Source organism: Bos indicus x Bos taurus, chromosome 7, assembly GCF_003369695.1.
Source record: "Bos indicus x Bos taurus breed Angus x Brahman F1 hybrid chromosome 7, Bos_hybrid_MaternalHap_v2.0, whole genome shotgun sequence".
NCBI classification, from domain to species: Eukaryota; Metazoa; Chordata; class Mammalia; order Artiodactyla; family Bovidae; genus Bos; species Bos indicus x Bos taurus.
This window is the reverse complement of record NC_040082.1, coordinates 93881774-93935568: the sequence shown is the minus strand read 5'-3', so window position 1 is coordinate 93935568 and position 53795 is coordinate 93881774. Positions and strand designations below refer to the sequence as shown.

At 55.3% G+C, this 53795-nt stretch overlaps 2 protein-coding genes across 4 annotated transcripts; one reads left to right on the top strand and one right to left on the bottom strand.

Moving 5' to 3' along the window:
• The first annotated feature begins 12153 nt into the window (after nucleotides 1-12153).
• On the top strand, nucleotides 12154-44589 carry EVI5L (ecotropic viral integration site 5 like). 3 transcript variants are annotated; one of them, XM_027547564.1, is made up of 20 exons: nucleotides 12159-12330; nucleotides 26643-26826; nucleotides 28091-28280; nucleotides 28611-28835; nucleotides 28917-28991; nucleotides 29584-29709; nucleotides 30871-31014; nucleotides 31154-31243; nucleotides 32384-32481; nucleotides 32569-32629; nucleotides 35610-35663; nucleotides 36490-36522; nucleotides 37544-37684; nucleotides 40539-40667; nucleotides 41938-42078; nucleotides 42158-42313; nucleotides 42400-42546; nucleotides 42625-42720; nucleotides 42804-42899; nucleotides 43073-44589. In XM_027547564.1, exons 2-20 carry the CDS (start codon nucleotides 26690-26692, stop codon nucleotides 43355-43357), a joined length of 2424 nt encoding a protein of 807 aa, XP_027403365.1. In that variant the 5' UTR covers nucleotides 12159-12330; nucleotides 26643-26689; the 3' UTR covers nucleotides 43358-44589. The 3 variants fall into 3 exon arrangements, with proteins under 3 accessions (XP_027403366.1, XP_027403365.1, XP_027403367.1); XM_027547566.1 differs by lacking the exon at nucleotides 12159-12330 and adding an exon at nucleotides 27298-27395 and having other exon boundaries at nucleotides 26739-26826; XM_027547565.1 differs by lacking the exon at nucleotides 36490-36522 and having other exon boundaries at nucleotides 12154-12330; nucleotides 43073-44362.
• A 2754-nt stretch (nucleotides 44590-47343) lies between these two features.
• PRR36 (proline rich 36) lies at nucleotides 47344-52284 on the bottom strand. The gene is made up of 6 exons (XM_027547562.1): nucleotides 52155-52284; nucleotides 51340-51614; nucleotides 51128-51227; nucleotides 50780-50892; nucleotides 48488-50698; nucleotides 47344-48322 (listed from the first exon to the last, which is right to left on the bottom strand). The coding sequence occupies exons 2-6, from the start codon at nucleotides 51605-51607 to the stop codon at nucleotides 47814-47816; spliced, it is 3201 nt and encodes a 1066-aa protein (XP_027403363.1). The 5' UTR covers nucleotides 51608-51614; nucleotides 52155-52284; the 3' UTR covers nucleotides 47344-47813.
• Nucleotides 52285-53795: the final 1511 nt, after the last annotated feature.

Sequence of the window (53795 nt, the reverse complement as noted above, 5' to 3'; positions counted from 1 at the left end):
GGGAGGGGCACGCCCTGTGGCTTGAAGGATCTTAGCTCCCTAAACAGGAATTGAATGCCCGCCCTTAGCAGCAAAAGCACAGATTCCTAACCACTTGTTGTTGTTCAGTTGCTAGGTTGCGTCCGACTCCACCACGCCAGGCTTCCTGTCCTTCACTATCTCCCAGAGTTTGCTCAAACTCATGTCCATTGAGTCGGTGATGCCATCCTGTCGCCCACCCCTCCTCCTGCCCTCAATCTTTCCCAGCATCAGGGTCTTTTCCAACGAGTCAGCTCCTCGCATCAGGTGGCCAAAGTACTGGAGCTTCAGCTTCAGCATTGGTTCTTCCAATGAATATTACCTAACCACTGGACCACCAGGGAAATCCCATTGCTTGTATATTCTTGATGGAAAAGTAGTGATACAACCAGAGTGAGCAGTGCTGGTGGGATGGTTGGACAGAGCATGGGAGATATAGCTGTGCAACATGTTCAAGGTGTTTTGGAGGAGTTTTTGCTCTTTAAAAAAAGGAGCAGGAATGGGACTCCCATGGGGGTCCAGTAGCTGAGATTGTGCATTCCAATGCAGGGGACACAAGTTCGATCCCTAGCTGGGGAACTAAGATCCCACAGGCTATGGCCAAAAAAAAAAAGTTTTTTTAAAGAAGAGAAAGAAATGAATTTTATTGGGCAATTGTTTGGTGCCAAGAGACCTAACTTTTCTCATGACAGACCTGTGAGGTGGGTCTGTATCATAGACTGAATGCTTGTGTCCAACATCCCCACCTTGGTATTCCTACTTTGAAACCTAATCCCCAATGAGATGATATTCAGAAGTGGGGTATTTGGGAAGTAATTAGATCAAGAATGGGATCAACACTCTTATAAAAGAGACCCCAGGGACTTCCCTGGTGGTCCAGTGGTTAAGATTCCAAACTCCCAAAGCAGAGGACTACATGGTTCAATCCCTGGTCAGGGAACTAGATCCCACATGTTGCAACCAAAGGTTCATACGTTGCAACTAAGACCCGCACAGCCAAATAAAATTTTTTAAAAAATTTATTTTAAAAGAAAGACACCAGAGAGCTCTCTCCCTGCTTCTGCCACCTGAGGACATCGCCAGAAGGAGATGGTCTTCCATGGATCTGGAGGCATATCCTCAGGTTGTGCTAGTGGTAAAGAATTTGCCTGCATTGCAGGAGGTGAAAGAGACATGGGTTCAATCCCTGGGTTGGGAAGATCCCCTGGAGGAGGAAATGGCAACCCACTCCAGTATTCTTGCCTGGAGAATCCCATGGGCAGAGGAGTCTGATGGGCTACAGTCCATGGGGTCACAAAGAGTCAGACATGACTGAGCACACACACAGAAAAACACAAAATTCTCAGCAGACACCAAATTTCACCACATATTGATCTAATTTATTTTATTTTTTGGCTGCACTGGGTCTTTGCGGCAGCATGTGGGCTCTTTGTTGTATTGGGCAGGCTTTTTCTAACTTAGTTTCCAAGCTCAGTCTTAGTTGCTCCATGGCATGTGGGATCTTAGTTCCCTGACCAGGGATCGAACCCCCTGTCCCCTACATTGAAAGGTGAATTCTTAACCACTGGACTCCCAGGGCAGTCCCCTCACATGTTGATCTTAGATTTCCAGCCTTCAGAACTCTGAGAAATAAATGTTGGTTGCTTAAGCCCTTAGAAGTCTATGGTATTCTGTTATAGCAGTCTGAATGGACTAAGATGATCTGTGTCCCCATTTCTCATATGGGGAAAACTGAGGCTCAGGAGTTGAGGAGACACACCACTCATGGCCTCAGAGCTAGAGACACAGTTTGGAAGGTGGTGGCTTTCTCATATCCAAAGACACATCAGCAGAGTTGGAACACCAGCCTCTCAGAAAGGTGAGACAAGACACTCTATTGGATGGGCTGTTCCTACTACATTCATTACAAACCTCTCTGCCTTGTAGGGCTTCCTTGGTGGCTCAGCTGGTAAAGAATCTGCCTGTAATGCACGAGACCCAGGTTCGATCCATGGGTTGGGAAGATCCCCTGGAGAAGGAAATGGCAACCCACTCCAGTATTCTTGCCTGGAAAATCCCATGGACAGAAGAGCTTGGAGGGCTGCAGTCCATGGGGTCACAAAGAGTCAGACACAACTGAGCAACTCACACACACTGCCTGGGGTTCAATATTTTGTGATGGGATCCTGAACTGGCCACCCCGTTTTTCTCTCCTGGGGCTGCAGATGCCTGCTGAAAAACTTTCTGTTCCTCTAGGAAGCCACATTCTCTTTCACTTCCCAGCCTCTGCACATGCTGATTGCCCTAACAGAAAACACCCATTCTCCAACCACCCTGTCCCATCTCCTCTTGAAAAATCAGTCCTTCAGGATGTAACCTTTCCCCTAGAACATGATCTTAAGAAAGCTCTAGAGTATTTTCCAGCATCCTCGAGCCATTCTCCAAGTCTCACTGGACTCCAGTGGGATGTCCTGCAGACTGAAGGCAGTTCTGACACCATCCACCTGGAGACCAAATGAGATCTGTTTAAAAAAAAAAAAAAAAAAGCAAATGCGTATATGTTAAAGATCTCGCTGGCTTTATCCAATGATGCATGAATCAGGCAGCATCCAGTTTAGCAGACAGAAAGGAGCTCTGAAGGGCTGTACAAGGCTAGAGGTTTTCTAGGCAGACAGGAGCAGGGTCAAGGAAGTTGTACCTGAAAAAAAGTGGGTGGGTCATTGCAAAGTTACTTTCCAATAGAGGGATGGCAGGGGTCTATCAGATGATTCCTGATTGGCTGGTTTAAGATTTCATTTCTGAAACAGCTGAAACTGTCATGAAGGCTGAGTTAAGCTTTACTAAGGCTTTCACTGGCTAAGTCAAAGATCTCCCTTGGTATTAATAAATGTCACATTGCACTTGAAAATATGTGGGTTATTTTAAAATATTTTTGACATTGATTTCTGACATAATTCCACAATGATAAAAGAACAGACTCTGTATGGTTTCAATACCTTTAGACCACGAAATTTTTGCACCTGGTTTTATGTCCCTAGATATGTTCCAGTGTCTCCTAGTTTATAGTCTATGGGAACTTGAATAGAATTTGTATCCTACTGTTGTGTGAAAATTGTATAAATTTTAATTATGTTGGATTGGTTCATAGTGCTTTTCAGGTCTCCTATATCCGTCTACTTTTTTGTATATTCATTCTATTAATTTTTGAGAGTTTGATATTGAAACTCCAGCTAAAAATCTTAACTTATCTACTTTAAAAATTTGTAATATATGGTGGAACAATTGGAGAAGGAAGTGGCAACCCACTGCAGTATTCTTGCCTGGGAAATCCGATGGACAGAGGAGCCTGGCATGTTACAGTCCATGGAGTTGCAAGAATTGGACACAATTGAGTGACTAAACCACCACCACCAGGTATATGTAACTGTTCTGTATTTTCCAAGTCTCCTGTAAATGTGTTATCACACCTTCATAATTTAAAAAAAATTTTAAAAAGGAAAGAGAAAGAAAAGACTGAGTTATGTGTCATGAGACTTACCATAAGTAACTCCACTTTTGGTCTATTGTCTTATTATTTTTTAAATATTTATTTCTGTGCGTGCATGCTAAGTTGCTAAGTCATATCCGACTCTTTGTGACCGCATAGACTGTAACCCACCAGGCTCCTCTGTCCATGGGATTCTCCAGGCAAGAATTCTGGAGTGGGCTGCCATGCTCTCCTCCAGGGGATTTTCCCATCCCAAGGATCAAACCCACGTTTCTTACGTCTCCTACACTGGCAGGCAGGTCCACTAGCACCACCTGGGAAGCTCCAGTTATTTATGCACGTACCTTTATTTTTGGCTGTGTTGGGTCTTAGTTGCGGCAGCGGGCTCAGTAGTTGAGGCCCTCGGGCTTAGTTGCACCCCAAGCATGTGGGATCTTAGTTCCCTGACCAGAGATTGAACTTGTGACCTCTGTATTGGCAGATGGATTCTTAACCACTGGACCACCAGGGAAGTCCAGATATATTTCTTATTCTATCACAAACGCTGTCCAAGGTTCCCTCCAGGCTGGGTCAGGTGCCTCTTCTGGGCAATCCCAACCCCTTTTTCAGGTATCACACAAAAGTTCTGTGCTTTCAGATCTGTGTCCCCCTCCAGATTGTGAGTTCCACAGAAGACCGTGTCCTTGGAATCAAAGCAGGTGTTCGACAAATGTCTAGTAAACAGATGAGATGAGTGAAGAAATGTCTCATTCTATTGCCTATTTCATCTTTACCGCCCAGACATGAGTAACTGCCCAGTCCTCCATTCCCACCCGGAATCTCACCTCTCTCTTCCACTGACAAATCACATCTTTTAATACCACCTCCTCCAGGAAGCCTTCCTTTCCCACCCACTCGGAGCCCCATCCAAAACCAGGTGAGGAGCAGACTCTGTCATCCCTTAGAAGGTCTCACCTGACAGCAGGAAGATTTCCCCAAAGACTTGCCCCAGGTTAGACCCCACCTTCCTCCACAACTCTCAGACGAGTGCCACCTGCTGCTTTAGAGGTGTCATTGAAATAGGGCTCAATGGGCTGGGCTGGCCTTACAGAAACTTGCCAGCACCAGAATTCCAGAACCTCAGCTAACATCGTAGACCAGAAGACCTATTGGGTTTCTCTCCAGGCTGGACAGCGCCACCCAGTGGTCAAGAAGGCTTCGACATAGGTTAACAGAACAGACACCTTCCTGCCTCCTTGACTTCGCGTTGGCTGGTCCTTTTGCCTGGCATCCCGCCCTTCCTTCGTCTCTCAATGTCTTACTTGCTCTTTAGAGTGACATCACAGTCCTCCAGTTTGCTTGTTTCCTCACCTTGAGCCTTAGCTCCTCTAAAGCCCCAGGAAGGAAGGCATGCCCCACCACAAATTCTGCCCTGCAGTAAAATGTCCTGAGTCAGCTGTTCCTCCAACCTCAACAGCTCCACTCCTGGTCATGTGGGTAAATTGTGCCCCACGTCTCGGAACAGGAATTCCGGGAACAGGACCACGCTTCTTCCATCTTTGGGGGAAAACCTCTGGGTATCATCACACTTCTTAGAAGAGGTGTTTTCATTCCTGCCTTCACCCCCTCCCCAAATCACCAGTGACGGTATCTACCTTTCCTTTGAGAAAAACAGCAGACCCATTTTTGTCTTGGTCCCCCCTGTGATAGAGGTGGCCACTTCTTCCTTCCTGCCTGAACTCCACTTTCCTGGGACTCCTCTGATAGCCTCACCTGCTGTGTCTCCTTCTTCCTCCTGGGCTGCTCCTGCTCCATCACTCTTCCTCTTCTTTCGCCTGACCTTGCAACTTGCCTGTCATTGATGAATCTTTGCTATCCAAATCCTCTTCTTCTGTTGGGAGGACAAGAAAGGAAGAATGCCAGGGATGGACTAATTGTCCAGTTTCTCCAGGATTGCAGCCAGCCTGAGGTTGTAGAGGGCAGCAAAGTCAGAGGGAGACACCAGGGCCAGAGCGTAGTAAGAAATCACCCAAGATCCAATAGGTCAAAAGTGAAAGCCCAGGGACTTCCCTGGTGGTCCAGACTTCACGCTTCCAGCCCAGGGACCTCCCTCCTGGCACTAGTGGTAAAGAATATGTCTGCTAATGCAGGAGATGCAAGAGACATGAGTACAATCCCTAGGTCAGGAAGGTCCCCTGAAATAATAGGAAATGGCACTCTGCTCCAGTATTCTTGCCTGGAGAATCCCATGGACAGAGGAGCCTGGCGGGCTACAGTCCATGGCATCATAAAGACTGAGGACACGCACACCTGTGCAAACACACACACACACACACACTTTTCCAGTGCAGGGGGGCATGGGTTTGATCCTTGGTCAGGAAACTAAGATCCCACATTCTGTGTGGTGTCACAAAAAAAGCAAGAATGCCCAAACTGGTTTTAAACACCAAATGAGAGTACTGGAGTGGGGTGCCATCGCCTTCTCCGTATAGGGAGACCAGGGTGAGGCTATAAAACCACCTTATCCTGATGCTGTTTCAGGTACTTGGTCTTTAATCATCTTCCTTTTTAGTGTCTCCTATGATGTTTAGTCTGCTCAGTTTTCAAACCTCTCCTTCTTGGATCCTTTCAGATATCTTGTGTCATTCTATGATCTATTTCCAAATTGTTCTTTGATTTGTTTGTTTCAACTCTGGCTCCTCTATATAAAAGTTATCTATCATTGTATAACTAATTGCTACAAACTGAGTGGATTAACACACATTTATTATTCCAGGTTTTTGTGAGTCAGGAATCTAGCCATGACTTAGTGGATCCCTTGCCTAGGATCTTTCTTGATGACTTAGGGGGTGGGATGGGGAGTTGGAGGGAGATTCAACAGGGAAGGGATGTATGTATATGTAGGAATAGGAAATGGCACTTTGTTCCACAAAGCTAAACCCAAGAATACCGGAGCAGGAAGCCTATCCTTTCTCCAGCAGATCTTCCTGACCCAGGAATCAAACTGGAGTCTCCTACATTGCAGGCGGATTCTTTACCAACTGAGCTATCAGGGAAGACCAAAAATATGTGAAAGTGAAAGTCACTCAGTTGTGTCCAATTCTTTGCAACCGCATGAACTATATATATATAGTCCATGGAATTCTCCAGGTCAAAATATGGGAATGGGTAGCCTTTCCCTTCTCCAGTGGATTTTCCTGACCCAGGGATTGAACCGGGGTCTCCTGCATTGCAGGCGGGTTCTTTACCAGTTGAGCCACAAGGGAAGCCCAAGTACACTGGAATAGGTAGCCTATCCCTTCTCCAGGGGATCTTCTGGACCCAGGAATTGTACCGGGGTCTCCTGCATTGCAGGTGGGTTCTTTACCAACTGAGCTATTAGGGAAGCCCACAACCATTGTAGAACAGTTATATTTCAGTAACAAAATAACTACCTTAAATATCAAGCTGGAGGACTCATACATTCTGATTTTAAACAATGCAAATCTATGGTAACAAAACAGTTCAAAACAGTGTAGTTCTGACCCAAGAAAAGATGTGTTACCAATGGAAAAGAATTAAATGTCCAGAAATAAACCCATACATCGATGGCCAGTTGATTTTTCACAATGGTGCCAAGTCCATTCAAAGGGGGAAAAATAGTATCTTCAACAAATAGTACTGAGGCAACCGGATTTCCACAAGCAAATGAATGAAATTGGACACTTGGATCACATTGCACATAAACATTAACTCAACGTGGAACAACAGCCTAAATATAAGAGCTAAAACTCTTAAAAGAAAGCATAAGGGTAAACCTGTATGACATTGAATTTGGCAATAGATTTTTAGACATGACATGCAAAGCACAGGTGACCAAAAAAATAGATAAACTGGACTTCATCAAAATTTAAAACTTTCATGCATTAAAGGACATCTTCAAGAAGGCGAAAACAACCTACTGAGTGAGAGAAAATACTTGTAAATCATATATCTGATAAGGGCTTGATATCCAGAACATATAAAGAAAATCTGCACCTCAATAACAACAAAAACATACAATTCAGTTAAAAAATGGGCAAAATACTTGAATAGACATTTACCCCAAGATGATGTACAAATGGCCAATAAGCACATAAAAGGATACTCAATATTATTTGTCATTAGGTAGTGCAAGTCAAAGCCACAATAAGATAACAATTCACACCTACTAGAATAACTATAATTTTTTTAAAAAAATAATAAATATTGGTAAGAAGGTAGAGAAATTGAAACCCTCAGACTTTGCTGCTGGGGATTTAAAATGGTGCAGCCACTGTAGAAAACACTTTGGTTGCTCCTCAAAAAGTTAAACATAGAATTGTCATTTGGTCCAGCAATTTCACTCCTGTTGTTGTTCAGTCACTCAGTCGTGTCTGACTGTCTGCAACCCCATGGACTGCAGCATACCAGGCTTCCCTGTCCTTCACCATCTCCCAGAGTTTGCTCAAACTCACGTCCATTGAATCAGTGATGCTATCCAACCATCTTGTCCTCTGTTGTCCCCTTCTCCTTCTGCCCTCAATTTTCCCCAGCATCAGGGTCTTTTCTAATGAGTCAGCTCTTTGCATCAGGTGGCCAAAGTATTGGAGCTTTAGCTTCAGTGTCTGTCCTTCAAATGAACATTCAGGATTGATTTCCTTTAGGATTGACTGGTTTGATTGCCTTGCAGTCCAAGGGCCTCTCGAGAGTCTACTCCTGGGTATATATCAAAATAATTGAAAACAGGGACTGAAATAGACACTTGTATACCTGTGTTCATAGCAGCATTATTCACAGCAGCCAAAAGGTGGAAACAACTCAAGTGTCCATTCACAGATGAGTGGATAAGCAAAATACAGTTTATGCAAACATCAGAATATGACCTAAATTTTAATAAAAAGGACAGAAGTTTTAACACAACATGAATGAACCTGAAAATATTTGCTAACTGAAATAAACCAAACACAAAAGGACAAATATTGTACGATTCTACTTAGATGAAATGCCTAGAATAAATTCATAGAGACAAAAGTGAAATAGAGGTTACCAGGGTCTGGGCAGGGTAGGGGATGAGTAATGGGGAGTTTTAAAATAGGGATGGAGTTTCTACATGGGAATGATGAAAAAGTTTTGGAAGTAGGTAGTAATGATTGCACAGCATTGTGAATGCACCTAATGCCACTGGATTGTACATTTAAAATGGCAAATGTTAGGTTACATATATTTTACCACAATCAAATATTCTAAAAAAAAAAAGGAGAAGAAGCTGCCATGTCTCTTAAGTTCTAGGCTCAGAACTAACTAGCCCAACATCACCTCTGATGTATTCTGTTGGTCAGAACAAGTAACAAAACCAGCTCAGATTCAAGTGATGGGAAAACAGACTCCACTTCTTCATAGGAGGAGCTATATGTATTATCCCCGTTTGCTCTTTATAAGACAAAGTATCAAGTCTGAGCCCACGGTGATCAATATTCACAACAAACAAATTTTGAGTTAAAATCTTAATCTCAAAACAAATTTTTTTGTGCTAAAACTTCTTATCCACTAAATACTGAGAGAAAAGTAACTTAATAAGTTGAAAGATGCAAAATTTGACTCTGAAGAAATGATAACCACCTCCCCCCTACTGAAAAAATCACAGAGGGAGAATTGACAGTTGGTAAAAAAAAAAAAAAAAAATTGGACAAAAAGAACCCAATGAATCAAATGTTTACTGCAAAGATCACATGGAAAAAATGTTCCTGATAAAAATGATTTCAATCAAATAAAAGTAAACACTGAAAAAAAATTGGGGGCAGTTTAAGTGCACTGAATAAAAGCAAAGTTATCCAGGAATCTAGTTGGCCAGATGCAGCTTAGGGTTCAAAATCTTTTCCAACAGAATATGTGTTGGATTTTTTTTTTCTCACTGAGCTTTTAAAAATGGAATCAAAGTGTCCCCAGAATAAAACCATCCTTTGTGTGAGCATGGCAGGGTGAGCAAGAGAGGGTCAGAAGCCCTGGGCATCTTTCTGGCATTTAATTTTATTCCCCAGACACCAATTATCTCCTAGGCAAATTCCCAGAAACAATCCAGTCCTTACGTCTTTCTGGGCTTCCCTGGACCCCACCCAGGTCTGTGTCTCTGCAGACCCCTGTCTCCCACCTCCCAACAGTCCAGGTATTTTGTTCCTTGGAAGTTGTAGGTCACACTAAACTGTTCTTTTCTGGGGGTGAACCCCAAGATTTGTCCTCACTCCTCCACACTGGGAGACCATGGGAAGCCAACTCAGAGATTATCCCTTGCTGGTTACGTGGCCCTCACCACATCCTGGGTATTATTCTTGCCCTCCTGACTTGAGACCATGTGTTCTATCTCTAGGGCTCACCTAGTGCTTCCCAGGTGGCACAGTGGTAAAGAATCCACCTGCCAATGCAGGAGATGCAGTTTCCATCCCTGACTTGGGAAGATCCCCTGGAGGAGGAAAGGCAACCCACTCCAGCATTCTTGCCTGAAGAATCCCACGGACAGAGGAGCCTGGTAGGCTACAGTCCATGGGATTGCAAAGAGTCGGACACAACCGAGCAACTGAGCACAGACGCACATTCCGTATCTAACTATGTCCACAGGGATCCTCCCCCCACCTCTTAAGTCTGCTAGGAATCAATGGACAATGTCCATGAGGTTCACTTCAGCTTCATATTCTGCAAATACAAGGCCACCTTGTGACTATGTCAGAACTGAAATGTCTAGCACATAAATTTTAAAGGAAGGGAGCAAATAGAGACTTCCCTGGTGGTCCAGTGGTTAAGGCTCCGCCCTTCCACTTCAAGGAGCATGGCTTCAACCCTGGCCCAGGCAATAAGATCCTCCTCCCTAAAAGGAGCGGTAAGGCAAAGATATGCTTTTTTTGGCCATGTGGCATGCAGGATCTTAGTTCCCCAATCTGGAATCAAATCCCAGGCCCTCGACAGTGAAAGCACGGAGTCCTAACCATTGGACTGCCAGGGAATCAAAAATATGTTCTTTAAAAAAAAAAAAGAGAAGTATGGGGGAATATGGGCATGTGCAGGAGAAGGAATTCATTATAATTATTTTTACCATTGAGTTTTTAGAAATATGCTTCAAAGCTTTTCTGAACAGTTCCAGAATTTTAATAGATGCAATGTACAATAGATAGTAAGAGAGAGGGGGAGAGAGAAGACACCCAATGAGGGAGTATAGACAGTGGCAGAGAGGGTGTAGACAGATTCAGAGCGGGGACAGAGACAAAGAGAGAGAAGGCAGGCAAAATGTAGATTAGACAGAGTGTAGACAGAGGCGGAGACAAATGACAGGGGCAGGGAGCGTGGCCCGATGTCGTTCACTGCTCCCCAAACCAGAAGGTACCCCCTACCTACTATTTAGAAGACTGAGATCTCAGACCTCAGTAGGTCCTGACATGGCCCATCTTGGGTCCCAGGCTTCCCGTTCCCTTTTCTGTCTCTTTCCATTTTCAGTTCCCATTCTGAGCTGACGATGTCACCCTATCTTCTGTGACAGGGTCCTTCTTCCCTGCCCCAGCCCCTCCGGGACCCTTCCCTGCATCTTGGGGTGTAAGCGTGTCCTTTTTGCTAAGTCTTGCCCCCTGTCAGTAACTCCCCAGCCTGAATGCTCCTTCCACCCGTCCCTTCCCTGTTAATCATCTTGGGCCCGCCATTCATTCATTTATCAAATATTTTATAAGCAGTCCTATGTGCCGGGCCCCTACTCAGCAATGCTGGGGACCGCGGGAGGAAACCTGACCTAGGCCCTGCATCACTCCCACCCTGTCCCCGTGTGTCTAAGAGGTGTGGGGGGTGTGGGAGTCATGTAAGCAGTGATAACGGCATGCTCAGAGTTTGATGGAGGAACATTAGACTCTTAAGAGAAGAAATTTAACCTGGCCTAGACTAGAGCAGGCCCTGAGTCCCCGGTGTGACACCCCAACCCCCCCAAAGCCCCGCCCCCAACACAAATTGGGCAGTGTGAAGATGCTGTCCCTCAGCCGCAGGGACTTCTGGTAACGCCCCTTCTCAGACCCAACCCTTTAGCCTCTACCTGCTCAGCCCCTGTCCCAGGGCTGATCTAGGCCACGCCCCTCTCAGCCCCGCCCCTATTTCATTCAGGCCTTTCATTCAGGCCTTAAGTCCCACCGCCCGGGAGGGCACCTGCACAACAATATCGCAATCTCATTGGCCAGAAAGCGTTACTTCACCGCCCTCCTTCAGTGTCATTGGCTCGCTAGATGTCAATTTTCTTTATAGCGGCCCAACAGTTGCCATGGCCGAGGTTTGAGGGACAGATAATAATGGACGACCCAGGACGCCTCGTTATTGGGCAAAAAGCCCGGCTGTGGGCGGGGCTTAGCGCCAAACGCTCGCCTGCCTCTGCGGTTCCTCAGGGACGCAGTCTTTCCTCAGAGACACACCCCTCTCTCCTCGCTATTGGTCCTGCCAAGTGTTGATCAACAGGGCGCCACATTTCGATAGGCAAAACTACCCGTCCTTCACTGCTTCCCTAACTTCAATTCGCTTCTCTCCTTAAAGGCGGCAACCTTCTGGCCGTAGCCAGGGCCCGCCTTACGGTATGACCACAGATTGGCCAAACACGCCATCACTCCTTGGCAGTGGGCGGAGCCAGAGCGGCTGGGGGCGGTGAATTGGCTGACTGGGCCTCGGGGGCGGGGCAGCGGCTCCTGTCAGCGGGTGAAATGGCAGCGGAGGAGCCGGCGGCGACCGCGGTCCCGGGGGGCGGCTGAGGGGGCCGGGCCGGGCCGGGGCTGCGGGGCGAGCGACACGGCGGGGATCCGGCGGCGCGGCCCGGGACGGCGACACTCGGCATGGCGATGGCGCGCTCTTTACAGGTAGGTAGGCGGCGCGGGCCGGGCCTCCCGGGCGCCTTCTCAGGCCCGCGGCTCCGCGTTGCGGCCCATGGGGGCCGGGCAAGACCGGGACTCCGGGCCTCTTGCCCCGGCACCCGCCCCGGGAGCCCTCGGCACTCCCAGCACGGACACAGGCCGTCAACCTCGGGCCCTGGCCCCTGCACATCCTCGTTCCTGGAGCTTCCCGACCCCTCTGGGCCCCTCCCAGGACCCTTCCAGGTGCCCTCCCCCCCAACACTGCCCCCTTCCCGGGAGCCCCCACTCAGGCCCGTGACCCCCGCTCACCCTCTTTACTGACCCTCAGGACCCCTTTCCAGGCCCTTCAAGGCTCCCCCAGTCACCACCCCACAGACCCGCCCCCTACAAGCGCCCCCCCCCCAACCCCGACGCAAGCCCAGGACCCCCGTCCTCTCTCTCTCCGGATCCCCCAAGACTCCTTTCATCTGTAGACCCCTGGTCACGCCGTCCCTCTCCTCACTTCGTATCCCATCCCTGGGCCCAGACCTGCCCCCACCCCCTTAGATACCAGCCTTAGAGCCATACCCCTCCAGTCTGACCCCTCCTCAGCCTCTGTAAATCTGGATTCCTGCCCACAAGCCTCACTTCAGCCTTCTGGCCCATCTCCCACCCCCAGAAGACCCATGCCCAAGGGCACCCCTGAAAACCACTCCTGGGATACTCCCCACACACACCCCTGATCCTGATTCCCCTCGATTCCAGCTTCCTGAAAATCCACCCTCACCTTGTGCTCGGGACAGCCCAACAGATAGTCTGAACCCCCTCCCCAACCAGTGACACCCACCCCTCTGAGGGCCCCACTCACTTGCACAGACACACACACACATACACACACACACCTGAGAGCCAACAGAGGGACAGCTGTGAATCCTCAACAGCTCATACTAATATGAGTATGAGGGGCCCATGGTGGGTGTGATAGACAGACTGGACCCCTCATACACAGACATTCAGGAGCCCTTCACACAAACACACACACACAGAGTCTGACTCTTGGATCCCCAACACACACAGAAACACTTAAGACCTTCAACACAGACCCAGGCAGTTGGGAACCCCCCCAACTTGCCTCCCATACACACACACACACACACACACAACACACACACACACTTGCCTCCCATACACACACACACATGTGCATGCGCGTGCACACACACACACTTGCCTCCCATACACACACACGTGCATGCTCGTGCACGCTCACACACACACACACTTACTTCCCATACACACGTGTGCATGCACGCACGCACACACACACACACACACACACCTCCTCAGCACTTTAGCACTCCTCCTTGGAATTCATCTGCCCAAGTCCTCCTGGAAGCCGCCACCAGCTCCCAGCTCAGGCAGAGACTCCGATGTCAGCTGCCTGCCCTGCCCCAGGTGGCCAGCCTTTCCGTCCACACCAGCCTGCCTGAACCGGTGCCCCCACTGGGGCCTTGCAGGTGGCGGAGTGACCCAGAATCTCCCAGCATCCCTGTGGACACCTGCCCCAGACCTCTTCCCATTCATCCATCTCTCCCTATTTTTTACCCCTTCAGAGGAAAGGGTGCTCCCTCTTTCTCTCCCCTACCCCAGTCTCCCCCAAAGACCCAGTGCCTGCCCCCTGATTGATGCCACCCGTGGCAGAGGATGGGGTTGCCGGCTGCCCCTGGCCCCAGTCCTGAAGTCTGACCAGACTGGTAGGACCAGCATCCTGACCCCATCACGCCTGCTGGCCTCAGATGGCAGCAGCTACCCAGGTGCCGCCCCTGACTGACCCAGGAGTTCCTTCCCCCATGGCCAGTGTGTCATGAGAAAATGAAACAGCTTCCACCCACCCTGGCATTTGGGACCCGGTGGGGCTGGGTTTGGGCCTGCCAGAAGCAGGCAGCTCTTTGTTAAGGAATATTTTCAGATGGAAAAATGTGCTGAAGAGGCTTGTGTGGAACACGAGTGAGGAGTCGGCTTGGTTTTTGTTGTTTTTTTTTCCCCACCTTGGCCTGACTGGGATGGAGCTGGGAGACCTGTGTCCACATGTCTTTCTAGGTGCTCTTGCTCTTTCTGCCCAGCTGGCCCTGGCTGGCTGACCCACAGCCCACCCCGTCGTGTCCAACCTGTGGGTTCCCCTGGGCTTCAGCGGTCGCCCACAGGTGGTCCGGCCCTGGCACAGGAAGGGGGAAGTCACAGAGCGGTGCAGATCAGAGAACTGGGGAGACAGCGTGTCCAGGACCACAAGGTTGAGGAGGAGCCCCAGGTCCCCCCTAAGGGGAATCTGGATCAGTCCAGTGCTGCCTGCTGTCTCCTTCATCTGACCTGAGCCTGCCTGGAAAACCCCAGAGAAATAAGCCCAGCTTCTCTGTGGACATTCACCAGTGGTTTCTGGGTGGCTCTGGGGAAAACTGCATCTTGGCTTGAGGCCTTGACTTACTCATCTGGAAAATGGGGAGAGAAATCCCACAACCAAGACCTGGGACTTCAGGGGAGCCAGCGAGATTAGGATGTGTCCCTCAGTGTCTCCCTGGGCACCATGTGGAAGAGGGATCCAAGGGGTCTGTGGTGCTAGTAGAGTCACTGGCCTTCTCAGTCCCCTGGTTGTAATTCGCTGATGCCTCGGTGAATAGTGGCTGTCCTTCCATGGCTGGGCTATGCTTAGGGCTGAGAGACAGTCTGTTATGGGATTTGTGGTCACACAGGAACCTCCCAGAGGGACAGAGGGCAGTCGGGGGCCCACTGGCTGGCAATGCCCACGCCCCATGGAGCCCTCTGACGTGGGGCAGAGCGAGGTTTGTTCTGTCCACGTGCTGAAGGGAGGAGAGAAGCGGAGACTCCTGAAGGTCACAAGGCACACAGGAAGCAAACTCCACAGCCTTGCTGGGGAGGGGGAGACTTTGTGCTGATGCACTGGAGTCAGGAGCCTCCCAGGACAGACTGTGAGCTCCTCAGGAAAAAACAAGAAGGCTCCCAAGGAGGGCTGGTGAGCCCTTTTACCCTGGTCTGGGGTCCGGGGTGGGTCTTTGTGTCTGTGCTGTTGACATAGGGTATAGGGGGCACAGAGGATCCTGATCTCAGTTTCCCCTTGCAGAATACAGGTGCTGGTTGTTCCAGGTGAGGCCCCCAACAGTGAACTGGGAATTGAGCCAGGGGTTAGGGTGTGAAGGAATGTCAGGTGTGGCCCATGCCCTGTGTCTAAAGCCCCTCTCTATTTCAGGAGGCCAGAGCTGAAACCAGTAGCTCATGCCAATCAGGCTGTGCCATGTGCCATGCCTGGTGCCAGCCCCATTTACATATCATCTCACTTAATCCCCCCAAACCACCCAGAAGAAACGGCATTCCAGCCCCTGCCCTGACCACCACATCCCCTGTGGAAGCAGGAGACAGATTAATGGATGGCATGTGCTGGGAGCAGAGGGAAGGGCCCGGCGCATCCCAGAGGCATCAGGGAAGGGGGAGCAGGGATGACATATGAGTTGGGAGAGGAGCTCTCTGGTTCTCCAGGCAGGCGTGGCTGGGAGGGGCATTCAGGCAGCCCGAACGCTTGGCCCAAGGCCTGGGCAGCAGGAGCAAGCGTGGCGAGTACAGGGAGGTGCGCCTCCTGGGTGGGTTTCATCCTATACACCTTCATGTCCTGCATGCAGTCCACGGGGCAGATACTGGGGGACCCTCCCTGGTCAAAGGGGTCAGTATTTGGAACTGAACTTGGAACAGCAGTCAACCCTGCCCTGCCCAGGGATGTCTACAGCACACATGCTGTAGAAGCCGAACACAGGGCAAAGGGGAGGTGAGTTAGGAGAGCTGACTGCCAGAGCCAAGGAAGAGATTGGGCCCTCCAGGGAGATCTCAAGGACCTCACTGGCACAGTTCACCTGCACTTCTATTTCATTTCTCATCATGATGTGTTGGTGAGATAATTTCTTTTCTTTTTCTTTAATCTTTTGGCTGTGCCATGCGGCATGTGGGAACTTAGTTCCCCAACCAGGGATCAAATCCATGCCTTCTGCATTGGACACATAGAGTCTTAACCACCGGACCTCCAGGGATGCCTCCATGAGATTGTTTCATTGGCGGCTGTTTTCCAGTCCACAAGTCCCACAAGGGCAAGGCACATGTCTGTTCATGGCTGAGTCCAAGGCGAGAACAGGGCATGCAGAAGATGTTCAGTAAACACTTGGTTGATTTCAGGAGCTGAGCATCCTCCCTATTCACTCACTTCTGCAAGAGGGCCTGGATCTCTTCTGCAGAAAGAGGTTGTGTCCATCTACTTGGAGAGCCCCCTAAGACAGGGAAGATGCACCCCACCCCAGCCCCCAGCCTAGCCAGCCTTCACAGCAGGAAAGCTACCATCTTGACTTGAAGAGCCAAGAACCTGCACAGGATGCCATTTCTCTTACTCACTTGTCCCTGGAGGGCTTCTGGGGGCTTTAAATTGTTTTCTTTGTCATCCTCAGGGACACTGAAATATAGAGAAATGAAGGATTTGCCTGGAAGGAACTTGTGACAGTGGCAGGAAGTATTAGCTGCTAACATGAAGGATAGTAAAGTTTTGGGGGTTTTTTAGGTCAGAAGAGATTCCAATGGTCATAATGGTCATCTGCCCCTCAGATTTTAGCCTGAGGTTGTTTATTGCTGCTGCTGTTACTACTAATAAAGATGATTATAGTTTTACTGCATTTAACATTTAAACAGAGCCACCACAGAAGGGATGGGCCTGCTGAGGAGGAGAAGTTTGTTTCTTCAGTCCACAAATGTCAGATGCCTGATGGTCCACTGGATGCTGGGGATCCAGTAGTGGGCAGGTCAGCCCCTGCCCTCATGGAACTTTCCAGCCAAGAGAATATTACAGGCCAGTTCCCCTCCTAGGCACTTGACAGGTTTTAGCTTGTACATTCCTCACAACAAAACCCATGAAGTCGGTACTATCATCAGCCATGTTTTCAGATGAGGAAATTGGCATAAAGTGCATCATACCCAGATCAGAAAGCAAGAAACTGGGAGAAGAGGGATTTGAACCCAGGCTTCTGGCCCCAAAGTTCTCCTTGGAGACCAGGAGACCTGGGATCGTTATCTACACACATGACTGGGGTGGGAGGTACATGGACATGGAAACATTCTGTGTGGCACAGAGGAGAGGCTAGAACTGGGGATGAGAGGAGGGCTGGCAGTGACCACCTGGATTCCAGCAGCCATCCTTGTTACCCAAGGGGCAGCTCGCCCATCAAATGCCCACCCCATTGCCAAGGGAAAAGAGCCCAAGACATCAGAGTCAGGGTGGTCTGTGTGGCTCACCTGACAGTCCATCAGGCTGGGTAGATGGAGTCAGGTATCTTTGAAGACTTCAGGTTCAGAAATGATTCTATGTCCCTATAATCATTAGAGGTAGAGCAGGGGACCTCCAGGCCAGGGACCAGTACTTCCTGTCAAATCAGTGGCAGCATTAGATTAGAAATAAAGTGCATGATAAGTGTACTGTGCTTGAATCATCTTGAAACCATCCCCCCGAACCCCTGGTCCATGGAAACACTGTCTTCCATGAAATCAGTCTCTGGTGCCAAAAAGGCTGGGGACTGCAGAGGTAAGAAGCTGGGGTGGGGGCTGGGGGGCAGAGGCAGAGCAGGTAGGGAAACAAAATTAAAGGGACTATGGGGTCTTTCTTCCTGCCTCAGAATGATGGAGCACACACACTCACTCTCCCGGGTGAAAAAGAGTAACTCATTTACAGAGTGCCCACTGCACTCCATGTTTTACGTGAGTTATTTCTAAAGTATGCAGAGAGTGGCAGCTCAGCAGATCAGCTTGGGGTCAAGACTCTAGAGTCAGAAATCCAAGTGCAGGGAATTCTCTGGTGGTCCGGTGGTTAAGACTCCGTGCTTTCAGTGCTGAGGGCTCAGGTTCGATCCCTGGTCAGGGAACTAAGATCCCTCAAGCCATGTAGCGTGGCATGAAAGAACAAAATGAAGTGATTAAAAAAAAAAAAAAAGTACTTGAGTCACTCAGTATTTTAAAAAAGAAATTCCAAGTGTAAATCCTTCCCCTAGCGCCTCATCTGGAGACCCTGTGAGTGACACTCTACCCACAAGGGGGCCTCTCACTTATTACCACTGTCCTGGACTTTTCTGTCTACCCTGGTACAGAACCTTCTCTCTCTCTTTTTAAAAAATTTTTAAATAGGCTTTAGGGACTTCCCTGGTTGGTCCAGTGGTTAAGACTCCACAATTCCACTAGTTGTAGTGGAGGAGGCACTAGTTGTATCCCTAGTCTGGAAACTAAGATCCCACATGCCTCATGGTACAGTCAAAAAATAATAAAATTTTAAAATAAAGTAGACTTCGTTTTCAAAACAGTTTTAGGTTTACAGAGAAATTAAGAGAGCACAAAGTGCTCACACAGAGCCCACACCCACACCCAGTTTCCGCATTAGTAACGTTATCTGCTATGTTTGTTATAATGAATGGACCAGTATTCAGTTCAGTTCACTTGCTCAGTTGTGTCTGACTCTTCGTGACCCCATGGACCACAGCACGCCAGGCCTCCCTGTTCATCACCAACTCCCGGAGTCTACTCAAACTCATATCCATCGAGTCTGTGATGCCATCCAACCATCTCATCCTCTGTCATCCCCTTTTCCTCCTGCCTTCAATCTTTTCAAATGAGTCAGCTCTTTGCATCAGGTCACCAAAGTATTGGAGTTTCAGCTTCAACATCAGTGCTTTCAATGAACACTAAGGACTGATTTCCTTTAGGATAGACTGGTTGGATCTCCTTGCAGTCCAAGGGACTCTCAGGAGTCTTCTCCAACACCACAGTTCAAAAGCATCAATTCTTCGGTGCTCAGCTTTCTTTACAGTTCAACTCTCACATCCATACATGACTGCTGGAAAAACCATAGCCTGATTAGACAGACTTTTGTTGGCAAAGTAATGTCTCTGTTTTTTAATATGCTATCTAGGTTGATCATAACTTTCCTTCCAAGGAGTAAGCGTCTTTTAATTTCATGGCTGCAGTCACCATCTGCAGTGATTTTGGAGCCCTAAAAAATAAAGTCAGTCACTGTTACCACTGTTTCTCCATCTATTTGCCATGAAGTGATGGGACCAGATGCCATGATCTTCGTTTTCTGAATGTTGAGCTTTAAGCCAACTTATTCACTCTCTTTCACTTTCATCAAGAGGCTCTTTAGTTCTTCACTTTCTGCCATAAGGGTGGTGTCATCTGCATATCTGAGGTTATTGATATTTCTCCTGGAAATCTTGAGTCCAGCTTATGCTTCATCCAGCCCAGCATTTCTCATGATGTACTCTGCATATAAGTTAAATAAGCAGGGTGACAATATACAGGCTTGATGTACTCCTTTTCCTATCTGGAACCAGTCTGTTGTTCCATGTCCAGTTCTAGCTGTTGCTTCCTGACCTGCATACAGATTTCTCAATAGGCAGGTCAGGTGGTCTGGTATTCCCATCTCTTGAAGAATTTTCCACAGTTTATTGTGATCCACACAGTCAAAGGCTTTGGCATAGTCAATAAAGCAGAAATAGATGTTTTTCTGGAACTCTCTTGCTTTCTTGATGATCCAGCGGATGTTGACAATTTGATCTCTGGTTCCTCTGCCTTTTCTAAAACCAGCTTGAACATCAGGAAGTTCATGGTTCATGTATTGCTGAAGCCTGGCTTGGAGAATTTTGAGCATCACTTTACTAGTGTGTGAGATGAGTGCAATTGTGTGGTAGTTTGGGCATTCTTTGGCATTGCCTTTCTTTGGGATTGGAATGAAAACGGACCTTTTCCAGTCCTGTGGCCGCTGCTGAGTTTTCCAAATTTGCTGGCATATTGAGTGCAGCACTTTAACAGCATCATCTTTTAGGATTTGAAATAGCTCAACTGGAATTCTATCACCTCCACTAGCTTTGTTCCTAGTGATGCTTCCTAGGGCCCACTTGACTTCACATTCCAGGATGTCTGGCTCTGAGTGAGTGATCACACCATTGTGATTATTTGGGTCATGAAGATCTTTTTTGTAGTTTTTCTGTGTATTCTTGCCACCTCTTCTTAATATCTTCTGCTCTGTTAGGTCCATACCATTTCTGTCCTTTATTGTGCCCATCTTTGCATGAAATGTTTCCTTGGTATCTCTAATTTTCTTGAAGAGATCTCTAGTCTTTCCCATTCTATTGTTTTCCTGTATTTCTTTGCACTGATCACTGATGAAGGCTTTCTTATCTCTCCTTGCTATTCTTTGGAACTCTGCATTCAAATGGGTATATCTTTCCTTTTCTCCTTTGTTTTTGGCTTCTTCTTTTCACAGCTATTTGTAAGGCCTCCTCAGGCAGCCATTTTTCTTTTTGCATTTCTTTTTCTTGGGGATGGTGTTGATCCCTGTCTTCTGTACAATGTCACGAACCTCCATCCATAGTTCATCAGGCACTCTGTCTATCAGATCTAGTCCCTTAAATCTGTTTCTTATTTCCACTGTATAATCGTAAGGGATTTGATTTAGGTCATACCTGGATAGTCTTGTGGTTTTCTCTACTTTCTTCAATTTAAGTCTGAATTTGGCAATAAGGAGTTCATGATCTGAGCCACAGTCAGCTCCCAGTCTTGTTTTTGCTGACTGTATAGAGCTTTTCCATCTTTGGCTGTAAAGAATATAATCAATCTGATTTCAGTGTCAGTCATCTGGATGTCCATGTGTAGAGTCTTCTCTTGTGTTGTTGGACCAATATTGATACATTATAATTAACTAGATGGTAACATGGTAAAGAATTCACCTGCAAATGCAGGAGATTCAAGAAATGCAGTTTTCTATCCCTGAGCCCAAAACTTTCCCTGGAGTAGGAAACTGGCAACCTACTCTTAGTGTTCTTGCCTGAAAAATGGACAGAGGAGCCTGGAGGGCTGCAGTCCATGGGGTCACAAAGAGTCAGACACGACTGAGCGCCTGGGCACACACATGATTGACTAAAGTCCGTATTTTATTCAGATTTCCTTAGCTTTTCCCTTTTTCTGTCTTAGGACCACATCCTGGATCCCACAGGACATTTTGTCATCACATCTCCTGAAACTTCTCTTATCTGGGACAGCTTGCTTAGGCTTTCCTTGTCTTTGATGACTTTGACAGTTCAGGAGGACTAGTCAGCAATGCTCTAAAGCATCTCTTACTCTGGACTGGTCACATGATTTTCTCATAGTCTTGGGGAGGAAAACACAGAGATGAAGGGCCCTTCTCATGTCAGCATATTAAGTGCACATGCTCTCCACGTGACTTATCACTAATCCTGTTGACCTTGATCACCTGGCTGAGTGACAGAGGGACTTTTCTCTTGATTCATCCAGCAAAGACATCGAGTACCTGCTAACGGCCAGATGCTGCATTAGAGGCTTGGATTAAAACATTAAGAAGACAAGCTTTTGCCCCCAGTACGTTTATGACCCAGTAGGGCAGGCCGGTGGATATACAAAGAATTGCTGTAGAATGTGTCTCGGGGGACTTCCCTGGTTCTGCAGTGGTTCAGAATCTGCCTCCCAGTGCAGGGGATGTGGGTTCAATCCCTGGTGGGGGAACTAAGATCCCACATGCCTGGTGCAGGTAAGCCCGTGTGCTGCAGCTACTGAGCCTGTCAGCCTCAACTAGAGAAACTCATGTGCCACAGCAAAGATCCAGTGCTGCCAAAAGAAACCCAAAAGTGTGTGTTGGGCTGGGGTGTAGGGTTAGATATTTTCAGAGAGAGGGGAGAAAAGTGAGCCCGCATACTGGGGGCGGTGGGGTGGGGGGATTTACCAGGAAAGAGTTCACCAGAAAAAGTCTGTTCCTTTTTATGGGTGAATACTATTCCGTCATATAGATAGACCACATTTCACTTACCCATTCATCCACCAATGGACATTTGGGTTGTTTCCACTTTCTGGCTATTGTGAACAATTGTATACAGGTTTTCATGTGGATGTATATTTTCCGTTCTCTTGGGTAGAATTCCTAGAAGTGGAATTGCTGGGTCATATTGCTAACACTTTTTTTTTTTTTTTAAGAGACAGCCTATTTATTTATTTGACTGCACTGGGTGGGCCTTAGTTGCAGCACACAGGATCTTTTCAGTTGCATCATAAAGGATCTTTAGTTGCAGCATGTGGGATCTAGTTCCCCAAATCGGGACCAAACCCCAGTCCCCTGCACTGGGAGCATGGAGTCTTAGTCACTGGACCACCAGGAAAGTCCCATATTGGTAACTGTCTACCTTTCTGAAGAACTGCCAGACTGTTTTCCACTCTTGTTGTTCAGTCGCTAAATCATGTCCTAATCTTTGCTACCCCAAGGAGTGCAGCACACTAGGCTCCGCTGTCTTTCACTGTCTCCCAGAGTTTGCTCAAACTCATGTCCATTGTGTTGGTGATGCAATCCAACCATCTCATCCTCTGTTGTCCCCTTCTCCTCCTGCCCTCAATCTTTCCCAGCATCAGGGTCTTTTCCAATGAGTCAATTCTTTGCATCAGGTGGCCAAAGTATTGGAGCTTCAGCTTCAGCATCAGTCCTTCCAATACATATTCAGGGTTGATTTCCTTTAGGATTGACTGGTTTGATCTCCTTACAGTCCAAGGGACTCTCAAGAGTCTTCTCCAGCACCACAATTTGAAAGCACCAATTCTTCAGTGCTCAGCCTTTGTTATGGGCCAACTCTCACATCCATCCATGACTACTGGAAAAACCATAGCTTTGACTATGCGCACCTTTGTGGGCAATATGATATCTTTGCTTTTTATGCTGTCTAGGTTTGTCATAACTTTCCTTCCAAGGAGAAAGAGTCTTTTAATTTCCACTGTGCCTCATCTTTTATTCCATGGGTTTCTCTCAATCAGTCATAGTAAGCTCGGGTGATCATTTCTAAGTCTCTTCTCCTCCCTGTTCCACATGCTCTGGGCGGGCAGGGGGCTGTGTCTCTCTTTGCCCAGCAGTCTTCAGTCCTCACCTCGGTGAGGTGAGGAAAAAGAAGGGAAAAGCTAGGGACATGGGTGTCACAATCACAGACAAGCCTTTCTGTTCATTTAAGTCCTGAAAACACCACCACCAAGGGCCTGAAGGGATAAGGGCCAAGGCAAGGCCTGTGGAAGAAGGGGCCTCTCGCTGGGCTGAGACAGAGGGGGAGCCCCAGGAGGCCAAGGAGCCCAGTGTCTCAAAACTATATGGGAGTGGACTTTGAGAAGGAGAAAGTGTAGGGGATTTCCCTGGTGGCCCAGTGGTTAAGACTCCAAGCTCCTAGTGTAGTGGGCACGGGTTCCATCCCTGGTCAGGGAACTAAGATCCCACAAGTCACATGGCATGGGAAAAAATTATATTAACAGAAAAAAAAAAAGTATCAGGAGGAAGAAGCATGGTTGTCAGTGTCCAAACGCTCCTGCAAAGGAGGAGAAAAGAGAGGTAGAGGGACCCTGGCATCTGGACCTTTTTGTACCAGCCCCACCCCACCCCTGGCCCCAGCTCACCAGCAGTCTCCTCCCACTCCTCTGGCTTGGCTCAGCCTCCAAAGCCATGCAGCCAGCGTTTGGGGGCATGGAGGGTAGTGGTGCCAGCAGAGGCTGTGTTAGGTGGCCCACCACCCACTCTTTAGGCCGGGACCCTGCTTTGGGTGGCCACAGTGGAGCAGAAACAAAGGGCATTGAAGTTGAAGCTCTTGAGAGGCTGGGACCCCAGACCTGGACGGTCTGTGTGTGGATCTCAGAAGCTAGTGGCTCCTCAGCACTCGAGGGGACCTGCCTTGTCTCTCTGTCTCTGTGCCCAGCCAGCAAAGGGTGGGACGGCTGCATATGCCCTGAGGAGGTGGGGGCTCATTCACCTGGTTCCACTCCACATCCCTGTCCCTAGGACAGTGCAGGCCCTCAGACAACACCCAGTAAGTGCCAGGGGAGGAGAGGCTGAGCCAATAAGAGTCCAGGTGCTCGGAATAGAGGGGGGTGGGAGACAGGCCTCCTCACAGAGCTCCGAGGGCAGAGAGCCCGCATCCATTCCTGTCTACTGGATTCAGGCATGGGGAGCCTTGGTCAGTGCAGGAAGGGTGTGTGTGAGTGTGTATGTGTGCGTGTGTGGGCAAAGGGGTGTGTGGGTGTAAGATAGCGTGTGAATGTGTATCTGAGTGTGTAGGCGTGCGATTGTGTGTGTTTCAGAGCATGTGTGCATGAGCATGCAAGACTGTGTATTAGTGTATCCGTGTATTGATATGTGAGATGGTTTGTGAGTGGGAATAGATCTGAGTGTGTGGGGTGTGAAGTGTGGGTAAATGTGAGTGTGTGAGTGTGAAGTAATGTGCGTGCATCAGCTTTCAGGCTGCACAGTGTTTAAAGAGTTGGGGGTGAGTCAAGAGAAAGTGCCTGAGGGATTGGAAGATCCCACCTCTCAGACCGCACATTTCAGCACTGAGTATGGGATCAGGTTTATTTCTTGTGTGAAATACACATTAATATGTGATAAGTATCTGAGCAAACTCTGCGAGCAGATGGCCCGAGTTGTTTCTTTTCATCAGAAACCCAGAGCTGAACCACTGGGCTCTTTTCAGGCCAGGGTGTTGGGTAGTGGGGGTAGGGTGGGGGAAGGCAATGCACTTCTGAGATTAGGGTTCCCCTGGGCACAGCAGGGAAACAGTGGGCCCCAGCCCCAGCCACATGTGGCCTTTGTCCCCGAGCCCCACATGCCTCCTCAAATCCAGCTGTGCTTCCAGGGCTCTGATCCTTCTCTCCACCTCTCCTCTCCCACCCCAGTCCTGATGTCAGGAAACCCACACAGCCTTTCCTGCCCCTGCCTGCCCACAGAGAGCCTTCCAAGTCAGCACTTCTTGTCCGCAGCCCATCTCTGTCCCGCAGCCACAGACTGACTCTGCGGGAAGCCCCAAGCGGCCCCCACGGTCCCTCTCTCAGGAATGATCAGCTCCTGGCTTGGAGGTGTATGTGGCTTGGTCTTCAAGGCAGGTGGTCCCCGGGCCAGGCAATGGGAGGAAAAGTTCTTCCAGTTCTGAGGGGAGCCATCACCTCAAGTTTGTACTGCTCACTAAAGCTAGAGCCCTTGGTGCCCACCCAACTCGGGGGGCCCTCGGGGGCCAGAGGGAGAACCAGTTCCCTGGGGAGCCACAGAGTCCTGGGGTGAGAGAGTTCTGGGCACCCCTACGAGGTGAAAGAAAAATGGTGTCCCCCTTCCACCCCATGACAGCCCTGGGAAAGGAGACTAGAATCAAGTGCATGGCCAGGGTCAAGTCCCACCGACCTGTGGGCTTGCAGGTGTTGGTAGGGGGCTGAACTTGGGCTGTGGGAAGGTGCCCAGTGACCTGAGGGTGCCAGGCAGCTATGTTTTTGTCCTGTCACTGTCCTGCTGCCACCTAGGGGACAAGATGCCCCTTCTCCAGAAACTGGCCAAGAGCCCCTCTGTGGTTGAGCTGTCCGAACCCTCACTGGGGTCCAAGGGAGCCTCACTTCAGACGCTGGTCCATTTGAGTCCAGAGCCTCTGTTTTTGGCATAGTGCTGAGCCACCTCTCCTGGGGCTGGCAGAGGGGAGATGCCAGTGTCCCTGAAGCTCCCAGGAGGGTGGGATCACACCCTCCACAGGCAGAACAGCAGAGATGGGCCAGCATCAACCTGGTACATGGCAGGCCAAGATCAGGACACCGACCAGAGCCTGTGCCTCGCTCTGCGGCCGCCAGAGCACAGATTCCCAGCACTTGGACGTGCCCCTGGCTTCCCAGCCCAGGAAGAGTTGGCTCTTCTGGCCATTGGCAGCACCAGACAATTAACAGTAGAGAATAATTGCTTTCTGGCTGTGCCAGCAGCCCACTCTGGTTGATGAGACAGGGCAGGTCGGATGCTGAGGCAGGGCTCTCAGGTCAGACCACAGCTGGGGACAGGGACCAAGGCTGACTAGAACAGGCACCAGAGCAGGGACGTCTGCAGGTCCTGGCAGGGGCCCTGAGTAACAAGCAGCCTTGGCCCCTGGCCCTGCTGAAGACTCAGGGGTGTCTGCTGAGAGTTGGTGTCCATGCCCAGGGAGAGCAGAATAGCACAGGCCCTGGCCGTGGCCCTCCTTACTCCTCGCTGGCGTCTGCACCATAAAAGTGGGGAGCCTAGTAGCCAGCACCTGGAGCAGAAGGAGCTAGCAACTGGACCGGGGTGCCTGGGACAAGGGGTGACCAAGTGGACAGACCCAAGGTGGGAAGCCTGGGGTGAGGAGATGTCTCAGGTGATCAGCAGGCTCACTGGTCCAGAGCCAGCAGGACAGGGCGGGCACCCCTCCCAGTGCTGATCACGCATCTCTGGTCCCCAGACAGTTCTGTGACCTGACCCTGCTCACAGCTGAGGAGCCTGACCGCCATGGCGAGCCCCACTCTGAGCCCCGACTCCTCATCCCAGGAGGCCCTGTCAGCCCCCACCTGCTCCCCCACCTCTGACTCCGAGAACCTCAGCCCCGATGAGCTGGAGCTGCTGGCCAAGCTTGAAGAGCAGAACCGGTGAGTTGGTCCCTGGGGGACCAGGTGGGTACAGCCTGGGCCCCAAACGGAAGCTCCTGGGTGTCCCCTGCACTCAGAGCCCTAGGCCAAGTAACACTTCCACTGAGGCTAGCATTTGCCATCACCTCCCAACAGACGTTCTCCCATTCAGATGAGAAGATCATGGGATCAGGGCCCAGTGAGCCCCGCCTGCACTTTCAGGCCTTTGTTGTAGGAAAGCGTAAAGCTTCTGACTCTGGAACTGGCCCTTCCCAACCTTCTTCTCTGGCTCAGCCCCTGTTTTAAAGTGTGGGTTTTATTATTATGCCAGGAAGTCGAGGCCAGCAGATCAGGAGATGACCCCAGGAAGTCTGGGGACTTCCCTGGTCAGCATTTAGAATGCTGAGCTTGGGTTCAATCCCTGGTTGGGGAACTAAGATCCTGCATGCCATGTGGTGAGGCCAAAAAAAAAAGACAGTTTGTTACTCACAGATTCCAAGAGGAGGGGCACAGCGCACCACGAACCCTGTAGGGCCACCCGGGGAAGCACCAGGACCAGTCAGGAGGCAGAGGGAGTGAGAAAAATGTAGGTGAGAGCTTTTATTGTGGTTTCCGCCAGGAGTGGTGAGGCAGTGTAATCAGGGTTAGGACTGGCTAGTCTGAGTAACTTCAGCAAGCTGGGGCACAGGGTCTGGGCCTATTAGTCTAGAATCCGGCCCTGGGTAATTAGGGCAGAGGACAGTGGCCCTGAGTGCTAGCACCTAACAGAGGTGGTTGGTTTGTGGACTCTGGATTGGTTGGTTTGCATATGATAGGTGCACTGACAAGCAAGTCTGTAACCATTTCTGCCGATCTGCTAGGCCTGGGAGGGGCTATCCCTCCAGGGTCAGGGAGGCCCCAGATGTTAGAGCATCAGAAACAGCTGGTTAATGCAGCCTCTTGTGAGCCGTGGGCCCCCAGCTAGCCACTCACCCTCTCTGTACCTCATCTGTAAACACATCTTAACAAAGCCTGCCCCTCGGGACTAAATGAGCTGATCCCCAAGCTTCTCAGCCCAGGGCACAAAGTGGGACACATGCATGGCAGCCTCTCCAGGGACCCAGGATCAAAACCAGGGCTCAGAGAGGTTAGAGCACCAGCCAAGGTCACACAGCAAGTGCCATGCAGGAAGAACAACTAAGACCCAATCTGGGACCCTAGGGAGGAGGGGCTGGGCTCTCTGGGGTCCAAGAGCTGGGGCTGGAAGTACCTGCAGCCACCCCTCACCCCCTGCCTGCCCACCTAGGCTGCTGGAGGCCGACTCCAAGTCCATGCGCTCCATGAATGGCTCCCGGCGGAACAGTGGCTCCTCGCTGGTGTCCAGCTCCTCAGCCTCCTCCAACCTGAGCCACCTGGAGGAGGACACGTGGATTCTGTGGGGCCGGATAGCCAACGAGTGGGAGGAGTGGCGACGCCGGAAGGAGAAGCTGCTGAAGGTGGGGGGACTGTGGGCCCGGGGCAGGCTGGTCAGTGGCTGGGGGCGGGCAAGGTCCAGGGCTGGAGGTGTGCCTGGTGGAGGGTGGGGAGGAGGGAGAGTGGGCGGGGCTGGCCTCCCAGACACCCCCACCTGCTTCCCACCCGTGTGCTCCGTGACAGGCTGGAGCACTGTGGCACTCTGTGCCATGAGGTGGCTTAGCCAAGCTCTCTGGGCCTCCGGGGAGGCGTGGACAGGCCCCATCTCCAAGGCCCGGCTGGACGGCCCTGGGGAGGCCACTCTGGGACTGGATCCAGCCCGGTCTTCCGCTCCCCCTCTGACCGGTCTCCAGGAGCTGATCCGCAAGGGCATCCCACACCACTTCCGGGCCATCGTCTGGCAGCTCCTGTGCAGTGCCACAGACATGCCGGTTAAGAACCAGTACTCAGAGCTGCTCAAGATGTCGTCCCCCTGCGAGAAGCTCATCCGCAGGGACATCGCCCGCACCTACCCAGAGCACGAGTTCTTCAAGGGCCAGGACAGCCTAGGCCAGGAGGTCCTCTTCAATGTCATGAAGGTGAGCCCTGGCCCTGGAGAGATGCCCTGTGGTTGCCAGCCCGGTGGGACCCCGCCCTGACTCCCGTGCGTTCCCGTGCAGGCCTACTCGCTGGTGGACCGGGAGGTGGGCTACTGCCAGGGCAGTGCCTTCATCGTGGGCCTGCTGCTCATGCAGGTAGGTGGCCTGGGCTAGCCCAGCCCGCTCTGTCGGTCCCCACCTCTGTCGGAGGTGGACAGAAGCAAGTGTTCCCTCCATCAGTGTAGGCCTGGGGTCAGAGCTTCCCCCTGCCCGCCTGTGACCTCTGACAGTCTCCCAACCAAGCACAGAAGGCTGGCAGCTGGTCCTGACCACTATCCCATCCTGCTCGGTCACCTGCCAGGGTCAGATGAGGAACCCAGGTGGGAGACTTGGTTTGGCCAGTGCAGTGTTTATGGGGCTGGGGGTTTCCTGTGGAGGCTCTGGCAGGCTCAGGAGGGGAGAATGGTGGGGACTGGACGAGAGGCTGCCTCCACCGTGGGCTCTGGGGTTCAAGTCCCAGCTCCACTGTTTCTTGCCAGGCGGCCTTGGGCTCGCGACTTCAGCCTCTAGATGCTTCCCATCAGTGAAACGGGGACTTTATTGACCGGAGGTTTGCCATGGGGGTCCAGGCAGCCTGGCACCATCTGTGTTCAGTCAAAGTAAACAGCAGAAACAAGCAAAGTCAGGAGAAGAGCAGCAGGCACCCCCTCCCATGCTACCCCCACTCAGAGACACCCCCTGCCCCCAGATGCCCGAGGAGGAGGCCTTCTGTGTGTTCGTGCGGCTGATGCAGGAGTACCGCCTACGAGAGCTCTTCAAGCCCAGCATGGCCGAGCTGGGGCTCTGCATCTACCAATTTGAATACATGCTACAGGTGAGCAGGCCCAGGTGGTCATGCCCACCCACTCTGCCCCCCCATACCCTGCCAGCCCACACTCACGGGTGCTGACCTTGGCCCTCCCAGGGAGTCTCTTCGACTGAAAATTCCAGGCCTGAGAACCCACCCAGACATACCAGGGCAGAAAGGGGTCCTACTCCCCAGGGGGCTGTGGAGCACTGCCTGAAGGATGCTTCAGGGGCCAGTCCTTACAGTGGGGGCTTCTCAGAACTCAGGGTTCCCAGAGTCATTCAGGCCAGGATGGAGAGGTTGGCCTGCCTCAGACACACCCCCACACTGTCCCTTTCTATCTGCTCCCCAGTGTGGTGGAAGGGGGAAAGTGTTGTCTGCCTGCCTTTGCTGATTACTAGAGAGCTGTAGCCGCCTATTTATAAATAGTAGCCCCCGCAGGGCCCGCTCCTGGCTGGCAGACAGCACCGGTGTACACACACACACACACACACACACACACACACACACACACACACACACACGCACGCACTCTGGCCTGCTCCGGAAGCCGGTTGCAGGTGGAGCTGTGTGGCTGGGCACCAGTGGGCAGGATGCCTCTGGTTGTGAAAGCCCGCTCCTCAGGCCTGGAGGACCAGGAGGTGCTGTCGGTCAAGGGGACCGGAAATGCCAGCCAGCAGGTGGCCCAGGGCCACAGAGAAAGAGCCGAGAGCTCCCGTGGCAAAGTAGCTGGCCACCACCAGAGAGTCCCTGAGTCCAGAGGAGGCCCAGGGCAGGCCAGGGGACAGCCAAGGGTCCGTTCTTCCTGTGAAGGACCAGCAGGGCCTCCTAACATCTCCAGCCTCAGTTTCCCCAGTTTCTGTCACTTTCCAGCTGTCTAAAGTTCAGGCCAATCAAACATCCCTTAAGCATGTCTGGGCACAAAATGTAGAGCATTGTTGGGGGTGGTGGTGAGCCTCCCCGGGAAGCTGGGCCGCCTGCTGTCCCTGCCTGGGTCCCCCCTCGTGCTGCTCAGAGCTCTGGGGTGCTTCTGCCCCACCCAGGGACAGTGTGGCAGGGGGGCTGCCCAGGGTAAGTCAGGGAAGGCTCCCTGAAGATGCAGGCACTTCCGGGTAGAGGGAACCTGAGGGTGTGGACTGCTGTGCCCAGCACCCTCCTCATGGTGTCTGGCCTCCTCCCTGACCCCAGGAGCAGCTCCCGGACCTGAACACCCACTTCCGCTCCCAGAGCTTCCACACGTCCATGTATGCCTCGTCCTGGTTCCTCACACTCTTCCTCACCACCTTCCCACTGCCCGTTGCCACCCGTGTCTTTGACATCTTCATGTACGAGGTAAGGACCCCTTCTTCTCCTGGGCACTCTGGATGGAGTGACTCAGGTCCCCACTGGAAATGATCCCAGGGCTCAGGGAGGGCTCAGAGGCCCCTGGGAAAGCAGAACTGGAGATGCACTGCCCCCGCTGCCTTTGCAGGGCCTGGAGATCATCTTCCGGGTGGGCCTCGCCCTGCTGCAGGTGAACCAGACGGAGCTGATGCAGCTGGACATGGAGGGGATGTCCCAGGTGGGCAGGGGTCCAGGGTGGTGGGTTTGCCCCCAGCAGGGGCACCTGGGCAAGTGAACCCTTCCTGAAAGATGGGGAGACCCTGGACTTCCTGAGTGCCCTGATCCTTTCCTATCATCTCTGCCCCCTAAGATCTCCCTGAAGGGCCAGGGCTGAGGCGGGGGCAGTGCCTGAGGAGCCCCCAGCTCTGCCAGAGTTGGGCCAGGGCCAGCAGCCTGGCAGCAGGGAGAGAAGAATGCCAAGCCCGGAAGTCCACCCCCCTTCACCTGCCCCCAGCTCCAGGTCCCCTAGAGCCTAATGTGACAAATAGCAATACTAGCCACACCTGGAGGCCTTGGGTGTGGTTTCAGCCCCAGCAACTAGGTCAGACGAAGGCCCAGGAGGGAGTGAGGGTCTGGGGCTGACCCTCCCCTTGCCTGCCCCGGCTAGCTGCCCTGCCTGCGGAGAGAGGCCAGCCTGCTTCTCACTGCCATGTCCCCATCATGCAGGCCCCTGCCCCCTCCCAGTGTTCTCCAGCTGGTGGTTTGGGGAAGAATGCACAAAGGCCACAGTTGTGTTCACGAACACGGGCACCCATTGTCCGCAGCTGCCAGAGGGGGCCAGCTGGGCTGTGGAGCCCAGCCCAGTCCCAAGCCGCAGAAAGCTATGTCCACCGGCAGCGTGCGCTTAAACTCTGCGTGGAGGCCCCAGGGGCCCTGGGCGAGCAGGCAGGCCCCCAAGGGCTCCTTCTTTCAGCTTCCTCCCTGCCACCCTGATCCTTCAACCTCTTCCATCTCTTTTCACTGCCCTGGGTCAGCGGCATGGCTCCCCCTGCCCCCGCCATGAAGGACCCTCTTCTCAGACCCCACCCCAGCCTTCCCCCTCAGGAGTTCCTGAAGCCTGCTTCTCCTGCAGACAGAAGTCCTGGCCACAGGCAGCTCCTTCTCACAATTCCTGCTTCTCATACTTGCTCATTCGATCCACATACACTGATGGAGCGCCCACAGAGGGCCAGGCCATGCAAGGCCCCAGGCCAACGGGCTCTGGCTGACACTTCTGGCATGCCCAGGCCCCTCCTCCAGGGAAGCAGGGCCTCCCACGGGCTTGGGTGGCCCCAGGTGGTCAGGGCCCACATGTCAGTGACCACCCATGTCCCCACAGTACTTCCAGAGAGTGATCCCCCATCAGTTCGACAGCTGTCCAGATAAGCTGATCCTCAAGGCTTACCAGGTCAAGTACAACCCCAAGAAGATGAAGAGGTCAGTAGCGGGCATCCGGGGTGCAGGCAGTAGGGGGGTCCCTGAGAGTGGGACAGTGAGCACATCGGCCCTCCCCTCTCTCTGCAGGCTGGAGAAGGAGTATGCGGCCATGAAGAGCAAGGAGATGGAGGAGCAGATTGAGATCAAGGTGAGTTCAGGTGGGATGGGCCAGGCTGGGGCAGGATGCCCCGGAAGCCCCCTGATGAGGGTGGCCCCACCCAGCATGGGCCACACAGCAGGGTGTCCCATGGCCTCAAGGGGTGATCCCTTGGCCCAGCTGCCCTTTCACTCACCACCAGGCCACACAGAGTGAGAGCCACCCCCACCCCCTGAACTGGGGACATGGTTTAACAGGTGGACAGTTCCCTGGGCCCGGAGATTCAACTCCCAGCCCTCTCCCTTCCCTGAGGTCAGGCAGAAAGTTCCAACCCTCTCATCACAGGATCTGGTCACCTGGCTACCAGCCCCATGCTTAGGTGACCTGGGGGATTTCCAAAAGTCACCTCATTAACATAACAAGTGACACCTTGATTCCTTTCTAAGAAAATTCCCAGGGTTTTAGGAGTGCTGTGCCAGGACCAGAGATGAAGACCAAATATATATTCCTGGTAGGTCACAATATCAGAGGGGCTTTCCTGGGCATGCAGAGCCTCTATACACAGACTCCCTTCCATCTCCTTCCCTCTGCTTTTGACCCTCCAGATGTGATCTTGGTTATCTCTCCACAGGGATCTAGCAGGCACCTACTATGTGCCAGAATCATGGCAGAGACTGAGGGCCCCCAGTCCAGTGGGGGTGGGGGTCAGACACAGATGCAAACCCCAACACAGCCTGGCTCTGTCTTCTTCAGGGACAGATTCCCACAGTGCCTGGGCCTGGCGTCCCACAGACCAGAGTTCAAATCTCAGCTCTACTACAAACCAGCTGGGTGACCTGCCAGGAACGTGAATGCACCTCTCTGAGCCTCAGTGTCCCCTTCTGCAAAATGGGGATGACACTTGCTCTACTGTTCAAATTATTATTATGAACCACCACCATCATCCCAACTTCCTCTCAAAAGACAGAAACAGAACCTAGATGATAATCCAGGTTACCTGCTGCCCATATCTGAGTGGGGAAAGAGGACCTTATTGTCCTGGCCCTGTTGGTAGGTTTTCTGAGAAACAATTCTGTGTCCTAAACTTTTAAGCATCTCCCTTTCTCAGGAATGGCAGCATTACTGATGCACCAGTCCAAACATGTACATGTGTCTTGCTCATGCAGACAAGGGCATGCTCTCACCTGGTGGCCAAGAGGGCTCAGCAGTAGGGAGGGATGCAGCAGACCCTCAGACCACATGTCCAGCCTGGAAATGTCCCACAAGACAAGCCTGAGCACCCCCAAGGGCAGGGCAGGACAGATGCCTTCTCCCTTGTCCCTGCCCTGTGCTCTTTCACCTTTTGCCTGTTTTAAAGCAAACCTGAGATTTGTTTTCATCAAGTACAGTGAGGTGACAAACACAGACAACCGCCTTTAGAAGGACAGTTTGTTACTCACAGTTCCCAGAGGGGCGCACCTCTGCTGTGTGTGCAGGGCCACATGGGGAAGCATCAGGGCAGGGCAGGAGAAAAGTCTGGGCCAGAGCCCGTGCTGGGATTTCCATGGGAAGGGTTGGGTCAGGGTTCAAGAGGGTGTGTAGGCAGATTCAAGAGAGTCAAGATTGGCTGGTTTGAATAATTTCCAGGGCTCTGGCCTATAGGAGTGGTCACCACCTGTCCTGGGACAATTGAGGGCATGGGAAATAATGGTTTGTGTGTGAGAGGTAAGGGAGGTAGGCAGGGGTGTGACCGCTTAGTGTGTAGAAGGCAGACCAGCAGGCATGCTGTCTACTGTCCCTAGGAATTAACTAGTCCTAGGAGCAGCAGTATCACCGGGATTAGCAAGGCAGCAGGATATCAAAGTATCAAAAATACAGAACAAAAAACTTTTCAGTACTGTGATTAGTACGTAGGCCCCCACAGTCCTTGTTCACACCCTATCGGGTTTTCTCCTGGGAGGAAGAGGAGCAAGGTGAGGTGTGGTCAGCACACTCAGCTCCTCCAAGGATGGCTGAGCTTGGCCATCCGTGCGTTGAGGCCAGAAAGTAGACAGAACCCAGGGGTCAGGGGTCAGGACTCTGGTTCTGGATTCCTGTGACGGACAGAGACCCAGGCCTGCAACAGCTCTGACTCCGGCAAGCCAGGAGCCTCCGGCAAGACCCTGCCTGCCTCCAACTCAGTTTCTCTTGACATGAGTCAGCGCCCATCAATCAAGTCTGTGATCCTCTCTGACATAGCTGCTTCCAGGGTGTGTTCTGCATGTTTCCATCACCTTCTTCTCTCCGGAAGAATGTCCTGTGTGATACACAGGGAAGCAGGACTCTCGCTGACCTGCTGATGGAAATGATTTCTGTACCCACTGCTTAAAGGACTCGGGGGTAGAAACTAGGGGTGAGGCGGATGTCAACCTCCCCCGCTTCCCAGAAGGCTGCGGGGAAACCTACAACCACGAGTACCCCCACCAAAACCACCAGCACAGCATGGAAGGTGGAAGGAAGACTGCCTTGAAAATTAGAGGGGGTGGGGGCAACGGTGACAACTGTCGGGCGCAGCTGGTTCTCAAAGGGACGCAGAAATGTAGTCATCAACAGCACGCACGTTCGCAAGACCCCTTTCCTTTCCTGGACCTAGACTCCAAGTCTGTCCTCTAAGCCCTGGGGCTCAAATCCAAGCCGTGAGGGGTGGGGACTGTCTGCCAGCAGCTTCCCCCAGAACACAGAAGGCTCTGCCCTTGACAGGCCCAAGGCGACTCCACAGGAGGACACGGGTGCTGACTGCCCCCTCCATACCCCCTCACACAGTGCATATCCACCCAAGCCATCACATTGGTTTTCCTGAACCAAGATTTGTTTGTTTTTTTTTTTTAAATACCTAGTGGGCCATTCCAAATGAGAATTGGCCTTGACTGTTTTATGGAATCACTAACTTGGACCATTAAACGCTGGTGCCCTCCTGCCTGAAGATGGCCTGGCTCCAAGGGGACAGACTTCTGGGTGCACAGGAGCAGGACATGGGGCTCTGACGCACTCTTCCCTCTTCCCCCCACTACAGAGGCTTCGGACGGAGAACCGGCTCCTGAAGCAGCGGATCGAGACCCTGGAAAAGGTGAGGGGTGCAGCCGCCAGCCTGTAGCACCAAACCCTCCCAGTCCTGAGCAGGACCTAGCAGCCGGAGGGCCGGCCAGCCAGCCTCCTGCCCCAGGCACGACCCCACCCTAAACTCCCACCATAAATCCCACAGGCCCCACCATGTGTTTCCCTGAGACTTCGGCTGCTGTGTAAATTGGGGACCAAGGGGAAGCTTTGCCTGAAGGGGGACTGAGTTATAACCCCATTAACTGCAAACACAGAAATCCATTTGGGTCTGGCGCCCTCCCGGGCTGCCTGGGTGTGGGCTGCTTTGACAAAAGAAAGGAGAACAGGGTGGCTGTGCACCATGGAGGGGGTGCCATAGCCTTGACCCTTGCCCCCAACCTGTTTTTAAATATGAGAGTAGAGACGGGGGCTCTCAACTTCCAGCTCCCTGCTCAGTCTCACTTGACCCACTACTGACCGCAGGTGGAATTTGTCCTTGGCCCAAAGCCTTGAGTCTTTTTCTGCCTCCAAATTAAAACTGCACTCACGGGGCCCAGGGCTCCCCCGCCAACCCTCTTCAGGTGAGGCCCCAGCCCCGCAGCTCCCATGGGTGACCCTGCCCCCACCCCCTATTCACACACAGACTCCTCCCCAGGACGGAGCTTGCTCTGGCTTTGGTCTTCCTCCCGGCCCTCTCCTGCTGGTTCTCTGGTTCTCCGGTCTCACTCCTCTCTCCCGCTTCTAGAGATAGCCCACCGCGTTAGTGACATGTGGTTCTTGTCTGTCTCCCCTCTCCTGTCCCCGCGCCTTCTGCTCTGCCTCCTCCCCCTGTCGCTCGGAACCCCTCCGCCGGGTAGGAGAGCGCTGCTCTGGCTGATAGGTTAATACAGGTACTGTAGCTTTTCCTCTCCCTCTCCCACTTCTTCCCAGTGCCCACACATGACCACCAGACACCTCTGCCCTGGCCGCTGCCATCCCTTGGGGGAGGAGGGGGGAGGGGGCAGGCCTGGCGCTGTGCATGGGGGCGGCTGGGGACCGCTTCTCCAGGAGACAGAGGCTTCCCTCTGGGGGAGGGGGCATGCGTGTGAAGGCCTGGTGCCTGTGGGCGCGTGTGAGCGTGCACGCAATGCACAGGTTTCCTCTCTCCAGGGGACCCTGGTAGGGATAAGGGTGGGGACCCTGAGGCTACATTAGCAACAGGCCCTGGTTGGTGTGTGCACAGCTGAGCCACCCCAACACACACACACACACACACACACACACTCCCCTACCCCTTATGGCCCCTCACGCTCTTCTCTGCTCCAACCTGCAAGGCCTGTCCTCTTCTCTCACTCGCCTGCTTCTGCTGCTGCCTCATCCTGAATGGCTTTCTCTGGAAGCTCCTGCCTCACCACCTGGTGGCTCTGAGCCTGGAATGGGGGGCCTAAATTGGGGGTTGAGGGGATGAGGCTGGGGAGTCTTAGTCTTGGGCAGGTGGAACTCTGGGGGCCAGGACTGAAGAAGATTGGGGGAGAGGTGTACCCCCCAGCCTGGCCCCCAGGAGCCCGTCCTGAGCCTCCTGGCCCTCGGCTGTCCCCAGATCCCCGTCATTCCCAGCAGAGCCTGGCCTCTGCTGTGCTGTCCACCCTAAGTGGACAAGGACTTATTTCTCCTTACCTGGGACAGAGGCTGCAAGCCAGAGCCTGGGTCCCGGGTGGGTCTGTTCCTCCAGGTTCCTCCTGGTTCCTGTTCCTGCCTGCCCCCCCAACATCCCCAGGCCCTAGGGGGCACCCCATCCCAGGCTCTTGAGTGTGGGAGGTCCTCCTCCTCCCACCCCGCCTCCACCCTCTCTGGGCCTCCCCACTGGCAGGCCCCAGGCAGAGCTGGGGGTGTGAGCAGAGAGTCACGGCACCTCATCCTCGCTGTCCTCAGGGGCAGGTGACACGCGCACAGGAGGCAGAGGAGAACTACGTCATCAAGCGGGAACTGGCTGTGGTGAGGCAGCAGTGTAGCTCGGCAGCCGAAGACCTGCAGAAGGCGCAGAGCACCATACGGCAGCTGCAGGAGCAGCAGGTACCAGGCCGGTGGCGGGGCCCAGGGCCAGGCCACGCCCTATGCCTGGCTGCCTGCAGAGCTCTGGGGCACCTGGCCCCAATCAGCCCTGGCCCTCCTGTTCCTTCCTTGGGGACAGGGGACCCAGAGTCTCCTCCAGCCCCACACCCGGGGCGATCCTGTGGTTTCCCTTTCCCACCCCGCAGTGGGGCATCCGGCCTACCATATTACCACACTGAGGGCAAGACAGTCAGCCTCCACCCATCCCCCAACTGTCCCTGCAGGGACCCCGCCCTCCACTGATAGATCTGTGATTCCTTGGGGGAGCCTTGATGTCTCCCCAGGGTCTGAAGGGCTGTTGGGCTGTTACCAAACCAAACCTAGGTCCACTCATCTGACATGCAGCAAAACCAGCTACCAACACGGCTTGTGGTGAAGGAAACCACAGCATCTTCTGCAAACAAGGAGAAAGGGCAGCTCATGCTCAAAAGAACCCAGAAAGTCCCTGATGCCTTTTCAGCAGGGGATTTTTTAGTATTTTCATTTATTTATCTGGCTGAATCAGGTCTTGGTAGTGGCACTCGGGACCTTCCGTCTTCACTGCAGCACGTGGGATCTCTAGTTGCAGCATGTGAACTCTTAGTGGTGGAATGTGGCATCTGGGTCCCCAACCAGCGATCAAACCCAAGCCCCCTGCATTGGGAATGTGGAGTCTTAGCCACTGGACCCCCAGGGAAGCCTCTAGGCAGGGTCTTTTTTTAAGACAGTGCCAGAGGAAAGGGTCCAAGGACACAGGGTCAGCTCGTGGACCTTCTTCTGATTGGTTGGTGGTGAGGAAACAGGGTCATGTTTAGGGAACCTCAGTCATCATCAACCCTCTTGCTACAACCAGTCTGGGGTCTGGTGCTGCTGGTCAGTGTGTAGTCACCATGCTCCACCTGGCTGGGGCTCTTAATTTCTGCAGAAGAACTCAAAGACCCATGTCAAGTAGTTATCTCTACTCCTTCAGGAGGGCCTAGGCATCCTGGGACTCTATGATCCTCATCATTTACTGCCTGAGGCTGCTTTCTGGAACTCAGCAGAGGTCTTGGAGACTACAGCCTTTTTCTACAAACAAGAAACAGGGACACAGAAGGGCTTTTGTACCCAGGAGGGCCCACGGGATCCTGCTTGGTTTCAGCCCGCCATTTTCTTTGAAACTCAAGGGAGGCACAGGAAAGGCAATAAAGTTTTGGGGGATAGAGAGGTTAATCATACACTCGGGAGGGGAGCTCAGTTTCAGGGCTTCCTCAGGGGGTGGGTAGGCAGCCATGCATGGTAGGAGCTGGGGTGAGGGAGGGTAACCCCCTCCAGTGCCCAACACCTTGCCCTCAGAAGAGGGTCTGGTCTGTGCCCGCCACCCTGAGCTAATGGGTTGGAGATGAGGTGGGGGCAGCCCAAGTCTGTTTTGGAGTCATGAACTCAGGTGGGTGGTGGAGAGCCCATGAGCTGAAGCATGGCAGAGTCCACTTCTCCCAAAGAAGGCTTCCAGAACTCTCCTCCAGCCACACCCAGCAGCTGCCTTCCTGATGTGGTAACACACTGGCAGCTGTGGCCTCCAAACTCAGCAGGTATGACTGAGCACAGGCCCTGAGGGGCAGGGAAGGGCGCTGTCGGCTCCCCATACCCCAGGGCTGAACCAGCAGGGCCTGGCAGTGAGGTGAGGGTCCCTGATGTGGAGAAACCACAGGGTGCTTGAGAAAGGGTGAAGAGAAGGAATGGTCATTGGCTGAGGAGAATCCCTCCCCTACGTGTTGACCCTCTGCTCCTGGGGACAGAGGGGCAGAACTTCACTATTGCTGACCCGCATCCACCTCTGGCTCAAGTTCAAGTGCTATAGCCCCACCTGGCTTTAAAGCAGCCAGGCCAGTGGGGAAGCTGAGGCTGGGCTAACCCTACCCATGGCACAATGCCCTCCATCAGGCCAGTTGGAGAGACATTCACCTGCCCCCTCAGGGCTCCTGCCCTTAGGCCTGCTGCAGAGCTGGGTGAGGCAGGGAGGTCACTGCAAGGCAGAGGGAGGCCGGGAGGGAGTGTGGGAGATGCTGGTGGGGCCCCTGGAAGAGATGCAGCCGGGCAGAGCTGCCACGGGGCCCAGAGCCCATCTGGGCCGAGAGAGAGCCACCCACACCCCTGGACTTCAGAGACCCCCAGTGGTCAAGGGTAGCAAGCAGACCTGGGCAGTTAGGCAGGAGGGCCCCATAAATAAGACCTGGTCAGTGGGGAAGCAGGGGGTGGGGCAGCTGAGGAGCAGGGTGGCTGGGGCAACTTGCCAGAGAACTGCCCTGCCAGGCCACCCAGGCAGCAAGATGCAGGCTGTGCTCCGACCCCAGGGGCTTCCTCCCTCACTGTCGAGGTCTTCTGTATGGGGCCCACCCATCACCCCTGGGACTCCCAGGTACCTCTGAGAAGCCCCTGGACACTGACCAAGAAAGTGGTCTCAGCCAACTCTTTCCCCATCTGCCCCTCACAACCCCCATGGTGTGGTCAGGCCACAGACCACACAGCAGGAAGCAGCGCCCAGAGAACTCGTTCTGCATACTCACCCCAGTGATCCTGTGAACCAATCATTGGTGTACCTCAGGGGGCCTCCTGAGGCCATGTGTGGTGTCCCCAGGACCCCAAGACAAAGCATCAGGGCCCCCGTGGTGTTCTGCCCTTCCAGGGGATATGGGCTTTCTCCTTGCCCTCCTCTCCACCCACAACCTAAGCCCCCACTCCTGGCCATGGGGGTGGAAGAGGTGGGACCAGGCCTGGGCCCTCACCTGGCTGGCAGGAAAGCTGCCCACCTCTGGCCACAGCCTGTCGCCCAGCACAGCTCTCTGCCTGCCCCCAGGATAACCCGCGCCTCACCGAGGACTTTGTGGCCCACCTGGAGACGGAGCTGGAGCAGTCACGGCTTCGGGAGACCGAGACCCTGGGGGCCCTTCGGGAGATGCAGGACAAGGTTCTGGACATGGAGAAGGTGCGACTGGGTGGCCGCTGGGGGCACCCTGGAGACGGGGCAGTAAGGGCGCCCCTGGGAGGTGACCACCGGGCCCTTGCCAAGGATAAGGGGGGCAGCCCCAAGGACCTGAGGGCCAGGCCCTGGAGTCAGAGCCCTTCCCCTGCCTCCTCCCCCATAGTCTCCACAGCACGGTATGTACCACTCAAGCCCCGGAGGCGCACACACACACACACACACAGCAGCAGCACGACTCCGTGAGAGCCACGCCTGCCCTCATATGCCAGACATCAGGCCAGCAGCACAGTAGCTGTCATGGGCCCCCTGGACAGCCCATCCTGCCTGTGTATGTCCCCCTCAGGCCCTGAGCTCCAGGGGGAAGGGAAGGCGCAGGCCCATCAAGGCTGCTCCCCTCCACAGCCCCACCACCCAGGGGGCCGCCTTCTCCCACCTGCAGCCCTGCAGGGAGCACCAGGCCTCTTGGTACCTTCCCAGTTCCTTCTACCCTGGTTATTGTCTCAATTCCCTTGAGCCGCCAGAAGGGAAATGCCCTGGCCACCAGAGGGCAGTACTCACCCACTAGCAGAAGCCACGCCCCCCCCAGCTTCAAGCTGCAGTTTGGGGTGTCCTCCTAGGTGGGGTGTCTCTGCCACAGCCTTGCATGGGGCCATTGGCCTCACAGTCCCTGTTGACCCACTACCCAGACTGGGCTTTCCTCTCTCCTCTCTACATCAGAGGGAAATGTGGGTCCAGAAGTTCCACCACCCTCCCCCCAACTCCCAGACAAGAGGCAGCGAGAACCTCCTGCAGCGAGTTGGCTTTTGGTCCAAGAGGCTGGAGCACAAATCTCATCTCTGAGCCCTTGGGAGGCCAGGATAGGGCCTAGGCCGGCCCTCTGTCCCCAGGGACAATGCCGAAACCTGCCATCTGCTCAGCTTCTGCTGGGCCAGGTCTGGGCTGGGAGGGCGAGGATCTCAGATTCCCAGGTGAGGAGCACCTGGCCTCGCTGCCCTCCTGGTGTTATCAACAATCACGTGTGGTGTGGGGGTTGCCCTGGACCAGCCCCCTGAGAGAGCAGGTGCTGTTACTACAGCCGGCTTTACAGACCAGGATTTCCAGCAGGGGCTGCGAGGGTGGGGTCTCCTCCCCTGGGGCCTCCTCCTCATTCCCCTGGGCATCCGGGCGTCCAGGGTGCACCCTCTCCCAGCCCGGCTGCCAGTGGTGAAGCCCAGAGGAGAGGGGGCCGGGGAGTGAGGCCTGCGGGCAGCTCTGAGCGCTCCTCTCCCCGCAGAGGAACAACTCGCTGCCCGACGAGAACAACGTGGCTCGGCTTCAGGAGGAGCTGAAGGCGCTCAAGGTTCGGGAGGGTGAGGCAGTGGCCTCGGCACGGGAGCTGAAGCTGCAGCTGCAGGAGCTCTCGGACACCTGGCAGGTGAGGGCGGGCCTCGTTCCAGGGGGTCGAAGCGGCCTTGGGCCCCGGGCGCAGGCCGACCGCCGACCTCTCCCCGCAGGCCCACCTGTCCCGCGGTGGCCGCTGGAAGGAGTCCCCGCGGAAGCTGGTCCTGGGCGAGCTGCAGGACGAGCTGATGAGCGTGCGGCTGCGAGAGGCCCAGGCGCTGGCCGAGGGTCGAGAGCTGCGGCAGCGCGTAGTGGAGCTCGAGACGCAGGTGGGCCGAGGCCGGCCCAGGGAGGGAATCCGGCGCCCGGGGTCGGGCCCTCGGCAAGGCCTTGACCCCCGCCCATCCGCCCCCAGGACCACATCCACCGCAACCTGCTGAACCGTGTGGAGGCTGAGCGCGCGGCGCTGCAAGAGAAGCTGCAGTACCTGGCGGCACAGAACAAGGGGCTGCAGACGCAGCTCAGCGAGAGCCGCCGCAAGCAGGCTGAGGCTGAGTGCAAGGTGCCCGCACCCCCACTCCCCCTATCCCCTAAGCCCTGCCGCGCCCCTTGACCCCTTTTCCCCCACCCCCGCCCCCAGAGCAAGGAGGAGGTGATGGCCGTGCGCCTGCGGGAGGCGGACAGCATGGCGGCGGTGGCCGAGATGCGGCAGCGCATTGCGGAGCTGGAGATCCAGGTGAGCGGTGAGGCCAGGGCGGGGCGCGCTGCGGACTGGCTCGGGGACCGGACCCCGTGCTGACTGGCACGGCCCGCCCTCAGAGAGAGGAGGGCCGCATCCAGGGCCAGCTGAACCACTCGGACTCGTCGCAGTACATCCGCGAGCTCAAGGACCAGATCGAGGAGCTGAAGGCCGAGGTGAGCGCGGGCGGGGCGTGAGAGCCCTGGTGGCCGCGACCAGTGATGGGCCGGGCGTCGGCGTTTCGGGGAGCGGGAGAGGAGGAGGGCCCGGCGGCCGGACTCCATCCATGGGGACATCGATGCACGCCTCCAGCGCGCGGGTCCCACCTCACCCCAACCCCCCGCCCCAGGTGCGGCTGCTGAAGGGCCCGCCGCCCTTTGAGGACCCGCTGGCCTTCGACGGGCTGGGCCTGGCGCGGCACCTGGACGAGGACTCGCTACCGTCGTCCGACGAGGAGCTGCTGGGCGTGGGCGTGGGCGTTGGCGCCGCGCTGCAGGACGCGCTCTACCCGCTGTCCCCGCGCGACGCGCGCTTCTTCCGCCGGCTGGAGCGGCCGGCCAAGGACAGTGAGGGCAGCTCCGACAGCGACGCCGATGAGCTGGCCGCGCCCTACAGCCAGGGCCTGGACAACTGAGGCCGTGCCACGCGTGCTCGGAGCCAGGGCGCGGGGGTAAGGGGGTAGGCCGCCGCCAGCCCGCTCCTGCGTCGGCGCCAGCTTTTCACAGACTCCACGCCCTCGGCAGTTTCACCCACCCAGAGGGCCAGGCCCAGCGCACAACCGGGCACAGAGGGCAGGGCCGGAGGCTGGGGATCCTCACAGTGCCCTGGCAGACCCACCCTCCCCAGCAGTGTTTACCCATCTTGGTCCGTTCCCTTCTCGGCCCATTTACCTGGAAGGTCTGCCCCTCTTAACAGCCAGGGCCAGGACGACCCAAGGGTCCCAGGACTGCACCAACGGAAGCTGCCCCTCCTAGCCGGCCTCCTCCTGGGACAAGAGCGGCCCTGCTGGGAAGGGCCCAGGCTCTGGGGCAGGCCTGAGGAGGAAGGTGCCCCTGTAGGCCGGACTTTACCACCCATGAAGGCCCTGGGGATCCTTGGCCTCTGGAGACAGATGGCCAGGCAGGGCTTCCCTGCCTGGTTGCAGGCATTGTGGCCCCTGCAACAGAAACCAAAGTCCCTCCTACTGAGTGCAGGGCTGCCAGGGTGTGAGTGGCCAACTGGAACCAGCCAGGGCCTGGGCAGTATCTGTCCCTACTTCCTAGGGGCCAGAGCAGCTGTAAGGAAGTGGAGACACCTCCCCTTCCCCAGCACCCCACCTCTTCCTCTGTGGCAGTCCCATCACCCCAGCTTGGCCAGTGACGGGGGGAGAGGGGCTCCTCATGCAGGCTAGCCTCCTCTCCAGGGGGTCCCCAGCCTCCAAGTCCCTTCCTCCTCTGTATCCCTAGCCCCACCATCCAGCCCCAGGGGAGGAGGCCTCCTGGCTGAGTGCCCCCCCTACCTGCTCACAGTGGTCCCGTGGTCTCTGCTGAGTCAGAGCCAAGAACGGTGCCAAAGTCCAACGATGCCCCCAGACCCGACCCCCCCCCGGGACCTCATGACCCCCGGGCTGACCTTCTCGGTGCTCCTGGAGCCTAGAACAGCATCACAAAGAGTCCCCCTGGCGCTTCCTGGGGTGGGGATCCATGCTCAGTCCCCCCTTCCCGGTCGCCCACTCAGTGTTACAAAGCCTGGGGACCAGGGTGGGCATCCCAGGGGCTCACCCACATGCCCCCCGCACTGCCCACCACCATTTTGCACACTGCCTGTTCACACTCCACATGTCGCCCAGGCGGGAAAGATGGAAAATAAAGTGTATTTACACAGTCACGACAAGGGGCGCTGAGCGGGGCAGGCCTGGGGGTCCCTGGCCCCTTGTGAAGCAGCGGGGAAGGGAGGAGGCTGTCTATGCCCTTGGGAGCCTCCCACTGTCTAAGAGAACCAGAGGCACAGGTCACAGCAGGCCAGCAGGGGCCCAAAGAGGCTGCCCAGGACGGGGTGCAGAGTGGAAGAGCAAAGTTCACACCATGCATGTGAACATTAAGTGTGGGGGTAGGAAGAGATAGGTTGGTATTGGAGGAACAGGTCAGATGCACCCTTAGAGCAGGCATTTTCAGGAGGATGGCTCTGGACATGGGGAGAGTGGGCCATGATTTTCCACCAGGGCAATTCAGCCAGGGCCTCCCTTGAGAGTCATGAAGAATGAAGGGGCTTGGGCTTGGGGCCTCAGGAGGATTCAGGATCTACTTTCCTCCATTCGGCATGTACTTCCTGAGGCCTTTAGGGTTTTCTGCTCTGATTCTGGTTCTGAGGGGTCCCAAGTGCAGTGGAGGAGACAGACACTGGGGGGGCGCGGTGAGGGATAAGTCTGCGCTAAGAATGGTGAGTGCCTAGATGAATGTGTAGGGAGATCAGGGAAGGTTTCTTGGAGGAGGTGGGGGTGGGGGGAGTGCATCTCCAAGGGCAGAAGCATAAGGGTGAGATGTGGAGGGATCAGCAGGAGACATGTGAGATCTGTGAAGAAGGAACAGGAGAAAGTGGGCATGGCCAGACTGGGAAGGGGGTTTTCAAGTCAGGAGAAGAAAGACTTTGCACTTTGAACTGAGGGTACTGGGGAGCCATGGAGGGCTTAGGTGAGAGGGGCACCATCAGAGGGACTACAGTCTTGGGGGTCAGCACAGAGACAAAACTGAGCCAGGCAGTGGGGACTGCCCTGGGGAAAGAAGACCCAGAAAGGCAGGTCTTTTGTAGGATTGCCCACAGAGCTGAGGCGTAGTCCCAGCTAGCACAGGAGTCAGATCCAGGGATGGCAAAGAAGGCTTCCTGGGGGAGACATTTAACTGGGTCCAGCCAGATACCAGCCTGGCCCTGACCTCTACGCCCGGTGTGGACCCACAAAGTGTGCCCTGCTCTGCTGCATGATACCTGCGGAGCAGCGAGCAGGACACCTGTCATGCACCGGGACAGCTGAGCCCTTCTCACACCACAGCTCCTGTGGACCCATCATCATCCCCACCACACAGTTTGAACACTGAGACCTTGACCGTTGCTGCCTGCCTCTCCTGCTCCCACCAAGTAACTCCACCCGGTTAGCTCCCAGGATGGGGCAGGAAGTTGGGAGAACTGGGGCTCTGCCCTGCTCCTTCTCGAGGGCTGGCCTTGGGGTCTCAGCTACCCAACATGTCACGAGTCAGCCCCTACCCTCGGGCTTGTCTCAGCATCTGGAAACAAGGACACCCGGGTCCTCACCAGGGCCCAGCTTAGAAAAGGAAGCTCTGTAGTTTGTCACCTTAACTGATTGGCTCCCAGGGATGGAGGTGACAGTATCCCATCAAGACTGGGCCAATTTCTCTTCAGATCCTAGGTTGGGAGGCAGTTGCTTCTGGAGTGGGGACCAGCAGGAACCCAGCTTCAGGGACTGGGTCTATAGACAGAGAAATAGCCCCACAGGGGGTCCTTCTCTGTCCATCTACCTGTCCTGAGGATTGTGGTTCCCCTCCGGCCGCCATCATTTTGGGTGTAAAGCAGGACACTCTTGGGGAGGAAAGGCCTAGGGGATCCATTTCCTGCACGGGTACTTGGGAAGAAAGAGGGCCTGGGCTGTGGCTTAAAGGAGCTACAGTCAGGATGACTGGACTCTGGGAGGAAGGGCAAGGAATTCTGACTCGGGGAGATAAGCAAAGGCAGTAGTTGGCTCTGGCGAGGACCCTCGACACTGGTGCACAGGCAAGGATGCCCGGCTAGAGGGCTTGGGGGGACACCCTAAGTTGAGATGAAAGGCGAGGCCCATGGCTGGGAAGCAGGCCCAGAGGGGCATGGTGAGGGCTCCTGGAGAGGAGTGGGCAATGGAAGCATGCCCAGATCTCCCACCAGCCTTGGAGAGGCTGCTCCTTCCCTGTGCTGCTCAGTGCGGTCCACCCAGGAGGCAGTGACTCCCCTTCCCAAGCCCAGGGCTCAGCTGCGGGCCTGCCTTTTGCACTGCAGCCTCCTTGGTAAGCAGAGGGCAGTGTGCCCTCTTGGGAGGCCCTGGAGGGACCCGAGATGGCCATCAGTCTCAGGCCTCCCCTGTCTCCAACACCCCAGGGCGTGGAAAGTAAAGGGGTGCACACTGTGAGGAAGAACCTCAGGAAGTGGCTTGCGCCCTCTCCTGAGATTCAAGCAATCCCTCCCCAAGTGTCTTCCCTGACCCCCCAAGGAGTGCCTACTGCTGTGGCAGAGTATGGGAAGAGCTTAGTCAACTGGCCACAACGGGCACACCTCGTTCATTCACTTGGTCGCGCAGTCCCACCTGGGCCCCTCCTGCACTTGATATTTCCATGAAAAGTTGGGCATAAGAATGCCTACATTAATGCACGCTGGTGGGTGCGCGGCGCTGGACCACGGGACTCTCAGCATTTCCTGATCCCACCAGCCCCTCCTTGTACGCCCCTACCCTCAGCGGAGGAACTTTGGGGAAAGCCTTCAACCAGAGCTACAACCTGCTGTGCACAGCCCCAAGGCTCGCCTGGCCCCTCGCGCCGCCCTGCGGTTGGATGCGCCCAGGAGGCCCCCAGCCCTCGACCGCAAAGAGGAAAGTAAACAGGCCTCGGTCTCTGCTTTATTGCAAACTCGGGCTGCGTGGTAGACAATACACTGGACACCGGGAAGAGCCTAGGCCGAGGAAGGTACGGGGCTCGAGGGGTGCAGGAGCGCGTTCTAGGCCAAAGGCGAGGGGTTCAAGGGGAGGGCCTTGGCCAAAGGTGTGGTTGGGTCGCAAGAGTGAAGTCAAGTCGCTCAGTCGTGTCTGACTCTTAGCAACCCCATGGACTGCAGCCTACCAGGCTCCTCCGTCCATGGGATTTTCCAGGCAAGAGTACTGGAGTGGGGTGCCATTGCCTTCTCCAATGGGTCACAAGCCTGGACCAAAATTCTAGGGCTCTAAAGGGACTGAGACCAATTCACGGGAAGCCGGGCTCCTGGAGGAAGGGAGGAGGAGATCTAAGACCTTTGAAGTGTAACCTGAGGGGCAAATCCTAAGGCAGGGGTGGAGTGGGCGGGCGGGGACAGGGTGGGGCTCAGTGGAAGGTCTCCACCTCTACCACGGTCCAGTCACCCTGCGGGGAAGCCACGTCATCCGGGGAGAAGCTAGTGACTGAGGTGATGCTGGCGCGGGACTCGTCCAGTGGAGACAACAGTTCGGCCCAGCGACCCAGTTCGGCGTCGCTCAGCGCAGTGCGGGCGCCGCCCGCGCTGCCTCCACCCCCAGCGCCCCCTGGACCACCGCTGCCTCCCGCGGCCTCCTCGGTCGCAGCTAGCAGCAGCGTCCGGCTCAGCAGGTGCTGCACGACGCTCGCCTGCAGCGCTCCCAGCGGCAGCTCTCCCAAGCGCGCCGGCTTCGCGCCACGAGAAGCCGCACCAGCCGCAACTCCAGCCGCCGCTTTCCCACCTCCCGCGCCGGGCCCGGGCCCGGGATCCAGCGCGTCTGTGGCGGGGCTCGCCGACTCGGGACCTTCAGCCTCGTAGATGGTGCACAAGCCATCAGCAGAGCCCGATCCGGATGCAGGAGACCAAGGCAGGGGAGCTCCTGCGGGGAGAGGGGCCGGGATGCCCAGAGAGAGCGGGAAGCCCCAACCCCGCCACGAGACTCCGCCCCTCCCTTCAGCTCCGCCCTCAAACCCAACTGTCCTACCCCCGAGCCGAGCCTCCGACCCTGCCCTCTCACATCCCAGACCTCGCGAGGACTGCTTACCTGGGGTGCTGCGGATGGCCAGAGGCGGCGCGGAACCTCGGCTCCAAGCTGCCGGGTGGCAGGCGGCGAGCTCGGCATCAGCAGGCGGAGAGGCTGCGGCACCGCCCTCAGGCCCACTGTCGTAGCCGCGTAGCTCCTCGGGCGTGCTGGTGGCGCTGCTGCTGTGGCCCGCCAGGTCCGGGCCACTCAGCGTACTGGATGGGCTGCGCGACGGCGGCGGCGGTGGGCCTGGGGCCAGCGCCAGGGTCAGCCGTGGGCCAGAGATGGGGGCATCGGGACCCGGGGTTGGAGGGCGGCGTGGGGCCTGCTGAGGAGGTGAGGCAGGGGGAGAGGGAGGGGTCTGCAAAGTCGGCAAGGCCAGGGAAGGTGGAGCACGTGGTGGGGGCGTGATCAGAGGAGAGGGAGGGTCTTGCAGAGGGGGTGAAGCAGAGGGAGAGGGACCAGCCTGCAGAGGGAGCGCGGACAGAGAAGGTGGAGCCTGGAGAGGAGGCAGGCTCTGAGGAGGAGTGGCCTGTAAGGGGGGCGTGCTCAAAGAAGGCGGATCCCGCGGAGGGGGTGTGGCCAGGGGAGAGGGAGAGTCTTGCAGAGGGGGTGAAGCTCGAGGAGAAGGGGCCTGAAGAGGGGGCAAGGCCAGAGAAGGTGGAGCCTGCAGAGGAGGCAGGCTTTGAGGAGGAGGAGTGGCCTGTAAAGGGGGCGTGCTCAGGGAAGGTAGAGCCCGCGGAGGGGGTGTGGCCAGGGGAGAGGAAGAGTCTTGGAGAGAGGGTGAAGCAGGGGGAGAAGGGGGAGCCTGAAGAGGAGGCGAGGCCAGAGAAGGTGGACCCCTCTGTGGGGGCAGAGCCCGAAGAGAGGGAGGACCATGCAGAGGAGATGAAGCAAGGGGAGGAGAGGATAGGGCCTGCAAAGGAGGTGAGACCAAAGAAGGTGAAGCCAGCAGAGGAGGCAGGCTCTGAGGGGGAGTGGCCTGTAAAGAAGGCGTGGTCAGAGAAGGTGGAGAGAGCGGATGAGGCACGGCCAGCGGAGGAGGGGTCGCCCGCAAAGGTGGTGAGGCTAGAGATGGGGCCTGTATAGGAGTGGCCTGTCGAGGGGAAGTAGCCAGAGGAGGTGGAGTCTGTAGTAGAGGCCTGACCAGGGGAGAGGGAGACTCTGAACGGGGAGAACTCTGCAAAGAGAGTGTGGTCTGAGACGGTGAGGCCTGTGGAGTGGGTGTGGGAGGTGTGTCCAGTGTACAAGGCGTGGCCTGAAAAGGTGGAGACAGAGGACTGGCCTGCGGAGGGGGCGTGGCCAGAGCGGAAGGAGCCTGAGGAGGGGGTGTGGCTAGGGGAGAGGGCAGGTTCCTCACAGATGCTGCTTGAGACAGAGGGGCTTGTAGGGGGGCAGCGGCTGGTGGTAGAGGACCTGCCGAATGTGGTGTGGCTAAGGGAGAGGGGAGAGCTGGAAAAGGAGGTAAAGTCAAAGACGCCTCGGTGGGGAGTACACTATGCAGAGCGGGTGAAACTGGAGGGACTGATGCCAGAAGAGGGGCCATGGCCAAGGGAGAGGCGGACCCCTCCGGAAAGGATGTACCCAGGTGTGTGGGTGGAGCCTGCAAAGGAGGTGTGGCCGGCGGAGAGGGGAGGGTCAGCAGAGAGGGTGGAGCCGAAGAAGAGGGAGGGGCTAGTGAATGGGGCGTGGTCAAAGGCCGGCTGAGGGCCTGAGAAGGGGGCGTGGTCGGTGGAGAAGGAGGGAGCGCGTCCCGAGAGGTAGTGGCTGGGACACACGGAGGTGGTGCGGTAGGACAAGGAAGAGAGGATGTGGCCAGAGGAGGAGAAAGGCCCCTCACTGGGGCTGTGCCCTTCCTGGGGGATGTGGCCTGAGGGGCGCGAAGGGCCTGCAGTCCTTTCGACTTGGGCTGAACAACAAGAGCCCGGGGTGTTCCAGCCGGGGAGGCTCCAGAGCGGACTGGGGAGGATAGAGGGGTGACGCTAGAGCCCAGGGGGCGCGAGGTTGGCCTCTGGAGGCTCCCGCCGGCGCTGGGTCGCCTCCTGGCGGCAGGGCTCGGCTCCGCCGCGCTGCGCTCTGGGGCGCTGCTCACTGACTTCCTGGAAGCCTCAGTCGTTGGGGGCCGGAGCCGGGCACTTGGAGCTGCCCGGGGCACACCCACCTCAGCGCCCGCAGCCCGGGGCCGACGGGAATTGACCGGGGAGGGGATGGCTGGGGTAGACCCAGAAGAATCTGGGGACAAAACAGAAGGCCAAAGGTCACCAATACTTCACAGCTCAGGAACCCCGCCGGTTCCTCCCCCAGGTCACATACCTCTCCGGGCCCCGGTACTCAGGGTGCTCCTTCTGGGTGAATCTGTGGCTTTTCCTCTGGCCGCAGGTTCCTCAGCTGGGGGACGGAGCCCCTTCTGCCCAAGAGGGCCTGGTCTGAGGACAGGAGGGGCTGCGATCAGGGCAGAGCTCCAGTTCCTGTTTCCTCTCCCAAGTCTACATTTCCCCATCTGTAAAATGGGGCATATGCTCTCTCTGCCACCCAATAAAAGCTTTCACCAATTTGTGCCCAGTGACCAGCAAGTGCTCCCACACACTTTAATTAAAGGCTTCCAGATGGAGACACTAACTCTTGCCTAAGGGACTAGGGGGGTGGGGGCGGGTGTGTTACCTGGTGGGCGCGCTGGCATGCCCGGGGCTAGAGATACAGCCTGAGCCTGGGGTCCTGGCAGGGGCCCGCTCCCCTCTCCCAGCCGCTGGGGGCCTGGAGGCTGTGGGGAGAAGGCCGAGTCAACGCAGGTGCCCCAGAAATCAAGGGGATGCTGGTGCCTCAGAGGAGGGGAGGCAAGATGGGGTCAGAATCAGGGAAAGAGGTTGAAGTACCTGGGCTCCGGGGGCCCGTCCCAGCGCTCCGCGTTGGCCCCAACTGGGGAGTAACCTCCGGGAGAGCGGTTCCCCGGATACCCCCGGTTCTCTCTGCCAGGGGCCCTCGCCCTGCGGCTGCTGCTGCTCCCAGAACTCGGAGAGCCGCGCTGGTTACTGGAGGAGGGGGTCGTGGAGACCCTGCGGGCTTGGGGATCTGAAGGCCTGGAGGGCGAGAAGCGGGCGGGCGACCGGCGGCCGCTGCCCTGGACTTGTCCCTCTTGTCCATCCAGCACCTGACGAAGAAACAGATTAATCAGCATCCCAGGTCCTGGACCGCTATGCTGCCTGCAAGGCTCTGGGTCCTGGCACCTCTCTGCTCCTTCTCCTGCGTCACCACCCATGGGCGCCCAAATCTCTGCTTGGATCCACTTCCTTCCACCCACCCACCACTCACTAGCGCAGCTGCTCACGGTGGTCCCCAAGTCTCGTCCTTATCGCCTTTCCTCCAGGCCACACCTGCCTCTGCTCCCTCTCAGGACTAGAGATCAACCCACCTACCCCTCGCCCCTTCAGGGCCTTGACCACCAGCGTTGGACCAGGGGGCCTGCCACTGGTTCCAAATGAAGGGATGAGCATACACCCCGGTCCCCTCGCCAGCCCCCAGAGCAGTCCCGGGCCTCCGGGAGAGATGCCGGCACCTGCCGGGAGGAGGAGCGGTCCCGGCAGCCCGCGCACGGGCTTGGGAGACAAAGAGCCGCGTTCTGAGCCCGTCCGCCTGCGCCAGCTGGGCCCTGGTCCGCGCCGCCCTTCCACCTGCTCGCGCCACTGCTCACCTTGGGCTTCGGTCTCCCTCCGCTCCACGCTGGGTCGCCTTGGGTGCGGCCGGGTGGGAGCGCCGCGGCGGTGGCTGCGGCGAGCAGAGGGCAGGCGAGGGGAGGGGGCGGCGGGCGGCGGCGCAGTGAGGCGGGCCCGGCCCTTGGCGGCGGGCGGGGGAGAAGGGGGCGCGTGCGCTGGATGCAGACCGGGAAGGCGCAGGCGGGAGCGCGCGGAATTGAGTGGGGAGGGGGGAGCGCGTGGGAGGCACAGGCGGCTTCTCTGCGGCTGCGCCTGAGGACCTCAGACACCCAACCGGAGGGGCTTCGGGGAGGGGGTAATCCCTTGGGGTCTGCGATCCAGTCTAACCCCCTCTTCCCCACCCGCTGCCACACACACACCTGCCCAGGCCCCCACCCAACCACCTGGAGACCCGAGGCCCGCCTGACCGCGGATAGGCTGGGCCCTGGCAACCAGGGAGGGGGGCGGGACCATCGCCCCTCGAGCCCAGTTCGCCAATCCGGCCTCTCGATGTCCCTGGCCCAGTCTTCGCCTTCGCGACCGCAGAGGCTGCCCCCGGACCCAGGTTTCCTGGGGCTTCCACCACTCTTTTACCCTAAGCTTTTTCACAGACCCAAGGAAACCTCCTATCTCGTTGAGCTCGGGGGACTGGTGGGAGAATGAAGCCCTGGGAAAGTAGGGGTAGACCCCGATTTGGGGGAAGAGAGGAAAAAAGAACGAGGGGGAGAGAGAGACCGAGGCTGGTGAGAAGTGACCCAACCTTCTACAGGGCAGCGCAGCCCCACTCTCCACACCCTCCCAGGTCACATAAAGTCAAGTCAGCAAAGGCTTCCGGATAGAGCCAGGCTTTGGGGAGTTGAGATTATTGGAGGCGTGTGGGGGGGGGCCGCTGGAGGTGTCAAAACCAGTGCATGAAGGAGCTGAAGAAATCCCGTTCGAGGTTTCCCAGCCCAGCCTGAGGTAGTAGGGGTGTCATTTTGGTGATTTGCCAACTGGTACAGGGGCCACCTGGAGTACCTTGATCGGGGGATTGTGGCATGGAGGGGATGGAAGCATGAAGAGGGACATGGCCATCTTCCGCCTCCCTGAGCTGGGGGACAGTGCCAGGCGCCCTCTTGCACCTCTGCTTATACTCAAAACCACATTGGGGACTTCCCTGGTGGTTCAGTGGCTACCCTCCCAACACAGGGAACTAGACCCCACATGCTGCGAGTTTGCCTGCTGCAACTAAAGATCCCGTGTGTCGCAACACAGACTGAATGAAGATCCTGTGTGCTGCAGCTGAGACCCAGTGCAGCCAAATCAATTAATTAAAAAATAAAAGACCACATCGACCCCACAGAAACACTGGGCTCTCTGCTCCCAAGCCTAATCTCTCCAGACTCTTAGCTACCCACTATCCCATCCCAAAGAACCAGCTCCCTCTGCCCCACCTCCTCCCCATCACATTTGTTCATACAGAGAACTTGAGAATGCCCTACGTGGTCCCATTCATACAACCTTCTGGAAATTGCAAGCTAATCTATAGACAGTGACAGAAAGCAACTCAATGGTTGTTGGGGTCCAGGGAAGGGAAACTTGAATAGCCACTCTAACTGATTCCTGACCCTGAGAAACTGCATGTGTGCTCAGGTTCCTCA

Coding starts and splice junctions, on each gene's coding strand:
- EVI5L (XM_027547564.1), top strand. CDS start 26,690: ATGGCGAGCCCCACTCTGAGCCCCGACTCCTCATCCCAGGAGGCCCTG. Junction 28,836..28,916: donor TCCTCTTCAATGTCATGAAG/GTGAGCCCTGGC, acceptor GTTCCCGTGCAG/GCCTACTCGCTGGTGGACCG. Junction 42,721..42,803: donor TTGCGGAGCTGGAGATCCAG/GTGAGCGGTGAG, acceptor GCCCGCCCTCAG/AGAGAGGAGGGCCGCATCCA.
- PRR36 (XM_027547562.1), bottom strand. CDS start 51,607: ATGGACAAGAGGGACAAGTCCAGGGCAGCGGCCGCCGGTCGCCCGCCC. Junction 51,228..51,339: donor GACGGGCCCCCGGAGCCCAG/GTACTTCAACCT, acceptor TTCTCCCCACAG/CCTCCAGGCCCCCAGCGGCT. Junction 50,699..50,779: donor GAGTACCGGGGCCCGGAGAG/GTATGTGACCTG, acceptor TTTTGTCCCCAG/ATTCTTCTGGGTCTACCCCA.